The 60,948-nt window shown below is 42.4% G+C and overlaps 1 protein-coding gene and 1 long non-coding RNA gene across 5 annotated transcripts; both read right to left on the bottom strand.

Moving 5' to 3' along the window:
- Positions 1–17,794: 17,794 nt before the first annotated feature.
- LOC113027296 (uncharacterized) lies at positions 17,795–18,383 on the bottom strand. The gene is made up of 2 exons (XR_013910372.1): positions 18,260–18,383; positions 17,795–17,856 (listed from the first exon to the last, which is right to left on the bottom strand). It is a non-coding gene; the product is annotated as an uncharacterized LOC113027296 (long non-coding RNA).
- A 10,337-nt stretch (positions 18,384–28,720) lies between these two features.
- Positions 28,721–47,593, bottom strand: zbtb7c (zinc finger and BTB domain containing 7C). 4 transcript variants are annotated; one of them, XM_026173601.2, is made up of 4 exons: positions 46,984–47,593; positions 31,891–32,624; positions 31,134–31,801; positions 28,721–30,720 (listed from the first exon to the last, which is right to left on the bottom strand). In XM_026173601.2, the coding sequence occupies exons 2-4, from the start codon at positions 32,602–32,604 to the stop codon at positions 30,099–30,101; spliced, it is 2,004 nt and encodes a 667-aa protein (XP_026029386.2). In that variant the 5' UTR covers positions 32,605–32,624; positions 46,984–47,593; the 3' UTR covers positions 28,721–30,098. The 4 variants fall into 4 exon arrangements, with proteins under 4 accessions (XP_026029386.2, XP_026029388.2, XP_026029387.2 ...); XM_026173603.2 differs by having other exon boundaries at positions 31,891–32,621; XM_026173602.2 differs by lacking the exon at positions 46,984–47,593 and adding an exon at positions 38,493–39,564.
- Positions 47,594–60,948: the final 13,355 nt, after the last annotated feature.

Here is a 60,948-nt window from a genome sequence, read left to right as displayed (position 1 = left end):
TACAGTTTTTGCAAAGCCATATGTGGAAGAAAACTGTGACTTAGGACAAGCTGATGGCTTAAGATGTAAGTACAACTCCTCCGGTTTCATATGCAAAAAAAATTATTGCGCTAGCTTACGTGGTTCCGGTTCTACAGGGATTTAAAAATAGTTACGCAAAACGGAGCATGCCCGCTCCGACCAGCTTTAAAGGGTTAAATGGTCTTAAGCCATAATTCTCCAGGCTTTCTAAAGGTCTATAAAGTTTGTTATTTGTTTGTTTTTTGCTTGTTTTTTGTTTTTATCATTTGTTTGTTAAGCCACTTAACACTGACCTAAGATAAAAATCAGCTAACTCAAGGGATGAGTCAGTGTGTCTACACATAACAGGCAAAGCTGAGCAAAGAAACTATTTTGCATTGTATCTTTAGACTGTCATGAAAACACATAATTTGTTGAAATGTCTTTAGTTGAGTCTATGAAAAACGCCAAAGTTAACACAGTTTGACAGTCATAAAATAGTATTTTTGAACCGACAAGGTGATTTGCAAAGAGCTATTAGCACAAAACTTGGTGTGTCTTTGCCTGCGTGGTGTAAAGTGCATCCTTAAAAAATCTGAGGAAATTTTGATAGTTGGGATACAGATTTGACTTCTGCGACTGCTTTTATGTGGGTTAAATTAGCTGTGTCACCAGGTTCAGGGACACTTTTTATGCCTTCAATGTCAAGAAGCTGAGATTCCCCAACAGGTGAAATGAGGGGTACTGGAATCTCACTATCCTTCCGAGAAGATTCACTTTCATCACCTCCCGTTCTTCCTGGCTCTTCAAGGTCAAAAAGGCTGACCTGAGGTGAGCTTGCTGCTGGGGGCTCCTCCCCTGCCTCTATCGGCATTTCCACCTCAGTTTCATCTGAAACTGCTTCGGGAACGACACCTTTGGTAAGAGGGATCACGCTGTCAGTAATGCGCTGCTCTAATGCAATGTCGGGTGACATGGGATCAACCTCAGGCATTATGGTGGAGGCAGCTGGATACAAAAGTACCACACTTAAAGGATACACTTCATTATTGTCTGATATGGCATCATCAAAATGCTCTGTTACATAACCTGGGTTTTGATGGGTTTTTGGCCTTCGCACTGCTGGTGGTGCTGGGGTTTCAGGAGCACTCACGGACAGAAACCCACAGGGCAACAGGAGGTCCCTGTATAAAGTGCACAGAGGACCATCTCTAGCCTTAGGAGGCACTATATATACGGGAAGGTCACTAGCACATGACACAACCACGTAGACATCTGCCTCCCATTTGTCTGCTAGCTTGTGCTTTCCTCTCAGTCTCACATTTCAAATTAGCACTCGAGCTCCTGGTTCAAAGCTAGACCCAGTAACCCTCTGGTCGAACCTTTTGTTGCGCTCGGCAGATTTCTTAGCATTTCTGCTCAAAAGCTCATAACTCTCTTTCAGGCGGTTTGTCAGGCCTTGCACATATTGTGTATGAGACAGTGGCAGAGCATCAACAGGAAGCCCGAAAGCTAAATCCACAGGGGGTCTTGGTTGTCTCCCGAACACAAGTTCATAAGGTGCAAATCCTGTGACTTCATGCTTTGTGCAGTTGTATGGATGCACAAGAGGCTTACCATAGTCTCTCCAATGAGACATGTCCTTGTTATTTAGAGTGCCCAACATCTGTGGCAGTGTTCAGTTAAAGCGCTCCACAGGGTTACCCCTTGGCTGGTATGGGGTTGTCTGCGACTTCCGGATCCCTGCCATTTCACACAACTCTTTGATGGTATGGGACTCAAAATCGGGGCCCTGACCACTATGGAGTTTCTCAGGGAACCCATAATGTGATATGAAATGTTCCCAAAGACACTCAGCCATGGTACTCGCCATTTGTTTCAGTGTCGGTATTGCGAGGGCATGCTTAGTAAAATGGTCCGTTATTACTAGTATGTCCTTGGTATTACTTTGATCTGGTTGTATGCTCAGAAAGTCCATGCAGACTAATTCCAATGGCCTGGTGGTCTCTATTGAAACCATTGCAGCTGCTCTCACTGGTGGAGTTTTTCTTTTCACACAACGATCACAAGTATTAATCTTTTCTTCAACCACTGAGGACATTTTAGGCCAATAAAATCTAGCTGTCATTAGATCAAGGGTGCGTTCAATACCAAGATGGCCTATGTTGTCGTGCACACGTTCAAGTACCATGTCTTGCAATTCTCTTGGTAGGACAAGTTGATGATCACTGCCATCACGCCCTGCCTCTTACGAAAGAAGACTTTATTTTTGAGCTCCAGCCGGTTCCATTCTCTCAACAAGAGTCCATACTCAGGGAGCTCTTTTCTCACTTGAGGTGGAGGTGCCTCACCGCTTTGCAACTGAGTGATTATTTCTCTGATGCTTGGGTCTGCAACATCGGTCGGTTTCATTATTGACTATCACAGCCAATGTGCTCACACGCAGGCAATGTGACTAAACAATTCGCTATCAACAGGCCACCAGGCATGGAAGCGGTTGTTGGATGTGCTACCAAGGCCCACTTTTCATTAAAGAAGCTTCCAACAAGGGCTACCCCTTCTAATGCAACAGTTTGTCCAGCAGGAATCGTCTCCGGCTTCTCCCCAGAGAGTTTTACTTCGCCCAGTTTGCCATTTGGTTGTTGTCTGTGCCTAAGCTCCAAGACTTTGAGGACTGCATAGTAGCCATTCTGGATAGGTAGGCCAAATTCATTAATGTGAGCAGCAACATTTGAGTACAACACATCCAGAGTGCTGGTGCCAATAAGGATTTGCTCTTGGGCAAGGGCCAATGTAGGAATCTCAATCTCCTCTCCTACAAACTCTTTGGGAAAAGTGATATCTATTTCCACATAGCCAAAATATGGAACTTCCTGTCCATTAGCTCCTTCAACCTCCAACAAATCATCCAATGATTTAATTTCTTGGTCCTTTAGGTTGCTCTCATAGAAGGACAACAGGATCGTTGTAACTTGAGATTCAGAGTCGAAAAGCCAGTTGACTCTTTTCTCAGCAACACACACTTCAGCAGTGCATTTGCTTCCAACCAAACTCTGTGGCAGCCCACTTGGCTGACCTTCTGGCTGTCTTTTGCCTTTTTGCTTGGAGGTAAAGGGACTAGTGTTAGACTCAACTCCTGTCTGTCCCGCAACAGGAGTTGACAGGAGTTGACAGGAGTTTCTGTCAGTTTAAATGGTGTGTGTCCACAGAGCCATTCTGTGCACCCACACCATTTAAGTCGTGCTGTTTTCTTTGAAATTGCTTCCTTTTTGTTGCTACCAGCCCGGGGTTTGCCTCATTACTGCATCTCGAGGCTACGTGGCCATCCTCTCCACACCGAAAGCAGTACCATGGGCGTGGCCTGGGAGGTGGCTGATGCTCTGGAACAGGCACTGGCAATGGCTGCTGATGAGCAGGATTTGTCTGCACAGTTACCGTTGCACTTGGGTTTGCCCTTTTACTTCTGCTTTTCTTTTGGGGGATTAAATGAGCAATTTGAGCCGGTAACTCTGTGATTTGTTTCTTCAGAACATTGGTTTCTGCTGCAGCCTTAGACTCAGAGAAGCACAGGCAGTTTGGAGTTGGGACCAAACATGCTGTTTGGGTGGGGTTGGCTGTTGTCTGGAGGCACCAAGGTGCTTTTTCTTATGTACTGCCTTGTTAGTATGCTTGTCTACCTCAGTACGTAGCAGGAGTAGTAATTCAGCAAAGGAAGGAAGGAGAGTTTTGAACCTTTTGTTCTGGAGCTCTGCTAATAAAGAGTTATCCCAGCAGCCTCTACAAAACTGCTTGGCAAAAGAAGCTGAAATGACTTTCCTGTTAACTTAGCAATGGTTTGCAACTCAGATATCTAACCTCAGTAACACTGTGGCTAACCGCAGGTGTATATGACCTAGCAAGTGCACATACGTGGAAAGTCACATCAGGCCGTGTGGGGCTTTTGTGGTCAAATGGCAACAAGGGAGCAAGTGTTTGCAATGCAGTACCAAAAGTGAACTCAACAATTGCATTGTTATGGAACTCTGAGTTTGATTCATCTATACACAGGACCATGACTGTCTAAATAGCTCTGGATTCATTGTCCACCTCAGTCCAGGTTAACCCTCCAATCATAAAAGAGTTGGGGATTTTTACTAGCTCACATGTCACTACTTCCATGTCACCAATTTAATAAATTACTGGTATGACGATAAAAGATAAGAATTTCACCCAAAATGATAAAAAATGAAAGCAGAACGTCTGCAAGTCTGCCCCTTGCTTGTGGCTGGCTCGCCAATTATCTGTAACACCCCTTTTGATAGTTAGGATACAGATTTGAATGTTTACCTGGGTGCTGGGCCAATAGCTAAGGTTCGACTGCAGAGCAAAGTGAATGACTAATGAAATGCTCAGAAAACTTGGTTTGATGAACTTGTATTCACAAATGAATAATCACCAGTGTTGGACAAGTTACTTTGAAAAAGTAATTAATTATAGTTACTAGTTACTTCTTCAAAAAAGTAACTGAGTACAAGATTCTAAAAGTAATTAATTACTTGAAAAGTAACTATTGCGTTACTTTAAAAAAATGTTTAATCCTCTGGGGTCCAGGGTATAATTGGCCATTTTTAACTACTTTTGAATTGACCTCTATATTTCACCTTTAAAAACTGTTTACTTTGCCTTGTTTGGTATCATTCTTTTTCAGCACAACCTCACGTGTCTGAATTTACAGTTATGTTTTGATATTGATATTGATATTGATATACCTTTATTAGTCCCACAAGGGGAAATTTCATTTTTCATTTTGACATAATGTATTAACACAATTGATCTAAAATCAGACAAAAAACATAGTAGAAAAAGTTATATATGATTCAATATACATGTTTATTGAATCATATTTTATAACTTTAAATGCAAATATAAATTGTCAATTTTAAAATCCTATGCACAAGTTTTGCAAACAACAAAGTTATTTGCACCCATTTACCTTTTACCCTCTTTTTTTAAATAACTATTTACATAACCATCAGGTGTTCTCCATTAAATAAGATGCCACACAAACTATTTGTGCCACTCCAAAAAAATAATTTCTGTCCACTATAAAGGAGAACATCACAGCCTGATACCTGCAGGTCTGACAGCAGGTGTATCACTCCTCCTGTTTTTTACCTGGAGACAGCAGTCGCCTCATTGTTCTGACACACAACACAAAACTATCCACAACACTACACACTAACTACACACCCCAAATACGCTAAACATCACAAATCTCTCACATCTCAAATTTTGCTCTCTTTCTTTTTCTGCTGTCTTTCTTTCTCTCTCTGTCTCTGTCTCTCGCCGTCACTCCTAAAACTTCCCCCTCTTCCTAAACAATCAAATGTCTTGGTGCCATATCATTTTTGATTGGAGAGTGCTTGCTAGCGCTGTCCTTAGACAGTAAACGTGACGAAAGCATTCAGGAATAAACACCATGTATATATTGTTTATCATGACTCTGGTTTTACGTGGCCTCTCAGCACAATTTAAAAACTGGTATATATCACATTATTGCTTTGTCACCTTGAAGTGGTCATGTGATTAGCTTACCACGACTACTTTATTCTTCCTCAGTCAAACAGCAGCACTCATGCGATTGTTTTGCTCCCTTAGCTTCAGGTGTTGTGGGAAAAAGTGATCGTCGGGGAGAAAGTGATTGTTGCCTGTGGGAGCGCGCGCAGCGGCTTAAAGCTGTAGCGTCCAGATTACTTACAGCTACTTCCATGCAACTGATATAAGATGCGGTAAGCTGAAGACAGCTTCAACTGTCTGTTTGTTAAAAAATAGTAACGGACCGCGTTTTCTTGTTAGTAAAGGTAACGGCGTTGTAACGATAGAAATAGTAATTAGTTAGATTACTCGTTACTGAAAAAAGTAACACCGTTACTAACGCCGTTAGTAATGGCGTTATTCCCATTACTGATAATCACGTATTTACCGACTGCAAATTAACATCTGAACAAAGCCAGCTTCAGTTCAGTTTCAAATATCCTGAAAAAACCCAGACTCTATCAAGGACATCATTTGTTTTCTATTATCTTGAGTTATTAGAACCTAAAGGGTAATGGTGTTTCTTCTAAAAACATATTCTGTGCCATGAGTGTAGTAATATACAAGCTTTCACAACTTGAAGAGAACGGAAATGTCTCACGGTTTTGCTTAGTTAGGTCTAAGTATAACTCTGAGACATTTTTCTCAGAGTAGACATTTAAGGCTGCTTTTTTAGTGCTGTGAAGCCTCAGCTATTAATTTTTTGTCCTTACCTCACGTTGAGACTTTATTTTGGCCCTGATAAGTTGTTAGTCAGGCTGCCATTCTTCAGCTGCATTAGGTAGTGAGCAAAAGCTTTTTTTTTTTTTTTTACTTTGTTGAATGCAGTTGCACTGGTCGTCCAGACAGTTAATGTGAGCGTGTGCAGGAGTCCATTTATCACAAGGCTGAGCAGTGCTTTCCTCTCTCAGGTCCATTAGGTCTTCAGTACTTAGAGAGTGTGGTATTGATGTCCAACAGTCTTTGTTCATCACCTGACTTATTGCTAAATGGATGGCTATTACATTAACCAGAAAGTTCATAATAGCTCCTCCTAACAGCTCTGTGAAGCATGCATTTTATTCATATATTTACAGCTGCCACATTTGTGACCTGTTCCTTTTCTTATTACGCCGCTCTGTTTAGAAAGAGATATCAAAAATAATGAATAGATATCTGTAATCTGTCTGTATCTTTGAAGTTAGCACTTTTTAAGTCTGTGCTGACAGAGAAATCCATCTGTGCAACACTGCTGTGAAACCACGTTTGAAGTTAAAGTCAGAAGAAATTCAGTTAAACCACAAACTGGCAAACTGTCAAGATGCAGCCAATGCAGTAATTTAGATGTGTTACAGAGGAAAGCATGTTACACAGAACAGCGTAATCGCTAAAATTTATTTATATGTCTGTGCTGTAAAATTTGTCAAATGTTGCCTGTTTAGCAGTAGTTATGACAAAATGTCATTGCATTAAGTGTAAATATAGTTATTACACATCACAGATGTTATTGTATCTCTCACATTTTCACCCCTCCTCCTCCGTTTCCTTTTTCTTCTTACTATTCTCTTACTCACCTTTCCTACCTGAGGTTGAAAATATCATTGAGTTTGAGGAAAAGTGAGCAGGAGAATTGATAACTTAGACTTAGGGAAGGGGGAAGGTGGTGGGCTGAGAATCCAAACAATCTTGATCAGTGTCCTTAACAATATTAATCTATGCGTCCACCGTGTTGAAACTACAATTTGCAGAAGATGGACACACTCCTCAATTCACCACAACTCCGCTGTTGGAATTTTGAGGAAGAATTTTAGGGAAGAATGAACATTTAAGACCAGATTTACTGATGTCCGCTGCTGTATTTACTAAAGAGTCACAGTGTCAGTTTTGTTACTGAAAGTTGCGAGCAGGAGTATTTTTGTAGCTGGCTGTGTAACATGTGTATTTTGTAAGAGTTTCCCTTTCAAGAGGAGGATGTTTAAACGAGTCACGCAAATAATTTACAATGCCTGTGGGAGATCGTTTATTGCAAATTGCATGAAATCTAACAGATGTTACTGTAATCACAATGAGTATGCAATCTGCATTTTGTGTGGATGGCTCAAAGCTATGAAGGCAGTGCCAAAACCTTGGCTCCTGTGGCTAAAGACCATTTGTAGAGGTGTTGGTTCAACAGTGCACGACACAAGGATAAAACCTTACAGATGGAATCTTGTTAAAAATTAAGACCATGATTCCATAACTTGTAGAAGAGTCTCATCAACCGTATGAAACCATTAGTGAAGACAATCGAAGTGTGGCCAGCGGGAGTAGATGCTGTACTCCAGGACTGGTTTAAAAACACGGACTGGGCTGGAGCATGTTTGTGTCTCAGGCCACCTGTGGCTCTCACATTCACATCGACTCTTACACATACTCAGTACTGGAATACATCAACACCACAATTGACAATGTTACCACAGAAAAGCAGATTACAATGTACCCAATCAGAAAACATGGATGAACAAGAAAGTATGGCTTCTACTAAAGGCCCCCTTATGCCTTCAGATCAGGTGGTGTTCAGGCCTACAGTACGTCCAGGGCAGATCTGAAGAGGGGCATCAAGATGGCCAAGCACAGCTACAAGCTGAAGGTGGAGGAACCCTTTTCAAGTCTGACCCATGACACGTGGCTGGGCACTCAGGCCATCTCTGACTATAAGGCCAGCAATGCCACACAGACAGCCATGAATGTGTCCTCCCTCAGTGAGCTAAATGAGTTTTACACTCATTTTAACAAGGACAACAATGAAAGTCTGCCAAAACCCTACCCTCTGATGACTCCTATACCCTCACTCTTACCATCATAGATGTCAATAACGCACTGAGCAGTATCAACGCTTGCAAGGCTGCTGGCCCTGATGGCATTCCTGTACGTGTGGTTCGGGCATTTGCTGAACAGCTTGCAGGGGTCTTTACAGACATGTTTAACCTGTCGCTTGTCCAGGCAGTAGTACGAGCATGCTTCAAGACCACCTCCATTGTGCCAGTGCCGAAACACTCATCACCAACGTGCCTGAACAACTATCACCCTGTAGCACTCACACCCATAGTTATGAAATGCTTTGAGCGACTGGCCCTGGTACACCTCAAAGCATCCCCACCCACCCCCACCCCCACCCCCACACACACACACGCACGCACTACATCCTCACCAATTTGCCTATCGAAGCAATAGGAGTACAGACAATGCTATATCCACAGAGCTTTACTGTGTACTCACACCTGGACAACAAGAATATTACAGTTACAATAATACAGTTATTCCCTCTAAACTGATCACTAAAAATATGGATCTTGGACTCTTGCAACTTTATCTGTAACTGGATCATGGATTTTTTGACCAATAGACCCCAGCATATTAGGTCAGGCCATAACTGCTTTACCACCATCACACTCAACACCGGCACTCCACAGGGCTGTGTGCTGAGCCCGTTTCTCTACTCCATTTTCACCTGTGACTGCAGCCTAGGTATAGATCAAACTCCATCATCAATTTTCTGGATAACACCACAGTGATTGGTCTCATCAATGACAACAATGAGTCTGACTACAGGGAAGAGGTAAAGCACCTAGCTGTATGGTGCACTGACAATAACCTGCTCCTGAATACCAGCAAAATCAAGGAGCTCATTGTGGAGGCAGAAGAGAGACACCCATGTCCCCATCTACATAAATGGCACGGCTGTTGAACGGACTTCCACCTTCAAGTTCTTGGGGACCCACATCTCTGAAAATCTGTCCTGGTCAACTAACATCTCCAGCCCAGTCAAGAAGGCCCATCAGTGCCTCTTTTTCTTAAGGACACTGAAGAAGAACCACCTGTCTACTGACATACTGGGTAACTTCTACCGCTGTGCAATAGAGAGCATCTTGACCAACTGTGTCACAGCCTGGTATGGGTATTGCTCTGTTGCTGACCGCGAGGCACTGCAGCGGGTGGTGAAAACTGCCCAACGCATCTCAGGGACTCCACTTCCTGCCATTGAGCATGTCCACAAGAAGACATGTGTACGCCGAGCACACATCATTCTCAGGGACTCCTCTCATCCTGCCAATCAACTCTTCCAGCTTGTCCCCTCCAGAAGGGCCCTGTAGAAGGTGCTACAGCAGGTTAAAACTGGAACAGCTTCTTCCCCACAGCTGTCACCCTTGTGAACTCAGCCCTCCGCTGAACCTTTCCCCCACACTCACTTAACCACTCCTCCTCCCCCTTATCCCTCCCAGTGACCATGATCATAATTGTCATTCATTCTCAACATTCACTGTATGCTCACATTGGGGACTGCTATAGTTTAGGACACTGACATAGCATAGTCTCTGTTATAGTACGTACTTACACTTACACTGTTCACTATTATAGTCTGTTCAGAGCACTACTCTTCCACTACTGTAGATATATTCATGGCTGTTAGGATGCCTGGGTCGTTGACCCAGGGTTTTTGAGTTTATTATATTATTTATACTTTCTAGTCTTTGGTTTCTTTGAGTTCTGTCTTATGGTTTATGTCTCTGTCTTCTTTAGTTGCTCTGTCTCCCCTATCACCTGTATCCCCTTGTCTAGTTCACGTCTCCGTGTATCCTTAGTTCCTATATCCCCGTGTTCAGTCAGTGTTTGTGTCTGCCCTGGTCCCACGTCTCTGTTCCCTCTGTGGTGCCTGCCTGTGAGTCTGTGTTATGTTTCCTATTTTACTTTGAAAGTCCATGTCTGATGTTAATGTGTCTGGTTTTGCTTCCCCTTGTCTCGTTAGGCCTGATTTGCCCCAGCTGTGTTTCCCTCCTGTTACCCATTCCCTGATTGCTCCTTCTGTGTATTTAAGCCCTGTGTTTCTCTGTGTCCGTGTCGCGATCTACCGTTTTCCTAGCTGTGTGTTCTGTCATTCCTCCAGTTTAAGTTTGTTTTGAGTTTTTTCAGTTATGTTATATTTTGAGTACCAAATTAAAGCCTTTTTGAGTTCACGACTGTCTCCGGAGTCTGCACCTTGGGTCCTATTCCTGTCTGCACACAGCCACACCTAACAGAAGATCGCGACCATACTATGGACCCAGCAGACATTGAACTTCAGGAGCGACGCCGAGCAGCCTTTGCCCAGCTGGAGGAGGAACTCCGCTGGAAGCCATGGCTCACCCCTGACGTCGGGCGCATTTTTCATGGCACTCAGCTGGCTCTCGGCGGTCCCCGGAGCTGTCAGAAGTCTCCACCTGTTGCTCCGCTGGCACTCAAGATGCGGCCGCTTCAGGTGGGAGTCCTCCGCGTGGCTTCAGGCGCTCACGCTCCGGCCTCAGCGTCACCATTCTGTGCACCGGAGGCTCAGTTGCTCACGCCGCCAGCTACCTCTGCCCAAAGGAAACGGCGCTCACGTCGCCGTCATATGGACACGTCTGAGCAACCTCCAGTGGTGAGTCAAAAGGACTACACTTTCCAAACTCCACCTGAGCCGTTGATCGGTAAAGATTATGAACTCACCTCAGACACTTTTGGGATTTCTTTTCTCGACGAGGATTTGGATTGGGAGGCCAGTTTTGGTTTGAATCTTCCCGCGCTAGTTCATCACAATAAGCATTCGTCTGAGATTTTTAGTTCGAGGTCTGCTCGTTGGGGTGGGAACAAATTAAAACCTGAGTTTGCCGAGTCTGTTTTTTCTGAGATTGTGAACACTGCTAAACCTAAGACTGTACAGACTGTTAAACGTGGTGGGAAAGGGTCGTCACCTGTTTTTGATGAGCCAGTTTTCAGTGTGCCTGCTCCTTTGCCTTCCGGTGCTCCTTCGCCCAGGGCAACTGCGGTCCAGCCATCTCCTGCACCTGTATCAGTTCCTCGGGTGAGGGGGGCTAGGGCCCAGTTTGTCCCTGCTCCAGTTTCCAGGCCAGCTGAGGCTCCGCTAGTCTCTGCGCCCGTGCCTATTCCGCGGGTGGGAGCGGCTACTGCCCAGCAGGCCCCTGCACCGGTTTCTGTCCTCGCTGGAGGCTCGGGTGAGCCCGTCCAGCAGTCTTCCGTAGGCTCGGAAGACATAGCTCAGCTTAGTGCTCATCCACCACCTCACCCACCATTACTGCCATCGTTACAACAGTCAATACAACTTAAACTTCTGTCCATAGCTCGAACATTAGCTCACCTATCGGCTCAGTCACCTGCTCAGTTACCGCCTCAGTTGTTTACTCAGCCTCCCGACTCCGCTGGAGGGTCCGAGGAACCGCTTCTGCCGTCTCTTCCTGCTGGAGGATCCGAGGGGCCCGTTCAGCCACCTGTTTCCGCTGGAGGGTCTGAGGGGCCCGTTCAGCCACCTGTTTCCGCTGGAGGGTCCAAGGGGCCCGTTCAGCCTCTTGCCTCGTCAGCTGGGGGTCTGGGAGGACCCAGCCAGCACGTCCCAGTGTCTGCTGATGGTTCTGGCGAGGCCGTTCAGCCACCACCGGCTCCACCGCCTGGTCCGGCCTCAGCCTCTGCAGCTCCGCCTGGTCCGGCCCCAGCCTCAGCCTCTGCAGCTCCGCCTGGTCCGGCCTCAGCCTCAGCCTCTGCAGCTCCGCCTGGTCCGGCCTCAGCCTCTGCGGCTCCGCCTGGTCCAGCCTCCGAGTGTTTAGCTTCGTCTGCTCCTGAGGTCTCCATGCTGTCTGTTCCTGCACGTCCTGCTCGTCCTGCACGTCCTGCTCGTCCTGCACGTCCTGCTCGGCCTGCACATCCTGTCCGGCCTGCTCGTCCTGTCCGGCCGATGACTGGACGTCGTTGCCGTCATGGACAGCCCCCTGAACTACGTCGGTGCCTACCGCCCGGCCGGCCTCCTGATCTGCTCGGTCGCCGTCGGTGCCTCCCGCCCGGCCGGCCTCCTGATCTGCTCGGTCGCCGCCGGTGCCTTCCGCCCGGCCGGCCTCCTGACCTGCCCGGGTTTGGACTGTTGTGCCGTCAGCCTCCGGGCCGGCCCCCTGAACTTTTTTGAGTCTGTTGCCGGGGCCTCTGCGCCTTTCGTGAGCCCTTTTGTTTGTTAGCTTTTGGACTATGCCTGGGCCTTAGTGTTGTTGTTTTGGACTTTGTTCCTGTGTTTTGTTCTGTTGCTTTCCGGGCTCCATTGTTTGTTTGTTTTTGTTTTTTTTGTTTTTTTTGTTGTTGTTTCTGGCTCCTTGTTTGGTTTTGTTTCGAGCCCTCCATCCTGTTTCCCCCGTCGCCCGCCCTGGTTGGGTTGTTTTTGGTTTTTTTTGTTTTGGTGTTTTGGTTTGGGCTGTCTGGAAGCCAGCCCTTAAGGGGGGGGGGGGGGGGGGGGGTACTGTTAGGATGCCTGGGTCGTTGACCTAGGGTTTTTGAGTTTATTATATTATTTATACTTTCTAGTCTTTGGTTTCTTTGAGTTCTGTCTTATGGTTTATGTCTCTGTCTTCTTTAGTTGCTCTGTCTCCCCTATCACCTGTATCCCCTTGTCTAGTTCACGTCTCCGTGTATCCTTAGTTCCTATATCCCCGTGTTCAGTCAGTGTTTGTGTCTGCCCTGGTCCCACGTCTCTGTTCCCTCTGTGGTGCCTGCCTGTGAGTCTGTGTTATGTTTCCTGTTTTACTTTGAAAGTCCATGTCTGATGTTAATGTGTCTGGTTTTGCTTCCCCTTGTCTCGTTAGGCCTGATTTGCCCCAGCTGTGTTTCCCTCCTGTTACCCATTCCCTGATTGCTCCTTCTGTGTATTTAAGCCCTGTGTTTCTGTGTCCGTGTCGCGATCTACCGTTTTCCTAGCTGTGTGTTCTGTCATTCCTCCAGTTTAAGTTTGTTTTGAGTTTTTCCAGTTATGTTATATTTTGAGTACCAAATTAAAGCCTTTTTGAGTTCACGACTGTCTCCGGAGTCTGCACCTTGGGTCCTATTCCTGTCTGCACACAGCCACACCTAACAATGGCACTAGATCTGTTAACCACACATCGGTACATCTGAATATGTAGCACATCTGTATATTTGTTCATAGTACATCTGTATATCTGCCTGTCTGTATAGCAATATAGAACATCTGTATGCTGTACAGTTCAGCTGTATATCAGTACATCTGTACATTTGTCCATAGTACATCTGTATATTTGCTCTCTGTGTAGCAATACAAACCTCTGTATACTTAACTTATTTGTAGTGCTGTCAGCGTTAATCTTGTTAAAATGACATTAACACCATAACCAGATTAACGCGGCAAATATACGTTAGCGAGTTAGCGCGGATCGCCCTGTGCGTGGGGCTGCACGGCGTCAACGCGGTTAGCTCATTGACACATTAGCATCATGCAGCCCCACGCACGGGGTGACTCGCTAACGGAGATTTGCCGCGTTAATCTGGTTATGGTGTTAATGTCATTAATTAATGCTACTACTGCACATTCACCCAATGTGTATACTATATGTGTGTATATATATATATACGTTTTTCCTCTACACCCCCCCCCCCCCCCCAATTTTTTTGCACATGTCGAGGAGCGTGTCAGGCTACATTTCACTGTGTGTTATACTTGTATAACTATGCATGTGACAAATAAAGAACCTTGAACCTTGAACCTATTACAGCTGGGATGGGCTCCAGCCCCCCTGCAACCCTGAACTGGACATGCGGAAGAGAATGGATGGCATATAGACTGTAGGTCCCTTGAGTGAACCCATCACCATGTTATACTCATGAATTGGACCACATCCATCTTTAAACTTGGCCTTGTTGCTAAGAGGAACAAATTAGATATATTTATTCATCCCTATTGGGAAACTACAATAACGGGGCAGCTACCATGCAGGATCCATGGATGCAACAAACTGGCCAAGGCCACAATAACCTAGCATGTCTTTGATGTCAACTTTACACCTGTAAATTGTATTTTTCACATTACTGACAAAACCTTACCACACAGTGTGCAGCTTGTGGGCCGTGCAATTGCACATTTAAGATTTTAAACCAGTAAGTAACATGACATGGAAGCTATATAATTTTATGCAAGGTACTTATATTCAACACAATTAGGTATTCCCTCTGTGGACAACTCAAACAAATTTCACGAAGGTTACTGACATTTTAAACTAGTAAAAAGCTTATGCCATCATTATTAGCTCAGTGCAATAATGAGCCACAGTTTAAAGTAGCTTCAAAAACTAGCTTCAAAATCAGTTTGGTATACACTTTAAATAGGTTTTTATATTTATGTAAAAAGAAAATTAAATGTTAAATTTCTGAAATCCTGAAAGAGCTTAGCTGGTGAGAAAATACCAAGGAGCGACATCCCATTGTTTAGTCGGCTCAAAATGCATTTCAAATCAATGTCTCTGTCATCACGACTGTTTATTTTTATTAATTTCCCAAAACCTACGTGCTATTACCTTAAGAGCATATTTAAAACCACATTATGTCTGAAATGTTCCACTGGAAGCCTCAGGTACCATCATCGTTTCTTTCTAGCGCAAGGCAGACAACATCAGTGTTGCATAATAATATTATCTCAAATAAATGCTCTGTTGGATCAATATTTTGCATCCACCAGACATCTAGGAGTTCCAGCAGACAGCTAGGTGAAGCCTTACAGTATTAAACAGTTTTTTTTTTTTGTTTTTTTTTTAGATTTTTCTGTGTCTGTGTGCCACCAGAGCAACAGACTCAAAATTAAATACACTTCTCCTGCGGGCTATTACCAGTATGGTTTCAGCTGACGCCTTCCAAGATAGAGAAGAAATAGTGCGTTATGTGTTGCTTCCTGTTAATCAATAAAATGTCTCTTTAGCTAGCAATAAGCTTTGTAAGATGCATAGTAAGTGTACAGGAAACCACTATAGCTTTTCTAATTAACTCCAGACGTACATCATACCACAGAATCCTGTTGTGCATCCCGGTGATGGATGAAAAACTTGCATGCCAGTATATGCAGCTTACCTGTCTTCAGAACACATTTGTTTATCCAGAGAATTGATCACAAAAGACACAGGAAATATCGTAGATTGGGATATTTCAGTTCACTTGTTCGTCTGCAGCAGTTGGAGGTCAAGATTTTTTAGATTTAAAAACAGTCGCTAATAATGTAAACCTTTATTTAGACTACGTTTCAGTTGTGAGTGTGTGTGGAACATTAAGAGAACCTAAATGTCAAACTGTATTAAAAAAACAAAAAAACAATTAGGACTAGATCCCAGGAAGAGAACAATACTCCACACAGGATTGTCAGTGAGGGTGGTTAAAATCACCTCATGGTTAAAAATAAACATGAATAAACTAAAAGAAGAACTGGTCCTTGTGTAGACACTTTCTTTATTGTTATATCTTCTTGGTGATGTCTTGAACTCGTGTGTGCAGACTTGCCGTCACAGTTATATACAGTGAATTTGCTCTGTACAGTAAAACCTTCTAGTGTTGTATTCCTATAAATATTTCATTGGTTGTCCTATGACTGGTGCCTTCCTGACCCCAGTTATCTCAGGCCAAGCACACACAGACACACACCCACACACACACATACACACACACACACTGATAGTTCAGTCTGCCATTGATAACTGTGGAGGGATTGTCTGCGAGTTACAGCATTGATGAACCAAAGTCTGAGAAGGCAGATGACAAAATGCAGCACATGCAATAAATTACTCTAATATACAACAACATATTCTCTAATGTGTGCACTCACAAGACACTTTATTAGATACATCTTTTGCCTTCAGGACTGCCTCAATTGTTTTCAACAGATTCAACAAGGGGCTGGAAACATTCCTTAGACATTTTGGTCCATATTGACACGACAGCATCATACAGTTGCTGCAGATTTGTCATTTGAATATCCCAAAGGTTCACTGTTGGATTAAGTTCTGGTGATTATGGATGCCATTTCAGTACAGTAAACTCATCATTATGTTTGGGTTGGGTTTTGAGGCAACTGTTGTTGTGAATTAATATATAGAAGAAAAATAGAAGTAAATATAGAAGTAAAATTTAATTTGTGTCACAAAGATCATAAAGACATCCACATTATTAAACAAACCTCCAGATATTTGGTGCCATACGGAAACAAAAACACAAGACTGATATTAAAACCAAAAACTGAAATGAAGTTGCAAAAATCTTAATTTTAACTTCACTGCAACCTCATTGCAAAAGTTTAACCAATGTTTAGGCATTAACATGTAATCAAATATCTCTGTAGTGTCAATGTGTTGTCTTCTTAGCACTTAATATTGACAAGTACGGGTATTAGTGGACTCGGGATCACATCTTTTCTTTTTGTAAATGATGTGTTCCTCTTGGCCTAATTGGGTGATGAACTCTTGCAGCATAGAGTAGAGTTAGTCCCTCCAAGCCTGAAGCCTTGCTTCCTACCTGAAAAATGTTGGATGCTGCATTATGAGTAGGAAATTGGGGTGTTTCTGCAAATGGATAAGTTAAACTACCTTTGGGTTGTTGTTCAGGGCTAGAAGTCTGTTCTTATGCACAAACAGCTGCTCCATCTACTGAATCACAAACCCCTGAACTATGGCCACAAGCAGCAGAAATTAGTTTCTTCCATAGGTTGTCCTGTTTCACCATTAGAGATACTGAAAGGTGAGGACTCTGGGCACATGCTTGCATTCGATCCCTCATGAACAATGCTGGAAGACAGAAGTGATGTCACTTTGGTGTTGTTTCAGCAAGCCATGTATCTCTCTATTTTTGTAACCTTGTGCAGGTGTTGCTGCCACCACAACCAGGTTGAAGACATGCGTTTAAAATGATGAAGGGGTATTTTTTTTTTTCAAGAATACCTCTTGAATGTCTCCTTAGGTAAAGGGGCATATCCAACCAGGTGGAGACTCTGGGTCAAAGCTGAGACCCACATCATCCCCCTGAACCTACAGTAGCAGGCTAAACTAATAATAAAAAATGAGCATCATAAGAACATAAGAGTTAAAAGCACAAAGAAATGTAGGAAAACACAAAGAGCACAAACAAACAGTTTGACAAAAGCAAAATACAAAGCCCTGTACTACAGAGCTGGATTAGGGCCGTTGTGAGTAGCTACATAACTTCAGGGTTAACCCTTGTTTCAGTATTAAAAGTTGGCTCACATATACATTACCATGGTAACCTGCACTGCAAACCTAACCTTCTCGGGAGCACGTTATGTTCAAGACACATGATTGTCACTGTTATGATGATTTCTGATATGAGGTTCAGTTCTACGGTGGTGATCGCAGGGTGTGCACAGGTCAAGTGCCACTATGACCCTCCAGAAATTAACGAGGACAGGGGATGATCGTTCAGCTCTTTAATGGCAGATTTAGCGTGGGTGTGGGTATGTGTGTGTGTGTGGTTCTACAAACAGAATGGAAAATAGAACACAAATTACAATCAAATTATAGACAACAATAATCACCATATAACATATTACAGCCACATACTTGTCTTATAGGCCCTAATACTAAGCTGGCGGCTTTTACTTATAGTCTGAACCATATTTGACAACAAAGAAAATAAACATCTTCCCATCACTTAACTCTTGTGCCCCACTCACTTATGATGCCAACTAAAGAAGGCAAATACACATAACAAATCCCCAACTCAAACTGAACTCAGTTTGGCCTAGGCGAACTTAGCTTAGCTTAGCCCGCTTAGCTTAGCGATAACTTAGCTTATAGAAAATGTACAAACAGAGGACGTCCAGAGCAAGAAAACATACAGGCTATCCTTCTTACACAAGAAATATCCTGTAACTCACCAGTCTTATGGACGCACACTCTCATTGAACCCACATAAACTGCTCCCGAGCATAACTTGTGATTCACACTGCCTTCATGAACACCATTTTCCATCCCAGTCAAACATTACTCACAAAACGGCCGCGCCCTCTAGTGGCGAGGCAGAAACTGCATCACAGTCCTGCCTTCAGAACAGTCACATACCAAATCACCACCTACTGGCCAGTCAGTGTATGTCTTTGATGTCTTTTTTTAGATTGGCATCAACTAAGAAATAGATTTTTTTCAGAGCTAATTTATTTCTTTTTCTTTTTTATATTTCCTGCAAACAAGTTTAAATCAATTGCATTTTTCTGTAAGCCTTAATATAGTGACATGATCATAAAACAGGGCACCTTTACACTACTTCCAGACCTTATATTCCTATACATAGCTGAGTGTCAGCATTAATATAGCACTTTTCTGGTCTCACTGATCTCAGTGCTTAGTGAAAACATATTCACAGGGTGCCTTTTAATACTTTGTTTCTGCACTTAACCCTTTTACACACAGCTCTATAACTAGATAGATAATATAGTTTGCGTACCCTTTTCATTTTTTATACCACTCTGCTGCTGGGAGACCCGTATATGTTTCTGACTGGTCATATACTGCCAACACTGCTTCTTTTATGTGAGGACGCTCATAGGTGGACTCGTAAATCCTGGTTGATTTATTGATAATCACCTTCATGTGACTGCTCGGCCTGATTGATAGGGATCGATTGTTGGGCTAAGTGAAGGCAGATAAGGGGAAGATATTTAACTTTAAAGTAAGACAGGAATATAAAACAACCAATAGAGAAACATGAAGAGTAACAATAAGTAAGAAGAGAGAGACAGGAATGCACAGAGGGCACAGGAAGAAAATGTCTAGTAACTAAAAACTAATGGATTCCATGACAACTATGACGAATGCCACACCTGAAGGAGAATTTTAAAAAAAATGGATATACTGTTTACAAGAAATGACTGCTATTCAATTCAATTCAGTTTTATTTATATGGTGAAAAATCACAACATCAGTTGACTCAAGGCCCCTTATTTTGTAAGATAAAGACCCTGCAATACATAATACAAAGAAAACAGAGAAACCCCCAACAATCATATGATGCCCTATGAGCAAGCACTTTGGCAAACGTAGGAAGGAAAAACTCCCTTTTAACAGGAAGAAACCTCAAGCAGAGGAGGGGCAGCCATCTGCTGCAACTGGTTGGGGGTGAGTGGATAAAGACTGGACAAAGACATGCTGCAGAAGAGAGCCAGAGATTAGTAATACCAAATAATTACATGCAGAGAGGAGTTTAAACACATAGTGAGTGAGAAAGGTGACTGAAGAAGAAACACTCAATGCATTAGGTTAATCCCCTAGCAGACTAGACCTATCGCAGCGTAAGAAAGGCAAATATGCAAGTTTTAAGCCTAATCTTAAAAGTAGAGTTAGTGTCTGTCTCCCAAATCCAAACTGGAAGCTGGTTCCATAGAAGAGGGGTCTGAAAGATGAAAGCTCTCCCTCCCATTCTACTTTAAATACTCTTGGAATCACTAATAAGCCCACAGTCTGAGGGCAAAGAGCTCTAATGGAGTGATACTTTACTATTGGGTCATTAAGATATGATTGGGCCTGATTGTTCAAGACCTTGCATGTGAGGAGCAGGATTTAAATTTGATTCTGGATTTAACAGGAAGCCAATGAAGAGAAGCCAGTATATGAGAAATATGCTCACTCTTTCTAGTCTGTGTCAGTACTCTACTGCTACTACGCTAATACAACATTTTGGATCAATTGAAGGCTTTTCAGGGAATTTTAGGACATCCTGATAATAACACATTACAGTAGTCTAGCATAGAAGTAATAAATGCATCAACTACTTTTTCAGCATTAATCTGCAATGTTTCTAATTTTAAAGATATTGTGCAAATGGAAGAATGCAGTCCTACATATTTGTTTAATGTGTGCATTGAAGGGACATATCCTGGTCAAAAATCACTCCAAGATTCCTCACAAAGTTAATGGAGGCCAGGGTACTGACATCCAGGGTAACCATCTGGCTAAAAACCACATTTCTAAGATTTTTACGGTCGAGTACAATAACCTCAGTTTGATCTAATTTAGAAGCAGAAAATTAGAGGTCATCCAGGTCTTTATGTCTTTAAGAGATTCCTACAGTGCTAATTGGTGTCTTGTATATGGCTTCATGGATAGATAAAGTTGGGTGCCATCTGCATAGCAGTGAAAGTATATGCTATGCCTTCTAATGATACTGCCTAAGGGAAGCATGTATGATGGAAACAGAACTGCTCTTAGCATGAAGTCATTACTAGTTAATGTTGAAGGAATGTTTGGCCCAACAGAGGCCTGACTTTTTGTCAGCCTGGCTACAGTGCTGAAGAGAAACCCAGGGTTATTCTTATTTCCTTCAATCAGTGATGAATACCAAGATTTTCTAGCTTTGCCAGAGGGCTTTTTTAAAAATAGAGCAGCAAACTAACTTTCCTGGCTAAATGATCATCTAAATTAGTGAGATGCCATTTTCTCTCCAGTTTATGAGTTATCTGCTTTAAGGTGCAGGCTTCATAGTTATACCAGGGAGTCAAGTACTTCTGATTTGGAGCAGCATCTAGAGTTGTAGGCACACTTGAAGTAAAACTATTAATAATCAACCTCTATGGGAGTAGCGTTCAGGTAGCTACTCTTTCCATTTTTTGGCATTATCAAAGCACTGAAGAAGATAACAGTGGATGAATTATATCCTTAAACTTAGTTACAGCGCTTTCAGAAAGATATGTGATATGCCGTATGTCAGAACATGATCTTGAATGTGATTAAAGTGATGTATGATTATTTTTTTTATTTTTTTTACATTTTGAATCAAGTCAATTGAATCCGGCTTTCAAATGAATAAAAACTGTCTAGGTGTTCACGAGTTTTACCAAAGCTCAACTTGTTCTTTTCATTTTAACTGACATTTATTTTGGACGGGAGGATTCTTCGACATGTCTTAACATGTAATGATGTCCAACCACAGCCGATACATTGCCGTCAGAACTAAAAAGAAATACAAACTTAAATGCGCAAGTTGCCTATGACAGCAGCTACACTAGGTCTTTGCTGAACATGCTGAAGTGGGAGATTGCTGCCCTCGCCCTCCAGCAATTAGTATAACTCAGGGGTGTTTAAACTAACATAATTATTATGCTGTAAACAGGTTTCTGTCAGGCAGAGTAAATCAATTTGTTGATCAATTATTAATTCATGTACCGTAATTGTCGGGCTATAAGCCGCTACTTTTTGCACAAGCTTTGAACCCTGCGGCTTTTAGTCAGGTGCGGCTTTTCTATGGATTGTCCATGATTTTTGTGATATCGTAAGACGATTTGTTTTGTTTGTTCCGCTGTTGTACGGCACTACGTTGCCTGGCAGAAGGGCATGTGATCAGACACACAGTATTGGGGTTCAAGAGTGGTATGTTGGTCACATGTCCATCCGCCAGGCAACGTAGTGCCATACGAAGTAGCACGAAAAACAAACTTCAAAGTAGCGCTACGCGTTCAGCAGGAGGCGTGGATGACGGGCGGTGATAAACTTGCGAAAAGCAAGTTATGCTCAACACCACCAGTGGATTCTGACAGCGTGGAAAAGTGTGAAAACATCCATGATCACCAACGGATTTCGAAGGACTGGACTGCATGATGGAGAGGAGGACACCGCCACGGCCCTTCTGAGGGTGTTCGACTCTGACACTGACAACGAGGATTTCTCTGGTTTTGAAAGTGACAACGAAGGAGAGAAGCGGAGAGTGGATGACGAAGCCATCCTGAGCCTGTTCGTATCCGATGCTGGAGAAGAGGACTTTGGTGGTTTTAGTGCGCAGGAAGAAGAGAAAGATGGTGGTGAATGACTGACTTTTCTTCTTGTTAAAGCTGTGTCACTGCACCTGAGCCTAAAAGGTAGGCCGAATCTATTTTTCTGGTGTGCTGTAGGTTATTGTTATGTACTACATTTGTTACTCGTTTACACAGTGCATGTTTCGTACTTGTAATTACCGGTACTTGTACATATACCTAAAAAGTTATGCAAATATGTACCCATAACTTGTTTTTCAAAATAATTAATAAAAGGGGTGTGTCTCCAAACAGCCATCTCTTTCCTGACAATTCCCTTTGTGCATATTCTCTTACATATGATAAGTCAACATTGAAACACCTGCGGCTTTTAGTCAGGTGCGGCTAATGTATGTACAAAACAGGATTTTCCCCTGATTTTAGCTTGTGCGGCTAATATTCAGGTGCGCTTTGTAGTCTGGAAAATACGGTACTAACAGGGACTTGAAAGAAAGAGACATAATGTTTATGACTGGAACTTCCTGGTCCCAACTCTGGACAGTGGCATTTTGTGTGTGTGTGTGTGTGTGTGTGTGTGTGTGTGTGTGTGTGTGTGTGTGTGTGTGGTGGGGGGGGGTTAATAAATTTGGCCAGATTTCTAGAAACGACAGCTGCTCCATCCAAAGTGTGATGGATGCAGTTTCTCCCAACAACACCAGCTTTTCCCCAGAAGGTTATCCAATTATCTATAAACCCCACATTGTCTTTTGGACACCACTCAGACAGCCAGCAATTTAAGGAGACGTGCAGCTAAATGCTAATCATGTCACTCCTGGTTCAATTGGGCTGGGACCAGACGACACATTGTTTTGGCAAAGTTGCTCGGGTATGTTGCTGCGTGGGGAAAAAATTATTAGACACATGAACGGTTTGGTAGGGAGTTTCTGATTAGGACTATGCTTCCTCCTCACCATCACCTAGCCATCCTGTTTTCCTGGTGCTCGGGACAATCTTCCAGGGGAGAGCTAACAGGGCTTACGCTACCTTCGGCTGCACTGGTTACAAGGTTGCAAAGCCTGGTTCTTCAGTTCAGTTATCCTGGCCTCCAGAAAGACAAACAGGCTAAATTTATTACAAGTATCATTGTTACTGAAGGCGCCAAGGAGTAACTAAACATCTGACACAATGAGCAGGAAAGTGCAGGAGGGACAGTTGAAGAGGCTATGCTGCTTGCAAATTGGCCAGGCTAGGAGCTAACCTCAGCTAGCGAATCCCTAAACGTGTGCTTTGGATGAAGCACGTAAAGATTACACTATGAAATAAAATGTTATCTTTAAGTTTTAAATTAAATAAGGTATGCAGATAAGCTACACAAAAACAACACTGTGACAGGAACAAGAAGTAATACTCACCGCAAACAGAACCAACACCAAAATGAAGCACCACCCAAAGGCAGATACAGTTGGTGTGCCTATCAATGCTCAATCTGCTAGATGTGTAAGTAACTCTTTGTCAGCATGTATTGCACATTTTTATCTGCTCTTTTCAGGGTGATCGCTTATAATATTGCAAAAAATTTCGGCCACTACTTACTTTTGTTGTTGTACAACTGTAGCTCATTTGTCACTATCTATGCCTACCATTACATCATTTTTTTAAAGGAAGTGTTTGAGTTAGCAACACCCAGGTGTTGCACTCTTCCCTCTAAAGAGCATGACTCATGACTTTTTAACACGCAAACCACTTTAGATTACTAGAATTCAAATACAAGTAAGATTACCCCTGAGAGAGACCTACTTTTGTATGGTATTGAATATCATCGTATAGTCCCAGTATCAAGCATTGCAGAGTCTTTTTTCTAGACTGGCTGAATACCTTCTGGATGCACAATACATAGCAATAGTTGTCGTTTAAATGAGACATCTCTCATTCTCTGTGGTTATCATGACATCATTTTTTTGAAGGAAGTGTTTGAGGTGTTTTGGCAACACCTAGGACAGAAGCGTGAAAGCAGGTATCACAGTAAGAATACCCTTTATCAACACCTAAACTTTACAAAAACACAAAGCACTCATCCATGAGAACTTTATCGTTCAGACCTTGTGCTCAGCTCAGATAATCCGAAGTTTTAGTGGTACACTCTAATCCTGCGCTCTCTCTCTCTGCTTCCTCTTTTGAGCACCACTTTTTGTTTTTTTGTTGGGGGGTTTTTGCTATGTTTGCTAAACATAACTTAAAATGCTGCTGCTGTCTAACTTCTCTGTAAGACACTTGCAGAAAGACAAATCCTTGCATCGTTGACATCAACAGGTTTGCAAGCATTTTGCGCAAATGGCAGAGAGCATGGTTAGGAAATATAGGTAAAATATTTGCCAGCATTTTCAGCAAAGGTGCCCATTTTAATCAGTGATGTGTGAAATTACCCAGTAAAAGTTAAACATACATACAACATGTAGAGGAACTCCTATAATGTGTCCAATTTACTGAAACATTGTGAAGGTGAATATCCAGTGTGATGTAGAGGGGCTGCCCTGGGGTCACACTGTTGGATATTACACCATTGATCTAGATATGGTCATTATAGTCATTATAGTCAATGATTTTAGATGACTAGAATTTAAACACAGTTTCTTTTAGAATGATTCTGTGCTGAATTCTATCAGCACCCAGATATTTACAGCATGTAGTCACTTTGGACTGACATGAATGGTAAGCTGCTTTCTGATTACGTCATGCGTATTGTTCCTTGTTCTTGAGGAAAAAAAAGTTATTTTTTCAAGGTTCTTTGTATTGAAGGCGTTTCCTCTTTAGTCTCTCAGAATCCCGCAGAGAACATCAGACTGTGTTACCTTCAACAGCCCCTGTGGCCAACTTGTAGCTGCATTGTCAGACTGCTTCCTCAGAGGATGTTCAATTAGAAATGCTTTGTGTGTTTGCAGGCACACACATACACTGTACACGCAGACGCAGCAGGAGTCACTGTGCGTACTACTGCAGGCCTCCGAGGATTATTAAGTTAATAACCAAGCAAAGAGAGGGTGAGGAACCCAGGAAGTCACACCACAGCAGGGCTGGGGCTCACAAAGTCACGCACACACTTCAATAAAGCCACGTTTTACATTGTGACTTACATTTTTTAACCACATTGTTTCAGATCACTAGACAGTATTATAAGCATCAGTGTGATTTTTACAACATCTGTTTGATTAAAAAGGTGTTTTTTTTTTATCTATTCACACAGAATAAGATCTTGCTGCAAAGACATATCCATAAAAAGCCCATCTTGTTCTGATCAACATTTGTATACACTCAAAAACCCAAATATTAGTCACATGGCAGCAACTCAGTGCCTTTAAGCATGTGGACATACTCAAGATAACCTGCTGAAATCGAAAGTGAGCGTCAGAATGGAGGAGAAAGGTGATTTGAAGTGACTTTAAATGTGTCATGGTTGTCGGTGCCAGACTGGCTGGTCTGAGTATTTCAGAAACGACTCATCTCTGAGTTTTTCCCACATAACCGTCTCTTTGCAGAGAATGGTCCGGAAAAAAAATACAAAAATATCCAGCGAGCACCAATTCAGGTCAGAGGAATATGGTCAGACTGCTTCGAGTTTATAGGAAGGCGACAGTAAATCAAATAAGCTCTTGTTGCAATCAAATTGTGCAGATGAGCACAAAGTGTACAAAGTGTGGAACGTTAAAGCAGCAGAAGACCACACCAGGCGCCTCTCCTGCCAGCTGAGAGAACGATAGTGGGCTAAAGTTCACACGAGCTCTCCAAAATTGAACAACAGTAGAGTGGAAAAATATTGCACTTATTTATTATCAAAGAATTTCATGTTTACACATCCAGAAGACACGAAGCCACAGTTGCATTCATTTGGGGTTATATTTCTGATAAACTGATTGAAAGCAAGGATCACATTCACCTTCATTCTCATGTTTCCTCTGTTTTAGTTTCCACCAAATCCTCAGGGAAATTTATGTCCAAGTGCTGCACTCTGTGTTCACCAGTTAGTCGCTAACATTGTCGTCCTTCTTGGTGCTCAGCAGGTGATTCACAGTAGAAATGATGAGAAATAACAGTCGCGTAATTGCCTATAAATAATGCCACATGAGTCTGTCTTTATTCATATCTGACCCATTGTTTACCTTAAATATGGGTCTGAATGTGTTTTCTGGAGTGGCTCTTCATTTCTTTAAAAAGCAGCTGGGGCTGTTTAATGAATGGAGTCAGGTTTCTTTTTGCCTCATTTTATTGTAAAGTTGTATTTATGGACAGATGGATGTTGTGAGCCGTGGGAATCCAAACGCAAGTGTTTGTCTTTTTTTCTCTCTCTTTGTTTATTGAAAGGTTTATAATATCTCTATGCATGTTTAAGGACTGAGAATCTGACTAAACAAGGCCATATAGTATAAAGGCCATGGCAACACATTCAATCAGCACCCTCATTTATCTTTAAAGCGACCTTTCATTTTAACTGGAAATGCCTTAACCTTTGTCGTATTTCCTGGAATAGCCTTCAGCCTCTTCAGGTGGACAGGTCATCGCAGCAGTGAATAGTCATTTACAAAAAAATATACATCAGAAAAAGCTGGCACCATAGAGAGTCTTTGCTCCGTATAAAAGGATGTGGTTTATGTTGTTGAGGCGTGACTCATTTCAAGCATATTTTTGCCAAGATATATTTTACTAAAAGTAAAATAAAAAGAAGAAGAAGGAAGCAAAGAATACCGCTATTTCTGCAAAATTGGTTGATTCAATCACAAAGCTGGTTTTGTTGTATTTTTTCTTACCCCTGAAATAACCTTCAGGCCAACTGTGAGACTTCAACTTAAACCTTTAGCGCCCTCTGGAGGTATTAAGCTGTATCTAGATTTAAAGGCACGCATCAGGCAGCCAATGAGATTTAATTTCCTTAATGAGCCTGTACATGGGTAGAAGTTATTTAAAGCAGCGGAAATGAGACAAGATCGGTAGTTTTGATATCTTACTTAAACATCAGTCTTATTAAATATTACACAGGTTGTATTTTAAAAAGGAAACACTTTTGGATATTCTCTTGATACACTTCCCCTTACAGTACCTTCAACCCTCCACTAGAGGTCAGAGCAAAAATATAGAACGATGGAGGGCGGCATGGTGAAGGGAATTTGTACTTGGAAGTCATGAAGAGGCTTTTTGTGAGCTGAGTGTTCTCTTTTTTTATCTTCTTTTATCTTGTGAAAAGTGACAGTACTTTCTCTGTGTTACTCATACATTTAGAGATAAATACTAAAACGACACCTCTGGGAAGGCTTAGACCATAAGGCCAACACAATGAGTTATTACTTAATGCCAAACGCGTCATTAAACTTTAATAAATCAATAATGGATCCTTTTATCTCTTTACAGCCGAGGGATGTATGGGTTTGCTCAAAATGTCATTCATGAGTGAGCTGCACTGTGATTTTGGTGATCTGTTATCAGCGGGTACATTTGCTCACATATTCTAATATGCTGACTTTATCTGGGGTTTTTCTCTGAAAGATTAAAGTTCAGATGAACATATCTAACTGTTAATCTGGTACAGAGGGAGCAGGACGTAGGCCTCTGAGTTTTTGTGTCAGGGGTTAATTAGTGATGTCTCATCCCAGTAACACGTTGAACAAATCCATCAATCACTTCTCAAGCAACACTTTTATAACCTCACTCTGTGCAGTTCACTATTCATCCTGCTATGTTCTCTTTGTGTCTCGATTTCAGTCTCATTAATGACAAATACGTGTTTTATATATACTACTATAGGACTCATATGCTTGACCTCTGCAGGGATATGAACCCGGCATCACAGTAATGCTGCCTACCCATAAAAGCTCCAGCTGAGGAGCTCTGTGGTGTTGTTTGTGTGGGTGTGAATAATAAACAGTGTAGTGGCAGTGGAGATTATAAAGAGCAGATAGCAGATAACAAAGCCTACACTTGATTTACTGGATAAAACTAATTTCGCTCGCCTTTTTTATGCTAATAAAGACATTTAAATTATTGTGTAACTTCTTGGCCACAAGCAGCTTCTATGGCTGTCGTGCCTCCTGAAAATGATGCATAAATAGCACGATTAAAAATTTTGGGCAGGGAGCTTGTAAGCATCCCACCACCACCAACACATTCTTAAGTAGCTAAATGTTAGGGTAATTAAATTGCTTGATATAAAAGTGATGAATGAATGCCTAAATAACTGTGCGACATGAGGGAACTTCTCTGGGTTTAGAGTCTGTGGAGACCTGAACGAGGCCTTCTATAATTACGTTTTATGATCATTTGATGGTAAAGTTATTTATTCATCCATAATTGTGCGGACACACGTTGACACGTGATCCCGTGTTGTCTCAACTATAATCTCTGCCTGCCTTTTCTAAATCTTGTGTTATTCTAGCACTTATGCCAAATACACACCTAATCACTAACTTTTGCTTGATGTAAGCCTAAACCCAAACCCTATGCTAATCTTAACTTTAAGCAACAATTTAGCATGTGACCGAGCTTTCCAGAAACCTTTGCCTGGATCTGGAGAAATAAAATAAAAAATAGGAGTACAAACACATTTGACATAATAAAGACAAGAGCAAAGTTGGGTTGTTTTTTAGTTTTTTTTGCATTTAGTGTCTTTATAAAACAGATTTGCAAAATATAGCCAAGGCTCATTCATTTAAATACGCCATAAATAGCAAGAAAATACTTTCCCATTTCAATTCAAATATTTTTTTGTTACTTCTTTATACACGAATCAGAGCTGAACATTAGACGGAAAAAAAATTATTGATTTCTTGCAGCAGAAACCCCCCAAAACAAACCAAAAAAACCCAAAAACCCCCCAAAAAACAAAACACAAGCATACCGTGTAGCTAGAGCGGCAATCGATTAGTCAGAAATATACATCCTCTGAAGACACGTGGTCATAAACATTAAAACAAAATCTTATTCAAGTCTGAAATATCAAAGCACACATCTTTGGATGGATTTCTCATAGTCTTTTAAGAGCTTTTCTTTTCTTTTTCTTTGTTTATTTACTCCTTTATTTTTACAACATCAGCAACAGAACTGTAATTAACACCAGCATGGCCAAAAAGTTTGGATCCATATGTACAATAGTGCAGACAAAAGAGCTTAAATGTGAATAAAGGCAGTGGAGGGATCGTAATGCATCATCGTGTCTCCTAATTAAGTTTTCAAGTGGTCTCCCTTTATTTTTAGAAAACTATAAGATGACAACTAAAGCATCCTAGCACCATAGATGCTTTTATTTGGAGAGCGCTGCCCTTTTTCAACACATAAACCCAACGACTTAAAATAAAAACGTGAAATTGTCTCAGTGAAGGGTTATTTATTGATTTATTAAGCTATATTTCAATTTTCTTTTATGTTAATTAAATCTACTTAATGCCATTTTTGACAATAAATTCCCCCTTTTTATACATTTGCGATCACGTGTTTACATTCTGCATTTTAAAGAAACAAATTTTTCAGTTTCAGAGGAATCTTATCAGAATTTAAAAATTTTTTTTACAGCGTTTTGAATAAATAATGCAAAAAATATACATGTACGAAAACGGCATCCCTCATAAACAGACTGTTTTGCTTCTTTTGAAGGAATATGTAAACATTCACGGGGATGAAGAAATAGACCTTTTTGTCGCCGTCGGCCACGACATCGTGCTGCAGGTACTCACGGGTGCTGCTAATCACATTCATTTAGAAGAGAACCTTCATTAATGTGAATAGTAAGACCTGTGTTGACCTGTTTCGTGCAGATGTGACAGAAGTCTGCTTTTTGATTGAATATCTGTTTGCCGTATCAGCAGGCTTCAAGCTATTCATTGACACGTCACTCTCTCTTGCTGTCTCTCTCTCTCTGTGTAAAAGGTGCTTTAGCTTTCTGGAGCAGATGAGATGCAGAGATTAAAGACATTTTCTTTGTCTTTTTTTTTTCATTTTGTCTTCTGCAGACCAGTGTTCATTTGGCCGGCTCAGGGATGGGTGGAGCCCGCTCCAGCCTCATGGCCCAGGGGTTAGAGGTCGCAGCATAATATGGAGATTGGGTAAGCACTTCTTCTCCAGCTAGAGCAAAAGCAAACACTCCCCTCTGCCTCCCAGCTCCCGGCTTCTCCTCCTCCGAGATGTGCTTCCCTTCTGCCCGCAGCTCCTCCCTACTCTCCCTGCCGGCAGCGTCCGCGCTCTTAAACCCCTGACCTCTGTTCCCGAGGCCCAGCAGCTCCCCAAGTGCGTGACTCTTGACCCCCTGGTATGCGGGGCTCAACCTGCTCTCCTCGAACCGGTTAGTCGCAGCAGTAGGGGGACACAGGAAGTTGCCGGGGGGCGCTGAACGCCAAGCAGCTGGCTTCCGTCCCCGCCGGGGGCGTGAGATTCGGCAGCTCTGCCGCTTGATGTGTCGATGCAGGTGGTCAGACCGCGTGAAACTTTTGTAGCAGTGTTCGCACTGATACGGACGGACGCCCGTGTGGATGCGCAGGTGATTTTTCAGGTCGTAGTTGTGGACAAACTTGGAGTTGCAGTGAAGGCAGATGTAGGGGCGTTCACCTGTGTGCTTCCGCATGTGGATCTTCAACTTGTCTTGTCTGAGAAAAGAAGAAAACCGCACACTTTCACAAAATGAGAGTAACACATAAATCCTACACCATTGCCCTTTCAGTCATCGAGTTTTACAAGTGACTGATTTACAAAAAAAAAGCCAACACAGATGATTTCCTTTTAGTGTCAACATTAAAGTTCTGCTCTAAAAATAAAAGTGGAAACTATGCCAAAGTGGGAGGATGTAGGTAAGTGAGATACCACTAATGCAAAAGCAGAGGGGGCTTTCCACTTTACCGTCTTTGATATTCAGATGAGGTGAAAACAGATTAACCTCAGTGAAAAGAGCATGGGGTACTTTTCCATTAACCCTGCAGTTTACACTCTTTGTATGCTAGATGAAGATGTCAAGATAATGCAAATTGTTAATGTGCAGCAATTGGGTTTGCTTTCCACATACCTGGTGAATCGTACTTCACAGATTGTGCACATGTATGGTTTCTCCCCTGTGTGTGTCCTCATGTGCCGTGGCAGTTTCCCAGCTCCTTGAATGACCTTGTTGCAGATGGGACATTGCTGTGACGCTTTGGGCTTCATCTTCCTCTCCTCCTCCAGCTGCCAGGGGGGAAACAGCGCACCCAGGTGGGATGCGGAGCTCAGAAAACTCAGGTACGACCGAAAGTCTGCCTCATCCTTAATGGGACCCAGCGGATGACTCTCCGCTGGCACTGACCCTGCGTTCATAGTGCCGTCCAGGTTCGAGCTGACAAACTCCTTCAGCAGTTCGCCTTGGAGCATACTGGGAGGGACTTCATCTTTCATCTCCTCCTTTATGATCTCTCTTTTTACGGCCAGATCAAGGGGTCTGGAGGCTTCGAGTGGTGTGGAGGCAGGGAAGCTGTGGGGGAGCCTGGTTTGTGGTGAAGCCCCCATGTGAGGGTGGTGGGCTGGCTCCAGGAGCTGCTGAGGGAAAGCTGGGAACTCAGCGGCCCACATCGGGGGGTAGAATCCTGGGAGGAGAGGAGAAAAGTTGGACCTCCTGTCCAGTGCTGGCATGCGAGGGTAGAGCCCTTCCTGCAGGAGAGACTCGATGGAGAAATCTTTCAGAGCTCGAGTCTCAATGCTCTCCTGAAACACAAGTTTTAGATACATTAGTTTTAGAGCTTAAATAAGATAAGATTATCAACAAAAACAAGATGATATCCCCTGAATTTCACCTGCTTTCTCATGGTTTCTGGAGACTGCGACTGGGGCGTCTCCCTGTGCAGCCCGAACTGCTGGTGGTACTTAGAGGTGCTCGGAGGTGGCGAATCCTCCATCCCCGGGGGCGTCCGCTCCCCCCTGCTCGTGGAAGACTGGAGCGACCTCTCGCTGACATTGTCCTCTTCTTCCTCGTGCTCATCCTTTCTCGACCCCGCGTCCTCCTCTTCGTCCTCCTCTTCCTCTTCCTCCTCTTCTTCTTCCTCCTCTTCATCTTCCTCCCCTTCCACCTCTCTCCCACCCCCACCGCCACCCCCTCCGCCACCGCTGTCCATGATCTCCAGGCAAACGTTAATGATGCAGGGTATCTCCAGCATCTGAGCTGCATTCAGGATCTCTTTGACGTTTGACGCCGTCACAGTCAGCGTGGACGTGTAGGCGAACTCCAGGATGGCTGTGAGCGACTCTGGAGCCACAAAGTCAATTTCATACACAGCCGCGGCGTGATTGGGATCTCCGCCATCAGTAGTGGCCACTGTGAAGAGCTTCTTGAAGTACTGACTGCAGGCGGCCAGGACGGAGCGGTGGGTGCGGTACTCCTGGTCTCGGACGATGAGGATGACATCGCAGAGCAGCCCGTCGCGACGCTGCTCGTTGAGGCTGCAGAGGACGTCGCTGCTGTGATTTGGGAAGGGGATTCCGATCAGATCCTCCTCTCTGTGGTGGACCATCTTCTCTCTCTTTATCTCTGCTGGTTGTAGAGACAAAAAGCGGTACAAGTGAAACATCTGGTGGCAACTGAAAAAAGATACAAATTCTGAATCGTCACCGAAATTAATTCTCTTATTCTCGACCTGAAACTTTGCTTTTTACTTAAGCGGGGTTACATTTTGACAAGGTTCCCATCATTTATTCTGCGTCTTTATTATTTGTTAATATTTGTTGAATAATGTTTTAGGGAAAAAAAATTGAATCTAATGCACTATTTTTTTTTAATCCCAAAGGTAAGCTACTTTTATTTTCTAATTTAAAAAATAAATACCAGTGAATGGTTTTGATTTTTAATGCAGAAAAAAGTATAAATGCATAATTTAACAACATCAAAAAAGGTATTGAAAAGTATTTTTAAATACTGTTCATTTTTACACTTCAGATTTACTGTGTGTAATAAATGTCTTTGCAAATACTTTGATATACTCATCACAAAAGCTCCTTTGACGCTTTTCTCACAACTGACGTTATAAGAAATCTGAAAATACTTTCAATATTATTACATGTTGTTCAAGAGCCCTTTGGTTTTTTTAATATGGGGGGATCTTTCAGGAAAAAGCCCACATGCTGACTTGAAAACAGTACACACAAGTGTGAAATATTATGCTGATCGCTTTAAACAGGTCCTGTTTAATTTCCTGTTGGCATTTGATGACTGGTCACATGTACTTTCACTTTGACTTGAAAGCGGTGAATAATAGTTCTTTAAAATCCACAGAGCTGGCTTCTTGCTTCCTGGCCGTGCAAAGAGCCTGCCCTGTAAACTTGACTTGACTCATCCACGTGGATGGTGCAGGATTTAATGAAGGCATGTTAAAGAAAACAACAAAGCGGGGTTCTGAAACGCCGACGCAGAGAGTGCAGCGGTAACGACGGGTGCTGCTGCTGTCACCGGTGACAAGCGGCGTCCATTCATGGGGTGAAGGCTTTCAAAAAAAGCTTTCATATGCGAATAAGGGGAGTCTCTCCGCCGAGGCCGATAGTGTTAACACAATGAGTGACAGTCTAACTTTATTAAAATATACTGTAGGCATGCTTGTTTGCGTGCCATCTGTGCAGCAAAAGCAACAAGTGGTAAATACAGCATGTCTCATTTCGAGCAAACATCACGTTGGGTAATATTTATTCTTGAATGTGTTATCATCATTTCTTGTTGCAAGTGTGTGAGTTAGGGAAGCCCATCATTTTAATAAGTCCTAAAGCGGTTCTTGATTTTTTTTTCTTTCTTACTTCTTACTTTTCAATTCGAAACTGGGTGGTGTGATAAAAAAGTGTGTGAGAGACGTTCTGTGATAGCGCTTATAACGTCCATCCCTCTTGTCTGCGTCTATCAGATATGAAAAAGAGGCAAGCCGATACGTTCATCGGAACAATACTGTGTGTGTGTGTGTGTGTGTGTGTGTGTGTGTGTGTGTGTGTGTGTGTGTGTGTGTGTGTGTGTGTGTGTGTGTGTGTGTGTGAGAGAGAGACTGGGATGTGGTGAGAAGTGGAGAAAACGACAAAAGAGGTCAGATTGTACTCTAGATACTGTATCCTGTCAAAATGCTTACTTGCAGTCTATCCTCACTCATTTCACTTATAACGCGGTGCCTGAAAAGCCTGATATATAGCACGTTATTGTCTAAACGCACAGATGAATCTCTTCTCGGTCTGCTCTCTTTCTTCACATTTTCCACTCCACAGCTGCCTGAGCTCCCACCTGTTGATTCACTGTACTGTTGTTTACAGTTCTAGTGATCAAACCTCCGCTGGCAGGGTGCTCATTCATTCACATCTATGAATAGAGCTCAAACTTAGCCATCCGCACTTGGTGGTCACTGGAGGCATGTGTAGATAAACACTTTGAAGCAGCCCCACACACCACAGCTGCATTGTTGACTGAACCGAAATGGGCCAGCTCTGAAGCCACACACACACACATACAGACCCAAGTGTCTCACTTTCTTGAGCTTCCTGCAGTGAATCACGCCAGAAGTAAAAAAAAAAAAAAAAAAAGGAAAAACAAGGAGAAAAAAAAACTATTTCAGAAAAAATCCCCAAGTTCACCTGCAGGTGTACAATTCAGGTACCTTACCAATCTTACATGTAGTTTATTCTTGTCGATCTTGTTGCTAGGGAACTGTTGCCATGTTCGTGCCATTGATACAGTGTGGACATAATTAAAATGTCTATAGAGGAGGTGGCAGTGTAGGATATATGTCCGCAGGCACGCACGCCGGCCTCGATGCGACAGTGAAAGTTACAGTGAGCTGGGGGGGCAGAGCTGTTTGATTGGCGATTTGCAAAATGGAAATGATGATGAGGATGTATGCAGCTCACATCACAACTTTACACTTTTACAAGGAATAGAAGTTTTTTTTTTATTGTATTCCCACGCCATGTGCACAACCTCCCTAAAAGTAATAACCTGGCCTGGGCAAAAAGGTGAGAGAATCTCCAGCAGGGAGAGATCAGATGGCCCTAAAAGTTCCCTAACAGGTTGCACAAACACCAGCGGAGGGGCCCCTCCCTGCGACAGCCTGCCAAGGCAAACAATAGTGCAGAGCTTGGAACAACACTGAGTGGATAAGAGCAGGAGAAAACGACTGGGAGGGCCTGGCGAACTCACTGTCTCGCATTCGTTTTTTTTTTCTTCTCCTTTTCTTTTTTTGCTCTCGACCCATCCCACCCACTCCTGGAACTATGGGACACGTGCTGCTGTTGCTGTTTGTTCACCCACTGAACCGACGAGTGCCACTCCCCTCCCCGTTCCCACTGTTTGCCTGCCACTAGCTAGCACTAGCTCTTAGCGGCCGGCCCCTAATTACAATGTGGAGAGGATCTAAGGAGGATGTGCCACATAGACAGGGAGGGGAGGAGGGCACCGCTTTCCCACCACAAGGTCCTGGAGCGACATTTCATCAGCCAAACAAGTCTTAGCCCTTTAGACGCACACGCAACACCCCACCCACCCATCAAGGGGAGCGAGGGCGGCGACGCCTTGAGAAAGGGCACAAAGTGACTCGCCTTCTGTCCCCTTTTCAAACCAACTTCAAGTTATTAGCAATAAAGCTCAACTCGGTAAGTAGTCGTCAGGTTTAACAACCTGCCATAATGAGATGGCTGGATTTTTTTAGTGAATTAAAAAACAAAAAACAAACAAAATTTGTTTTTGATTAAAACTTTTAGCACCTGTCACAATTGCATCACCGCTTTAAAGGAAGAAGTTCCAAGTGTGGGGAAAAAAAAGTTCACACGAGTTCAACTCATTTACTAAACTGACCTCTAATAAAGGCTTTTCCGTCTCCCTCTCTTTCTGCCTTCCTGTACTGGCCAGCATCTCCTCTCATGCCTCACTTAGTCACCAACACTTTCAACTCAGCACTCCCGCTCCAAATTATGTGTCACCTCCATCCAGTGTCGTCTTTCTCCCGAGAACTTCATCTGCTCTCCGGGCACTGACCACCAGCGCCACCTCCTCCTAATGATTCTCCTCTTCTTCCTCTTCCTCCTCACCACCTCCTCCTTCTCTTCCTCCACCTCGCTCTGTCCGTGTTGCAGCTGTATCATCATTATGCCTAGAGTAGAGTGGCTAACTTGTCCCCAAACCTGACCGCTCAGGCCACAAATCACCAGCTAATGTCCATCTCAAGCCTTGTGACGGGCAGACGCTCATTTGGCCTGTGCGCTCCAACACCCAGTGCCTAGTTTATTCCTGTCAGGCCCGTTCATCCACCTGACCCCCATGCTAAATCACCAGCCGCCAGAGTTTACCCCTGTCACCGACTGCCCATAGCAAACACCTGCGAAACAACTGTCACAGGTGGACAATTGCACAGCCAATAATTTACAGTATTGACAGCCAAAATTCACCCCCCTTATTAAGGGAAGACATTCATTTGACCTGCTGTGTAAACTAGTCCATTATCGCCAGTGAAACAGCAGTGCACCTCGAGGAGACACTTCCATGGTTAGTGTTAGTTTTGAGCCTCTAGGCCGCATGAAGGGGGGGAGATTTTTATATTTTATCTTAATTGCTGTCAATTAGAGAAGGTGAGGAAGGAGGACACAATGCCAGTTAAACTTCATGACTGGGGCTTTATTTTCTCTTTGCAGTAATGGTGAAATGTCAGGGTCAAAATCCGAGTATTTAAACAGAAACCGCTGCTTATTTGGAACAGTCAGCGCTTTAGGAATTAGTGTGTGTGTTTTAACAAAAGCACAGAGGTTTTTTTTTAAGTATTGTTAGCATTTAGGTTAAAAAAAAACCCAACTAAACAAATAAACTTTTGAAGCTGTGCACTTCAAAGTAACTTCAAACTACAGATTCACAGTCAAATGCATAAAGTGCCATTAAATACAATGTTATACTGCATTGCTCACTTAATTAATTCAGAAAGTCTGCAGTTATTTGTACCTTTGGCTAGCGCTCAGCCTTGACTGATTAAAAATGAATGATTCATTTAAAGTTAACACTGGACCTGATCCAAGGTCAGTTCAAATCGCACGGCTCCTTAAAGCGCCTCTTTGCGCTAAATGTCATCTCTCGAGCCTTTCAGGGGGGCCCACAGTTACCCGCCTCCGTCTCAGTCACCCCAAAAGTTTACTTTATTGCCAATAAAACAAGAAAGATTTTCAATCACACATATTCAGCTTGAAATAATGGACAGTTTCTAAATCTCATCTGATACTTTCTTCAGTTTGGCCTGAGGAAAGACCCCCAAAAATGAGCAGAGGAAGTTAAAACCCAAACCACAAGTAAGGATGGTACAGTATAAAATGATCATTACAGCATTTTTTTTTTAAAAAGTTGTTTCAGTTTTCCAGTTTGCAGTTATTCACATTTATTTGTATTTTTAAAAGTCAGGCTTTTTAAACTTTACACTTAAACAGGATAATATTGAGTGTCTTTACTAAGCTACACACTGGCAGGTAAAGCTTAAAAACTGATTGGATTAATTGAGATATGATTAATAAATCATTAAGCAGACTTTTAACATAGTGTGTAACTGCATGTAGTTTACCACCAGCACGTCAGCATTACAGCACAGCCTTGTTTTGCATCTCTGTATGCCGCTGAATAATGCTTTCTAAAATGTGCTGGTTGTAGGCAACTGTATTTACATTTTGTTCTGTTCAGTTGGCTCCAACAAAGAATTTGATGTAGAATAAAAAAAGAAGACCAGAAACTTTAAAAACAGCGGCGAGTAAACAGTTACAAGAGCACTACGGGTCACTGCTTTTTGTAACTTTATGAGCTAAGAGGTCTTATAAGCTGACTTGCTGTAAACAATCATTTACAGCTCAGCCTCAAATCCATAACATGTTTTTTTTTGTCTATTTTGTCTGTGCTCTAAAACATGCCCCCTCCCTGCTTTTTAAAAAAATTACCTGAGTATTTGTGGATTTAACGGAGAGTGTCATATAGATACAGAAACTGTAATGTGTAATTACTTTTGGAGACAAAACACGCACTTAAGTCCACCGAAACTACTATGTTTGGCATTTCCAAGATGTGTTGTGATGCTATAAATGTCTGCGCTATTTCCAGCATCTTTACGGCACAGTGTTTACACTGCACAGCCCGAATAATGACACGAGTCGTTAAGTGGTTTTATTGACCTGTTTGCACCTTTTCGGGCCTTTATGGTCTAAAGCGCTCATTTGAAGTGATGCACACAACCCAAAAGTGCAAGCTGATTCACACGGGCGCACACACACACACACACATCCTCTGTAATACTCAGAAATGATTACACACACACACCCATGTGGATGTTCCACAAGTCTGACATCCAAATAAATTTGCACATGTCTTGATACGTTCCCCCAGCATTCCACAGATTTCAGCAGGCATCACCTACCGTACCTTCTCTTTCTCAATTCCTCTCACGTGTCTTTGTATTTCCAGACTACTAAGAAGCTCCGCTGCTCCTCACTTGACCTCTCAGCATAGCTCTCTTTAATTGAAACACAGCTGCCTCGCTCTTTGCCCGTCTGTCAGTCAGTCCATTCACAAGCTCCTCACACTAGATTCAGATACCCATTCACAAAAAAAAAAAAAAACACCCCAGGAAGGAAAAATATCCAATGAAGGGAAGCAAAGCAGCGCAGCAGAGGAGAGCAGAGAGCGATTCTTGGGTTTGTCTGTGTAGCCGAGTGGCTGGTGTGGAGTTTAGAGTCAGGCAGGCTCACTGTTGTGTGTGGCTCATGTAGGACGAGCGAGAGAGTGAGAGGAAGAAGGGAGGGAGGGCAGCAGCTCTGCGCTGTGGAGATGTCGCACCACTAGTTTTTATAGCAGGGTGGGTAGCTGGAAGATAATAATACCCCATCCTCCTCCACAACACAAGTTTAAGCGCAGTGTGTAATAAGCCCATGGCGCAGACACCCTCTGATTTAGGTCAGACAAAATGAATTTTTAGTTGTGTTAGAGTGGATTTTGGTAGAAAGGGACCGGGGCAAAAGAAACCCGAAGGGGTTGTTTGGGGAGACTGAGGGAGGGTAAAAATGGAAAGGAGAAAGAGAGGGAGCGAGAGACAGAGAGAAAAGTTGGGAAAGCGTTTTGTGCACCTCTGTTGGTGAGTCTCAGACTGAGATGAGGAGAAGCAGAAATGCAAGTGGAACTTAAATCAGGTTAGTTTTATTCCCACACCTGCTCTTTTCTATTCTATTAAAAATGAAACTTGAAATAAATCTAAAGCTATTTCCACAGGAAGCCACACACTGACCCCACCTTAGAGAAATACTGATAGCAAGAACTGACTAGTTTCTGGAAAAAGAACCTAATAAATCAACCTATTTTGACCTGAGAGACTTCTGCATAACCCCGTTAAACTAGCTGATTCAGTCAGTGGCGTTAATTTGAAAGGCTGTATTATTTAAAAGCTGTCTGTATCTGAGACAGAATTAGACCACAAACGCGACAAAAGAGAAAAAATACCACAAGCGTCTGTTTACAGACCTTTTATTTTCTCTCTCTCTCTCTTTCTCGCTTTGTCGAACCGTTGTTTCAACTAAGTTTCAGAAACCCGGCCGTGAAGAGCAGACGGCCAACGTTAGAGTCCTGTTTTGAGTCAGAAAGCGCCGAGGCAGGGTAACAGTTGGCGAGCACCACCACGTCAGTCTGTGGAGAGGAGGAGGAAGTTCATGCAGAAAAAGGTGTAGAAATAAGCCATTCTGTAAAGGCTCGAGCACAGAGGAGGAAACTCGGTTCGGCAGAAGTTTTGAGGAGATGTTAAACTTCAAGACGAGATTGCCTGTTAAGCTCCTTTCTGTGTTGAGTCAGATGTTTGTGATGGCAAGACGGAGGGAAAGAAAAAGGGAGAACAAGTGTTTCCTTTGCCTTTGCTTTCACACACGCGCGCACAAGCCAAATGTTATGACAAAGCACATTCACAGTGTTGAAAAAGCCATTGGGTTTTCCTGTGTGACATCATTAAACCACACCCTTTGTCATACTTCACTGTTTTTATTCGTATAAGTTTTACCGCCTAAGCAATATGAGAGAGAGCGGCAGTCTTGCTGTTTAAAGGCAGCAAGCGAGATCCGAGCAGATGTTCGTCCACGATGGTAGAGCACGCAGCGAGCCATTGTTTTCCTGGTGGCTGCTGGACCTTCAAATCTACTAAAATATTTCTGACCGACCGTATATCATAACCGACAATCAGACAGTGAAAGGAGTCAAATTGTGTTGAGTTAACCTCCACAAACAAGTACACATCAGAGCGTACATCAGACTATGCTATGCCCACTTCCACTTGGGGAAAAAATGGACCAAAGCAAACCGCAGCCCATGCCCACGGTGGTTTACACTGTTTTGTACAGGGTGAGAGCCCAGGCCAGTTCGCATTGGCATCTAGTATATATAAACAGGGTAAGCCACTAACTGCTAGCAGCCCAGCCAGACGGCCAGAAAAACAGCGTTTGTCTTCCTAAAAAGTTCGACTATCTGTTCTAAACACGCCTGCTGCCGTCACAGCAGCGCTCTGTAAGTGGTACCTGTGCGTATTGCTTTGTTCTAAACTCGGAAGAAAAAAAAGCACAAAAAAAGAAGTGCAGGCTTTTGAACTGCAGATTGAAAACAGTCATCTCGTGGCGCTGACATGCAATTTGTTAAACACAGATTTGCCATGCAGCTCTGTGTTTGGTGACAAAACTTCACAAACGTCTATGGCAAATTAATACGCAGCTTAATTTAAAGGCCTTTAAAACTGCTCGTACAATCTCAGCTCTGCCTTTCTTTCTTTTCAGGACAACCTGAACATGTTATATGACTTAAATCAGAAAATCTGGTGAGAAATGTGCATTAAGGCCAAAAAAAGTGCATCTTCATCCCATATGCAGCGACGAGTTTAATTGGCTTAATCACAAAATAACATAAGCTATTTTTAACTGCTGTGCAAATAACAATCAAACGTTTTTTCTGTGTCTCTCAGTCTTTTGTGTTTCTCTAAGCTAACAACTCATTCCTCCTCCCCTTTCTCCAGGAAAAAGCGGTGGATCTTGCCGCCTGCTCTGTGCGCGCTCACAGTCATGAGGGCTGAGTAAGAGTCATCTGTTTTGTCTGTCCGTCTCTCTGACTGGTGTGTCAGTGTACCTGTTTACTGCCACCTGCTGCTCCCAGCAAGATACACATACAAGGGCACCAGATTGGCACTTTGGATGGGGGATGGGGTGTGAAGCATCATTACATAAAGTTGATATCATGAAAACTTTGGTGCTATACTCAGCTTGGCCTTCTGTGCAGACCATAAACACGGCAGTCCGATTCTTAATACTAAAATTGGCTCTTTTTGGCACGTCTGAGAAGATCTCATCAGCATCTCAGATGGTCTCGTAGCAGCACAGCAGCCACGTATCACAGAGTGAATTTTTACATGTGCCACTGGTATGAAATAGTGTGATCCTAGACTGCTGCTTTTTAGTTCGCCTTGTTTGGCAAACAGGGCCCTGCCTCCGCCACCTAGCGTTTAGGTAGACGCTTCTCAAACTAGCTGCAAAGAGGTATTACAAGGATGCCTGGAGAGTTGAGGCTGTCTTATGGACGCACTTTGGTTCTGAATATCTGCTGGAATCACTTTTTCTTAAGTGTTCCCAAAAGACATTCATATTGTTTCATCAAGTTGCGAATATGCCAAACTGACTAAAGTAGCTGCATAAATATAGATTTCACCTCCACAAAAGTGACCGACCACTTTCTGATGGGATAAATGTGAACTCTGACCTGAAGGGGGTCTGTAAAGCAGTTCTGGATTCTGACTTTTCAAGAAGTACTTATAACTGCTAAGAATCAGTGTTAAAATGCAGCAGTATACACATAGCCCACGAGCGTGCTAAAACAGTTCAGGGACAAGCTCAGCTGACCTTCCCAGGATTAATAAAAACTGTAGAGGCAGACAAACACGACCGGCCAAACTCATACTTTGACTCTGAAGCCAGGTGTGGCCTGGTGTGGGAGAGAAGCAGGAAAGGGAGGCATTCACTACCCCCACTCCTCTTCCATCCAGAGATAGGGCATCGCAGCAGCCTCCCAGGTCTAACATCCCTTGCCTCAAGTGCCAAGGACAGCCAGGCACTTGGAGATGCAATGTTGATTAAACACAAAGGGAGGGTTGAATGTGTTCAAACCCACTGCAAGCTCTGCCTCGCTCACTCGCAGACAAACATTCACAGAGATACACACCCATCTGTCATTGCACTGAGGTCATTAGAACTCACCTTGGAGCATGCCATTTGGGTGAGTGAGACGAGGGCGTTTCCTGTCTGCTGACCTGTCTGTTTTGGGCTTTAACTTTCTCCCATTGGGCCTTCTTTTCAAACAGCCTAATAAATATGGGAAGCTTTGCCAGAAGGGAGGTAAAGAACTGCAAGTACTCAGTGAAAGTCTCACACAGTTGGCTGCACTCCTTTGTATGAATCCACTGAGTGTTTTCTTAAAGGTAAATTTGATCATTCGTCATGTTTGAGGCCGCTTTTTTGAGAAGAATGTATTCAAGGCGTAATAATCCCAACAAAATGTACAAAGAGTCATGGCCCCGCTAGCGCAATTTGACTTCAGAATGGGTTTTGTTGTGTTTGCTGGATTGGTTTGGTGTCTGTATTTTTGTGTGAGCGTTGTGTACGTGCGTGTTTCGCGAGGGTCGTCAGGTGAATGAAGACAACTCCTTACGGTGATAACGAGAAGGAGGCCAGCCTTGGTGGGACAGCCTCTGTCTGCCCTCAGGTATTGTGTGTATGCTGTACGCATGTTTGTGTGTGTGTGTGCGAGTGTGAGAGAGAGAGCATGTGTACGTGTGTGTGTCAGCAAGAGAGCCCTCGGGCACTCTGGCACCTCCTAATTAAAACCAGTCAGGCTGCAGGGCAGGGGAGACAGATGCCTGTCATGGAACACACACACATGCACACACACACATGCACGAGGTGGCGGACCGCTGTGAACCGCATGCACACTGGCAAAATACACAAGCTCGATGCGCAGGTCAGCTATTTTTGGAGGCGAACCCAATTTCATCCCACCCACTCAGGTATCACAGCAGGTAACTAATCTGTGACAAAACACAAGCAGAACTTATAAAATGATCCACACACGGAAAGCAAATATTCTGAGATAAAGAACGTTGAAATCTGCATGGACGGGGTTAAAATTAATTTGACTAATCCGGTTAGAAAACAAAAGACAGTGAGCGATGTCTCATTAGAGTTATTTCGACCTGAAACCTGCGTGTTTGTGTGTTTGGCAGCTTAAACTCAAACGCTCTCTCTTACGAAGTTGTGAACCACAGTGGCCTCTAGACTGACACATCTCTGTTTCTCCCAAGCACAGAGTGAGGCATAATTGTTCTGTGTGTGTGTGTGTTACCTGCAAACTCTGTCACATTTTATCTCCCAGTGAAGCACCTCGAGCTGCAGGCGACTACATATAGTACTTAGCAGGCTAACTGCTGTTTGTCTGGGGTAGGTGGGTGGATCAAGGCATGTTGCTCTCCTTTCTCTCCCAGTGATTAGATAGCATAAGCAGGCCAGCTAGCCTAACCCACACACTCATGTCTCTAAAACTGCCATCCAGCCCTGCTTTCTCTCTCACTGCCTCTCACACACAGGTGGGTGGACCCACTTATTCAACCCAGATCTTTCTTTTAGACATTATGAAATCACGCTCTCTTTTTTCCTTCTCCTCCCTTTCTTCTTTTCTTCATCTAACTCCCTGATGCTGAATGACACGCGGCTCTATGCTCTATATGTTTCCCCGCACTGTACGTGCGGCTGTTCTTCGTTTTCTAATTTACCAGCCAGTCATTTTACCCGATTGCCAAACTGCCGAGAGCCAATGCCTTTCTTTGTGCTTGTCGCCAGGTTAAAGCTAGGTGGGTTGCTAGTGGTTACAGGGGCCCTATTTTGTATTATCTAGGTAACATTCAGGAAACACCCACAAATTGTATGTGAAATGCTTCACTGCGCAACCACATTACAAATTGCGGCTGCCACTGACATTTCAGATGTTGAAATGTATGACAAAAATATTTCTCTGATGACTATGACCCTGCTAAGGAATGCATAAAAAAAACCACTACAAGACACTCTGTGATTTAGTAAATACAAAGCAACTGTTGCATTATTAATAGAAGTTCATAACATGAAACAAGTTTCTGTGTGATCGGGTTTGTTTTTGCATTTTTGCGAGACCTTTCAGATAAAGCACAGACACACACAGCTCAAAAGTAAAGCGATATATTTATGTAAAGCAGTAATAACTTAAAGGAACCCAAATGCCTTGATTATGTTGTTTTTGAAGAGTTTAGTGTCAGGGTAGGTGGTGAGCAGGAAGTGTGAGGCAAGAGGTGTTCCCAGGAAGTCAAAGTGTGCGAGTATAATCGGTCGGTTTATTATTTTTAAGAAAAATACTGGATGTGGAGATGAAAAGGAGGAGCACTGTAAACGGAAAGATGGGATATAGCTTGAAAAGCAGAGGGTGTGATCGAGCCGACCCCTGGGAGAGAAAGGGCCCACCTCCCTCCCCCCGGCTGCTTCTGTCGTTGGAGCCAGGCGCTGTGTTTCGTGAGGAACGCAAAAGTACACAAATCCCACAGAAGGAGCTTTTTTGGCAGGGCTTGGGCCTCCCACCCACGGCAGCCTCTTCAAGCCTCCTCCCATCCTCTATTCATCTGTGAGGGGCGGCTTACTCACCCAGCCCAACTCCACACACACACACACACACACACAGAGAAAAACACACACACACAACAAAACCTGGACCTCGATCCTACGGAGGAGGGCGGACACGCACGCGTGCACACAAAAATGGCTCCTCTGCCATTGTAGACATGCAAACACACGCAGCACATTAACCTGAACACAAGTTTTTGCGGGTATGCGTCTAACAGATCAGGTTTTTTTGGAGGGCGTTTTTTTGTCCTCTCTGCTTTCTGAGCAGTTTTCTTAAAGAAAAAGAATCAGATTCAGGACAGCTGCCGTGATGACATCTGTGTCACAGAAGGTTAGCATCAGATTGTGTATCCCTGTGTGGATGCTGTTACATGGGCATGCCCACATGCTGTCAGGTGGGAAGAAGGCGTGCGGACTCATTCACCGTCAGTCTCACAATGAACACATTGCATAATTCTTCAGATGTGAAGCCGCGTCTTCATTCATTTTGACAAATTGATTCAGGGCTGTTAAAATCTCTTAGTCAAGCACTTTTTGTGCCCTTACACGCCGGCTCGCTAAGCTAACCGGCTTGTCGTGATCTGCACGGCATACTGTAGGTGAGATTATACAAACACCGGCTGAAATCTGTCCCGGGTAATGTTTGTTAAACACAGCCGACGTAAGCGAGGCCCTGCAACAAAAGACCAGCGAGGATCAGGTTCAAATCACTAATCCTAGAGAGAGAAAGAAGCAGACGTGGAGCTGTAGTCAGACGAGAATAGGTGTGGTAGCGTCTACTTGATTTTATCCCCATCTAACCTCACAGCAACAGGAAAGAAAGCTCTGTAAGGTTGTTTTTTTTTTTTTAAATTAACAATGATGGCTGATAAGCTTTCAAGCTGATATCTTCTGTACATGCTGCTTTATTGTATTTGAAGTTTTGTTTTGCTCACATTCCCTTTATCATCTCGCACCGCATTTTGAGGAAGCGGCTCATTTTCTAATTTTCCATTCATTTTCATACGATCCATCTAGTTCTCTGATAAACGGAAACACACTGCGTATCTAAATTGAGAACCTGGTGATAATAATGTGGTTCGTGAGCTGTGAAGCTGCTTTAGACCACAGCTGCCTGTTTTTAGGTCGGTACTGGAAACTGAGATCCTTTGTCATAACCTGTTGATTAAAACCACCGCTCGTTTGTACAGTATTTGAAGCATATAGTGCATAATTGCAAGGTTTTTTTTTAAATCAGCCAAAGGTTTTGCATTCGCCACTTCAGTTAGGACCATGCCAGCCTTACTAACACGGAAAGCAGGACAGTTGACATCTCGCACAATGATTCAGTCGTGTCGTCTCAAGAATACTTCAGTACCTTGTTACAGTATCGCGTATAACTGCCCTGTAATGATACTCTTGAAGTTATTCGTGGCATTTGATGAGGAGTCACAGGAAGAGTGAAAGAAATGTGAATGTCACACCTCTGCCCCCACATCTGTTGCACAGAAGCTAAGATTGCTCTAAAACGTGAGCGGTGATTAAACGGACTCCTGCCGGACAGATGTTAACCCATGTGTCCGATCGTCTTGTTATTACTTCGTCAGTTAGAGGCATTGTATGATCAGGCTGTGCTCGGGCCGATTGTACAGTCGCAGATGCGAGATTAAAGTCACGTGCAATCAATCTTCGTGTAGTTCTACAAGCTGCTACTACAACAAAAACAAGTAACAGTAAAAAAAAAAAAAATGATATCAGTCTTTCAATCTGTTCCAGCTCTGTCATGCTTTCACTTGCTTCCTCCCTTGGTGTGCGGTTGCTGTTTGAAAGGGGGAGTCTTTTCACTCACTGTGTGCACATCTGTTGCGAGATATGCACAGAGAAAAGTTTCTGCATAGCTGAGCAGTCTATTTTTTTTACATTTTTTTAAACATATATATTCCATCGTGAAAAGTTTGAAACATGGAGCAATTTGCAATTTTAAATGGGTCGCACAGAAGAGCCCGATTCTGCAAAAGGTCAGCCATCCGTTAGTTTGATTCTGGTGCGCAGGAGGTAGCCGGCAGCTTGTGTATGCTTTGAACTTTTTTGTTTTGTTTTTTTTGTCTGAACAGAGAGAAAATGTGAACCTCACTTTACGACTTTTTCGATGATGACAAATGATAGCGTGACAGAGAAAAGAGCAGAAAAGTGAACAGAGACAGCGAGATGTTACTGACCTTTTAAGAAGAGAAGTTTTGATTTCAGTTCCTCTCTCACTCCCTGTCAGGAAACACAGCACTGTCTCAGCACTGGTAGACTTGTGAAAGTGAGAGCAGGCACGAAACACACTCAAATTTGCTCTGAAGGTGTGTCCGTGATTTGGGGGAGTGAAAAGGTACCGCTCCACGAAGCGGTTATCTAAGAAACACAACAAAAAAAAAAAAACCTGCTACACCCACCAGCCTCAGCCAACACCCCTCCCTCCGTCTAAACCAAAACTATTTGGCAATGTTCCCTACAAGTCCACCTGTGCTTAGGGGAGGGGAGTGACACACACTCTAACACTAAAACAAGCCAAGCCTAAAAACCTGCTTGCACGTTTGACTGGGGTGGTATGATTACAGCTGAGAAATGACAGAGCTTAGCTGTGGTGCTGACTAGAGCTGAGAGAGTGCTCTTGGGCCTGACCAGTGCCTGAAGGTCTCGAGCCCGAGACGACGCTGGACGAGAGCTCCAAACCAGGAGCATGGGTTAGAAAATCCGAGCAGTGAGGCAGGAACTGGGAATAAAATAGTCACAGTAAGGCTGATCTGCAGGGTGAAGGGAAAAAAGTGGGTGGGCCTTTACCTGTGCCGACCAGGAGCTCCAGGGGTTCATATCAGGTGTCGAACAAAAGACGTATCAGGGGGAGAAATGAAAGGAGTTTGAGAAAGGTACGGGTGGTAAAGAGTCGCTGACAGCGTCTGAATGTACTTGGGCGTGTGCTCCACTGTAACAGCTCGTACCTGGCAAGATGTTGGAACCATTGTGTTGCTCTGAAGCCCGTAATGCAGCATAATGGCAATATAATAAGAGGGTGTAATCGGTGATGTAAATGTTGCTGGGCGATAGAGGGGCAATGTTTTTTCTCTGTGTCTGTCAAACAAGCCCCAGAGAAAAGCTGCTGTTTGCCTTTTCGCTTTAACACGTGGAAATGCCACACTTGTGAAAAGCAACCACATCACTTGATTAAAGTGTCAATGATTCATATTTTTATACCGTAGTAAGGCATCAAATGACAAAACAGCGCGGAAATGTGAAAGGATTTCATCATTCTTACAGCGTGAGATAGAAAAAGGTTGTTCAGCCAAACCTGCAGCTCCTGCCTGCTTTATGGAGCCCTGTAGTGCGTTTAATCACGTTTAGCTACATTACTGTTTTGGATCACTCTATAGCATTGACTGCCAGTCAGACATACCTGGGACTAGCTGTTGAACACTGTGGGGAATTTAGTTGCTAATGTGCCAGGTGCTTCCCTGAGTGACTGGTACAGACTAAAAGAAAAAAAAACATCATAAAAGATGAGAATATTGCCTTGTAACATCAGAATGAGCAAATATTTGCTAACACGTTTCCTAAAGAAACCCCATAAAGACAACCTTTGACATCTAACTCCAACGGCCTTCTAAGGGGGGAGAGTGTGAAACGTGGTGATCTGTCAGTGATATGTTCACAGCTTGCTAGTGTTGTGGCAAAAACAATGATCTCAGTATCAATACATCTTCTGTGAGCCCTTAAAATACACAGTATGCAAGGAAGGAAAGTGGTAAAGGGTAGGTGGTCAGTCCATCATATTTGCTAGACTCCATATTAAAGATGGACACTAACTCTGGGTGTGCAGATTCTTTATGCTCACCATTGTCTTCTTTTATTAGATTTTTTTTTTTTTTTGCTTTGTTTTTAGGAAGGGCTCTCCATATTTGGATGAGAAGGTGGTGCTGCAATAGACCGAACAGATGCTTTAGAGACAGCCGGTAGCCACTTGCCACTTAAAGTAGCTGCATTATCCAAAATTCATGAGATCAATTCTTAATTTAATATAAATGCATGAGTTATCAGAAAACACCACCTCCTGTGAGGTGTCACAAAAGGTGAAAGCAGCTAAACATGTTTATTACAGCTGGGAAGTTGCGCATTTTAAATTGGGGGACTGTCGGAACGGGCTCACTTTGGAGTCAGCCCCAAGTGGCCATTCAAGGAAGTGCAGTTTTCAGCTCTTCTGTGTTTGCTTCATTTTGTTTAAGCCCAGAGGAGAAGCTGCGTGGGCTGCTCTTACCTATTTAGCTCTGTCTTGAATAAATCTGTAGCAGGATTTGTTTTACAGTAACGTACTATTTTATAATTAATCAGTGTGCAAACAAACAAACTGACAGGCAATTAAAACCGAAGATTCCCAGGCTAGGTTAGGGTTTGAACCAGTGACAATTAGACATAAGAACATACCAACGTGATAGCTCTGGCATCCTCTGGTTATTGTCTTTTGCAGGTTCTTGGTACACACCCAACATGTGTTTGATTATTTTATGTCCTGTCCCTTGCAGTGTGCTTTGGAACAAGGATTCCAGTATTTGCTTTCTCTTTTTTTATTTGGCATAGAGACATCGTACAATAGGACAGAAAAGCAGGTGTAACACAAATAACACTGAGCTGATCTGTCTGTGCAGCGTTTTCTGTTTTTCTTTTTTCTTTTTTTGGCACTGTTGTTGTTGATAAAACCTAAAAAGCCTGTGAGGAAATAATCATTCTTCAAAAGGCTATACTGAAATTTCAAACCCTATACACAAAAGCAAAAATAAAACTCTCCAGTATCAATTCGTGAAAAGTACAGGTATACTCCGTATTTCAGATGTGGCGTAATTGCAATGCAAATTCAGCGGCGAGAGATAATTAGTGCTGAAATTGCCTGCAGTGGTGCAAACAAAACTGACACATTTACACGAGTTAAAAAAAACTAAAAACATTTGAGCTTGAGCAAAAAAAAAATCTTGCTTTTCTCCAAACTGTCTCAGAGACAGAACAAAACTAGAAGGAGATGACAGAAAGTTGGAGTTACTGTGTGTGTGTGTGTGTGTGCGTTCTGAGATCACCCGCGAGATGTTGAGTTAAACAGAAACACACAGATCGTGATACCTAGCAACAGCTGTCGTCTGAACACGTGGGACATGGTAGGAAAGGTTTAGATTTTTTAATAAACTTCAATTATTAAATCAAAATAATACAAATTTGGGGTTAATGGGCCTATTTTGCCGTATTACCTCTACCATCACCAGACCTGCCTAAAAGTGTACCATGGTCCACTTTTGCCACCAGATCTGCCTCAATTCTTTGTGCTACTTATTCAGCAAAGTGCTGGAAACATTCAGAGATTTTGCAGATATTGCAGCATATAGGATCACACAGTTGCTGCAGATTTGCTAGCTGCATGTCCATAATGTAAACGTCCCGTTCCACCACATCCCAAAGGTGCTCTGTTGGATTGAGATCTGGTGACTGTGGAGTCCATTGGTGTACAGTGAACTGCCATGTTCAACAAACCAGTTTGAGCTGATCTGAGCTTTTTGGCATGGTGTGTTATCCTGCTGTGAGCAGCCCTCAGAAGATGGGTACACTGTGGTCGTAGAGGGATGGACATGGCCATCAACAGGTAGGCTATGGTATTTACACGATGCTTAATCAGTACTAAGGTGCTAAAAGTGTGCTAAAAAGTATCCCCCACCATTATACCTCCACCAGTGGCCTGAACCATTGATATAAGGCAGCATGGATCCATGCTTTCATGTTTCTTAGTGCCTGATTTTGACCATACAATTCAAATGTTGCAACAGAAATCAGGACTCATTAAACCAGTCAGCATTTTTCCAACCTTCTAATGTCCAGTTTTGGTGAGCCAGTGCGAATTTTAGCCTCCAGGGTCTTCTGCTGCTGCCCATCTGCTTCAAGATTCAATATATGATGCATTCAGAGATGCTCTTCTGCATGACTTGGTTGTAACAAGTTGTTATTATTGCCTTCCAGCTGGAAGCAGCATGTCCATTGTCCTCTAACCTCAACAAGGCACATGAGGAGTTTACATGGGTTGCTGTCAGCATTGAGGTGGTCCATATGACAGCTGATACTTTAAAATCAGGTGTAAAGGCACATAACCACTCTAAAGTCCTTAGAGGTGTATGTAGAAGATTTTGCTACGTTTGCACAGTGCCATGCTAGCTGTTCGCAAACTTTCTTATCTTTTTATCCCCATGTTAAGCGCATAGATATTAAGGCTGATATCAGTGAACACGTTTCATTCCAGAAAAGTTGAACTATTAAGATTTTGAGTCATTTTTTTTTTTCTGTAAATGACAGCTGTACGGTTTCAAAATGATTTGTTCAGTACACTGTTATCTCGTACTGTTAAATGCTATGATTGATGCACATAAATATAGCCGGCATTATTTAGCTATGAAAGTTCTATAAAGGCCCTCACACACACACACACACACACACACACACACACACACACACACACACACACACACACAAATACATTCAAAGAAACAAACAAACAAACAAAAATTCTCAACTTTTTTCATAGCCACTTAAAACAAACATGATGGTTGGTTCACATTCATTAGCATAAATCCGTTGGCAAGGTTTACCACCCTGTTAATTACCGGGGTTTCTGAGAAACTTAAGCAGGACGAGACACATCAAGGGCAGTGCAGCCGAGCAAAAGAGGAGTTCTGAGAATTTTGATTCCTCGCCAGATAAAAAGTGAATAATCTTGTGCAAATGTTATTTTTGGGGGTTTTTTTTTCTCTTTTTTTGTATAAACAAGTCTCCTCTACAGCATGCATAAATATCACCTCCAACACTGATTAAAATCAGGATTTTTAATTATGTCTCTGCATGCGTCTGCTACCTGCTGTTTTCACGTGCGAGAAGCCGGGGTCCAGGGTACAAAACTTCCCCCTTTGAATACGACAAAGAGAAAAAGGCGTTCGGTACACAGAACATCAACTCGAAGTTACACCCACATGCTGCTGTTGCTTTCATCCTGCCACCTGTGGAGTGGGTGTCACCATCTTATCCACCAAATCTGTCACATAGACCTTTTTCTGCTTACAGGCCATCTTTTGGGTGATGAAATCTGTTTCATGAATAGCATTTGTGTGCGTATGTGTGTGTGTATTGTGAGGGTTTTAAAGTATAAGAGCAGTAAATTCAGTTATGTGGACAATCACCAGAGATGGTTAGGTGGAGTGCTCTGTTAGAGATCCATAGAGGAAATGATATATGCAATGTAATGTATGTATTGCTTAGAAGTAAAATATACTATGATGCTCACAATTTCGCAGTTTTTTCTGGATAATTCATCAGCAATATGCGGAGATCACTCAGAAGCCAAACCAGTCATTATGGATACAGTGAAAACACTGAGAAATGAGTTATTTTATAAATAATTAAGTTAAATTACAATTAAAGATCATAATATATACAACCCATGACCAACAAAAATTTGAAAGGTTTCCTTAGTATACATATTCTGTCTGTTGTTCTCTGATCTGCCAAATATTTAGCCTCCCTTTTTTCCTCCTGTAAAAAGTGAACTTGGTCCATCAAGCTAACAATGGGTTAGAGGTGTGTAGGTGTGTGTGGGAGGCGTCGGCTTGCAGCAACATCAACATTTTTGTCAGGTCTGTTTGCTTCCAAAGGTTCAAACATATATGACCCGATGCCTGAGGTACAAACATCAACCACTTCTTTGTCCTCCTCCACTTTTCTGCATGAGCGAGGGGGTGGGGTGAAAAAAAAACACCAAAAAAAGTCATGTTAAGTCCCTCTTCATGTTACAACTTGGCAATGTTTTCAAAGCAGAAACTTCATGAGATGTGTCAGTAAAGACACTAGACTTAGGAAGCCATTGCCAGCTGCATGTTAAACGTGTTCTCATCCCACACAGAGTCTTTGGCGAGTTAACGCATTGGCTACGACAATACTTGACATCTTTAATGTTATAGCTTTCAGATTGGACGCCGAGAGGCAACAATCTTCTTTTTTAAGACTGAAGAAAATGGACATTTGAAGGTTGGATGGACGGACAGATGGGGAATGTGAAGCTTGTTGTTTGTTGTTGATTTTCTTTTTGCTTCACCATGATGATTCTGTTCATAACGTTTATGGTCAGAATATTTAGGTGCAGACTTTCTGCTTTGTTGACCTCAGTACCAGCGCTAAGCTTTTAGCAGATGATGTGATTCTTCTGAGCTCATCGTGTGGCACCCTCCATCTCACTCTGGGGCAGTTTGCAAGCGACTTTGATTAGTTCCTCTAAGTCTAAGGCCCATTATGGGTAGAGAAGGAGTTCCTGCCTTGTGTGTGGAAGTCTAAGTATCTCTGGGTCTTCATGAGTTCATGAGTGAAAGGATAGTGGATCTACGTTCCCTCCCTCACCTGTTGTCATAAACTCTTGGTAGTGACCAGACAAAAAGGACCACCAATACAAGCAGCGGGTCTGAGTTTCCTCTAAAGGGTGTCTGGGATGTCACTTAGAGCTAGGATGAGAAACATTCCAGCGAGACTTAAAGCAAAGATGCTACTCCTCCACATGTAAAGCAGCCAGGCGAGGCGGTTTGGCCATATGACCAAGATGCCTCCTGGAGATCTTCTAGGTGAAACATTTCAGGCATGTCTTCCTGGGAGGAGACATGTAGGAAACCCACCCAGCAGAAGAGCTAGAGGACCTACCTGAGGTGATGGAGGTCTGGACATCTGTGTTTAGACTGGCATCCCAGCAACCCCAACCCAAAAAAGCATCAGAAATTGGATGGAGAGACGGATGGTCATGTTTTGAGAAATGGCTTGCATATAAATATACTCTTTCACAACATTACCAGTTGTCACAGAAACACGATGCACACCCAGTGCATTTACATGTGATGTCCTTTGGGTCCTTTATAAGAGAGAACTGTTTCACTGTGAAAAATGAAGTAAAAGTGGTCTTTTTTTTTTTTTTAGAGGAAAACACAACCTTTTATGTACATGTAAGTTTAATAAATCCAGAGCAAATATTTCCCCAGTACATCTCTAATCACCAGACATGTTGAGGTTTATCGGTGCTGATTGAAAGACAAATTTTTACTCTCAGAAATTCTCTCAAATTATGTCAGCTGAGTCAGCATCATTGGGTATGAAGCTTTCAAATGAAAAAGTGTGGGGGTGATTTTGTAGACCTCTGTAATCTGCTACTTAATTCTGCTTAAGGCAAGAGGCTTGAGGGTACTAACAGAACACAACCGAATCTCTGCTGAGTTGCAGTTGTGTTGCATTGTGGGTAATGTGCTCACTGGGTTCTGACGAGGAAGAAGAACGCGTGAATAAAAAAATGTCTCTTGTTCCGTTGCATTGATTTTCTCCCTCTTGAAATTGTCCATTGTGGCGCTGACATGTTTTGTCAGTATCAGTAAATGTATCTTTTAAGGCTCTGATAAAAACAAGGTAGCTTTTATTGCTCACTGTGTGCTGTCCCTGAAATGACAACAGACTGCATTCAAGACTAATCCGTCTGGATCTCTTTTACACGCTGAAGATAAAAGAAGAGTGTCTGAACATCTTTTCTGGTGTGATATTTGTATGTAGTGTTAAACCAGTGTAAACAGATGGCTTCCTGCTGTATGTCAGCTCAGTGTCAGGGCGGTGCTCCAATGTACTGACCAGCATTCAGAACTTCGGGCTTGCAAGTCTGATCTGAGCTATTTTAACTTGAGCTGCTAGTGCTGTTTGAAAGCAACACCCCGACAGAGGCAAAAGTTTTAAAAACAAGGCAAAAGAAGTTTTTGCCTCTTAAATTTATTACTGTAGCAGCAGAGTTACGAGGAGTGTTGTTGATGTTAAATTAGAGAATCAGGGTGGCTCTAGGAACAGCCCGTACACATTGTTATTTATAAAATAAATACATGTAACTGGACTCCTGTGAGAAATACGGCCCTACTCACTGTTAAGCACCTATAGAATAGGACCAGCATGACTAAATTGTAACTACATGAAGCATAACCAATCAAAGGACTTTGACTGGAGACTCTCATGTTTGTCATTTGATATTTATCTCAATTTGTAATCATTGTTGCATGGTAAATTGTGGTCTTTTTGATTACTTGCGTCAGCTGTCATGGTTGGCAGCCCCAGTAACCATGCTTAGCCAATCAAATATCCATTTTTGGTATGAGTGTGTCTGCTCATTGTAGACACACAATAAGCAGACACACCCAAAGGTGTGAGTGTTCGTGACAAAGTGGGATAAGGCAAAACTTGGTTCAGGGGCTAAGACTAGTCATCATTCAAAACAAGACACCCTCATGTGGAAGTTGCATTATAACCCCCATAAAACCAGTCTGACGTGCCTAACTAAAGCAGAAATGGGGAGGGAGCCAAAATTACTTGCAGAAAGAGGTGAGGAAAGAAGAAGGGAAAGGCGAGGATGGGAGAGAGGTGATTTGAGAATTAAGGGCTTAACTGTGTCAACTGTCTTAACAGAGATTGCAGCAGATCCATTTACTCTGACATGTGCAACAATGCAGGCCATTTTTACAGATTCTTCATCTTATTTCTTTTTTTGGGAGGAAAAGATAAAAACAAGTATGAATGAAAACTGCATTAGTATGTTGCATGCAAGCTGTGTTTTCTATGTCAGTATTGGGTATTTTCACTCACACACTTCAAGTCTTTCAATCCGTGTTATCATTACACCAACCGTGCTTGGATTTTGTAGCAATCTGGAGTTTGATTTGCTAACCTGCACGCCCCATGGTTTCGGTGAGAAGTCACAGCAGCTGTCATTTCCTTCTTCTCTGCTCTCCTGAGAGTTTTCTTGCATGGTATTGTGCGCACATAGCTGTCTGCCATTTTGGGCGTGATGCAAAAAATAAAGCTTTTACTTTAAAGTCAAACACTGTCTGTTTCTGATTTATGTCATATTTTTATAGGTTCTCTACTGCTCAGAGAGCAAATGCAAACAAATTGGTGTGTTCTGTACAAACAAGAGGCTGTGGAGGGTTTTTCAACCAGTAAGTTAGGTAAATGCAATAACTATACAGTAAATAAGGTAATGCAGCAATCTTCAGGAAAATGTGTATCTGTATAATTATATTCTTCTAATTTTTGCAGACAGTAAGGAAGACTAAGAGCCAGGGGCACCTCCAGACAGTTTTGGGAGCCACTAAAAATACTGGGGTGGCGCACCGAAAACAGAATTTCCAGTTTTATTATGTTGTTGTCAAATATAGGTTAAGTTCCTGTTATCAGAGTAGATATCACTGAAAATGGGTGCATATGAAAACAAAATTAGAAATGAGTCTAAATTTTGATCAGATAGTGATGCCAAATAAAACCTTCAGTATCAGAAAATTATTTGCAGTTCATCCTGAATGGCAGCTAAATGTCTTTACCAAATTTTGTATCAAAAATAATAGCTGTTGCGATCTATCGTGTACCAAAGTGGTAGGCTACAACATGGACAAAAGTACATAACAACTTACACCTACATGGAAACGTTGAAACCCATACTATGAAGCTCTTGGTGCACAGATTGTGTGCTGATGTTAATGCCAGAGAACATTTGAAACTCTGCAGTTAATGAGTCAGCGCATCGTTATCGACTTTAACGCACTATGTACCTCAGCCCAACTTGACGTGGTTTAGCAGAGTTGCTGTGGCTCCTAAAAACTTCCACTTTCCAGTAATACCACTTATAGCTGATCTGAATTCAAACATTAAGAGTTGTGGCCCAGTACCTTTGGCCTTATACTGCATTTGAAGTTTCCCATGTTTTTTCTTTCGTTGTCAACTTTATCAAATTTTGCCACATTACCCAAAATACCTTCAACATAATGCAATCTGCCACAGTCTAAGAAATACTTGGTAAATGGTGTGTTTTTTCCGCCTGTCAAAATTCTTAAACTTGTGACATACTTCAAAAAGCGTCTCCTTAGTTTAAAGCTTCAAGGAAGCAAAAGAACAACAAAAGAAGAAGAAGGAAAAAAACAGGAGACGAGCTCATGTGAACCAGTCTTGCCACTTCAGGGGTGTAACGCTGGTGTACGCTTCAGTGAGAACTGTCGGCACTGCCCATCTCTCAACCCCCTCCACCCGTCTTTCACCAGATCCATTTCTACCTCTCCCTCTTTCTCTCTCTTCTCTTTCTCCCCATCCCTCCCCGTCTCCCAACGAGCCCCACCACAAAACCCCACCCACAGCCTGGGATGACATGGAGAGAATATGATCTAACCACACACTCAGAGATATTAGCTCAGCGGCCACCCCCACCCCTTACACGCACATGCACACGCAAACATCAACTCTTCCATTCCCCTCTGTCATGCCCATGCCCACCCCCACACACCCTCCACACCCGCAGTGTTCCCTTCCCTCACTCCTCCCCCCCAAATCTCCTCCTCATCCTCCACTCCCTACAACATAGCTGCCAGGCCGTAATGTTTTTCTTAGCCTCTCCTACACAGTGTTCACACAGATTCCCTCTCCCTCTACATACAGCAACATCCCACACACCCTGGGCCCAGCTGACCCACTGAGAGAGGAGGTGGGAGAGCTTTGGTTGGGCAGTAACGCCATCACAGAGGGACACGCAGTGTGACTGTTTCACTAAAAAGACGACAGCAGGAAATGTGAACGTGATTCCTCTATCTGCTGCTTTGCTTTCGGTGAATTGAAAAAAGAAAAAAAAAACTTGAGAAAGTATCTTTTCCAGGTTTCGATCCTTCAGCTAGCCCACATTTTTGCTCTCTTTGTTGCGTGCTGATGTTTGCAGCAGCCTTGTCGAGGCCATGATCATGTGGGGTTGACAGGATGTGGTGCAGGATCCACTCCTCTCCACAGAGACAGAGAGAGACACAGCTTTAAAGGTTACAGTGTCTGTTATCAGCGGGCCGATACCTGCGATCAGTCTGCTGTGGTTTTCTCAGCATGGCCCTTGAACAGAAACAGCATCCATCTGTGGATCTCAGCAGATTCACTCCCCTGGTGTAGATGTGACAACAACTACTGAGAGTGAGACTAAGGGAAAGTCGATCTGCTCTCTTTCCATTGTCCCATACAAAATATTTGAGTTAGCAGTTACGCAAAAACAAAGAAAAAACACTGAGCCTGTCCCACATACATAATCACCCTAAATACAAGTTATGCTAACTCGCAGTTTGCTGCATGCTCAGCAACTAACAGACAGACACAGTTAACAACTAGCTGGTGAATATTTGGAGTATTAAGCACCGAAGAGCCAGTCGGGAGTTAATGGAAACAAAAACAGAGCTTAAAGACATCGTTGGGCTAACTTGAGAAGAAATATTTATAAAAGTAAAAAACAAACACAAAAAAAATTTAAAAAAAATTTAATTAAAAAAAAATCAGCTATTAGGCCTCTGATTTAAGAGAAACAGTCAAATAAGCCTGTTAAGATTGTGGTAACATTTTGCTGGTGTAGTGTTATACTAACCCTGTTTCAGTTTTGATGCTTCTGTTAGTTCTTGTACTGAGGAGATGCAAGTAGTTCAAAATCAGACAAGGCAAGTTGTGCACTGATTGGTAATGACGATTGAATCATTTGACTGCGATTCTTATGCTCGCTGCTGGACTTTACAGTTACATTTTCAATCCTGACGACACATCTAACTCATGGATGGTGGGTTTAATATGCACAAACTCTAGACAACAGCACAATACTGGCAGCCATAATGCCTGATAATTGCTGGTGTTAGCCAGTGTAGCTAATATTTTCATTACCATTGGTATTTTGTTAGTGGTCCAGGGGCATGTCCAATAGGAGGGCATGGGGTGGCACTGGCCTTAAACATCACTGGCCCTCTCTGGAGCTCCAGAGGAGCCTCCCACGAATGCCACTGGACTAAGTCACTATTGATCTTACACTACCCAGCACCATATACTTGAATACTGAAGTACAGGTTTGATGCACTTGTTCTTTAGTTAAGTATATCTTTGCTATGCTACTTTCTGTTTCAGGTCCATGCCGTTTATTTTAAAGCTTTAGTTACTTATTGCACATTAATTGTATTATTATAGGTCGAGCTAATCAGCAACATATAAGTACTGAAAATCTTTACTTTATGCACTTGAAATATAGTTTGATTGTAAAACCTTTGCACTGTGAAGCTACTTATGTAGGATTATTAATCTTTCTGTGAAAGTACATTTGACTTAACAAACAGTTATCACATAAAAATATTAAGTTTAAACTCTTAATAAATTTGCAATAGGACACCAAACTGAACATGAACCTCATAACTGTGCCCAGTGTTTGACTTTATTTCTGATTACATATTTTCCCAGCAGTTCAGCTACATAGCCAGGATATCAAACATTGGAAAATATACATCAGTACATGCTTATCTTATTGATCATTATGACTATTATTAAAACGGACCAAAGTATAAAGTGGAAGAACGCATTTTGATAGCTTGTTTATCACAATAGTTTTATTCAGTCTTAAGCTAAAGTCTAAGAAAATACCATATTAAGCTTATAATAGCAGTCTTGGCATTCAAAAAGTCATGAGTGTGGCTAAAAATACAAGCAAAAATGTATTTTGTACTGACTGAAAAAAGACATAGGAGAACTAGATGAAAATTATTTTCTTTATCATCTGTCTTTTTTTTTTCAAACAGTGAAATATGGTATAGTGTCCCAGTTGAATAATGTACAAAAAATGTAAGACATGCATTGATGAAGAATCACATTCATATTTTTAATTTTACACTTTTATACATCTTACAATTTTTTGCATGCATTTTGGACATTTTCTCATAGGAAAAATGCATCAATGTTTGTCTGTGATATAACTGACCACTTACCAGTTTTTACTTTGTGTGACTGTGATTTTAAAAAAATAGATACCAAGATCATGATAGCAAAGCGAACAATAAATGAAGAAGCAATTCATGCCTTCAATTTCGATTTAGCACAACAAGATTGGAATTCGGTGTATGAAGAGTCAGATGTGGACAAGGCTTATGATAATTTCCTAGATATTTTTACTATGTGGTACAATAAACATTGTCCTGTAAACGAACACATGACAAAGAAAAAAAAGATAAAAAGTCCTTGGCTCACAAAAGGAATTATTAATGCTTGCAAAAAGAAAAACAATCTGTATAAACAGTTCATCAAAGTAAAAACAAAAGAAGTGGAACAAAGATATAAAGCATATAGAAATAAATTGACTGATATTATAAGAACGAGCAAACAACTTTATTATAGAAGAAGATTATATGAAAATAAAAACAATATAAAAGGAACTTGGGATGTGTTAAACAACTTAATTAAACAAGGATCTTCTGGAACATCATATCCTGAATATTTTACTGATGCAAATGGTGAAAATCACAACATGAGTAATATTGTCGATGGGTTCAATAAATTCTTCATAAATGTTGGCCCTGAACTAGCAGCAGACATCCCGTGTCATAAAAATGAAAATATCAGTAATATAAAATCAAATCCCTTTTCACTGTTCCTCTCAGCTACAAATGAGCAAGAAGTAATAAATATCACATTAAAATGTAAAAGTAAGTCTTCAATGGATTATCATGACATAATATGTCTGTAGTTAAACAGGTTATTCTGAATATTGCTAGTCCCTTAACATATATCTGTAATTTATCATTTCAGTCCGGTTGTTTTCCAAAAAAAATGAAAATTGCGAAAGTAATACCACTATATAAAAGTAATGACAAACACAGTTTTACCAATTATAGGCCTATTTCTCTACTGCCTCAATTCTCAAAAATTCTAGAAAAACTTTTTAATTCAAGATTAGAAAAATTCCTTGAAAAACATCAAATAATAAATGTTGGTCAGTATGGTTTCAGAACGCAAAGAACCACTTCAATGGCGATAATTGAGGCAGTAGAAGAAATTACTGATACACTGGATAAAAATAAATATGCAGTTGGTATTTTTGTTGACCTCAAAAAGGCCTTCGACACAATCAATCACTCAATATTATTGGATAAATTGGAAAGATATGGTATTCGAGGGAAAGCTGGTAACTGGTTAAAAAGTTACCTAACGGGTCGGGAACAATATGTTAGCATAGGGAATTACCACTCAGAGAAACTTGGTATTACATGTGGTGTTCCCCAAGGGTCAGTGTTGGGACC

The sequence above is a fragment of the Astatotilapia calliptera genome, chromosome 7 (assembly GCF_964374335.1).
Source record: "Astatotilapia calliptera chromosome 7, fAstCal68.1, whole genome shotgun sequence".
Classification (NCBI taxonomy): Eukaryota; Metazoa; Chordata; class Actinopteri; order Cichliformes; family Cichlidae; genus Astatotilapia; species Astatotilapia calliptera.
The sequence above is the reverse complement of the archived record's forward strand: the minus strand, read 5'-3'. Positions and strand labels throughout refer to the sequence as shown.

Excerpts from the sequence above, each read along its gene's own strand:
- zbtb7c (XM_026173601.2), bottom strand. The coding sequence starts at position 32,604 with ATGGTCCACCACAGAGAGGAGGATCTGATCGGAATCCCCTTCCCAAAT. Across the intron at positions 31,802-31,890 it reads CAGAAACCATGAGAAAGCAG|GAGAGCATTGAGACTCGAGC; the intron begins GTGAAATTCAGG and ends CTTGTGTTTCAG. Across the intron at positions 30,721-31,133 it reads TGTGAAGTACGATTCACCAG|ACAAGACAAGTTGAAGATCC; the intron begins GTATGTGGAAAG and ends TTCTTTTCTCAG.